The 72,089-nt window shown below is 35.9% G+C and overlaps 1 protein-coding gene across 1 annotated transcript; it reads left to right on the top strand.

The window, feature by feature from the left end:
* The first annotated feature begins 11,476 nt into the window (after nt 1–11,476).
* RBM46 (RNA binding motif protein 46) lies at nt 11,477–70,012 on the top strand. The gene is made up of 5 exons (XM_088019720.1): nt 11,477–11,521; nt 27,366–27,527; nt 38,219–38,686; nt 39,423–40,205; nt 69,767–70,012. The coding sequence occupies exons 2-5, from the start codon at nt 27,377–27,379 to the stop codon at nt 69,964–69,966; spliced, it is 1,602 nt and encodes a 533-aa protein (XP_087875846.1). The 5' UTR covers nt 11,477–11,521; nt 27,366–27,376; the 3' UTR covers nt 69,967–70,012.
* Nucleotides 70,013–72,089: the final 2,077 nt, after the last annotated feature.

The raw sequence follows: 72,089 nt of genomic DNA, 5'->3' as shown, positions 1-72,089 counted from the left end.
AATTTAAGGTCAAAGAAAGAAATTATAAATGCTTCCAGAAAGAAAGAACAGAACACCTTCAAAAGAACAAGATTGACATCAGACATCCCCACGATAACACTGGATACAAGAAGAAAACAAAGTACTATTTCAAGGTGTTAAAACAAGAGAGCTGAGAAAGTAAAATTTTATATCCAGGAAAACTATTATTTAAATATGATGGAGCAAGAACAATGGTGTCAGGAATTCAGGGCTCAGAAAGATTGTATTCAAAGCACAACTTTGAAAAGACTATTGGAGGAAATACCCTAAGGAAAAAAAAAAAGAAATTAAGCAGTCACCATAAGATATATGGGAATAATGGGTGAATAAATAACTTATTAAATAATTTATAAGAAAAGGAATGTGTGTATGTGTGCATGTGTACACATGTATGATAATCCAAAGTGAAAATTCCATGTAACAGCAACAAAGCATGTGTGTGTGGTTTGGCTGGGGAGCAGGTAAAGAAAAGAGGGAGCTGAGAGAGTTCTAGAGTCCTTGCCTTAATCATAGAAAAAATAAAAATGTTGATGAGTATAGGTCTTAGTTAAGTTAGGCATATAGAATGTATAATATTCATATCAACAGAAAAAAAATCTATAGTAGAAGTTGGGAAAGGGAAAGAATAAAAGAACCCCATTCTTTTCTTTTCCATCATGTTAAATCCCTACTTCCTTTATTCTTAATTTCACCATGTACAAGTTGCCAACCTCATTAGTAGTTAACAATTGGTCACATACTCAGTTTGGTGATTCCCTTGTCGCTGCAAAAGGCAGTTAAAATGAGGCTAAATTATATACCAATAGACCTAAAACCTCATTAATTCAGAGCTACACTTTGTATTCCTTGACACTACTGACAGGATGGGTTAAGGCTTAATTCTGCAAGAATTTAAGAAAACTAGTAGTGTATTCAAGATTACAAGAGAGAATATTTAAATTGCCTGAGACAATCATTTTCTTAAGATCCCAAATACGTCTAAAGCAGTCATTTACTCACACCCATTTACTTGCAAATACGCTAAAGGTAAATAAATCACTCTTATGTATTCATTAAGTCTGTTCTCAAAAGAATTCTTTCAGTCAGTATTTTATGCTCAGGTTTCTGTTATTAAAATAATATATACTTATTGTCAGTCTGGACATGTAAAACATTTGAATTTTTCTTGAATTAAGGTAAAAGCTCTTTCCCCTCTTTTGATCTGAATTAATGAGGTAAATTTCTATTGTAAAGAGGAATCCAGCATTAAATCTTTACTAACTGCAACATAACACTCTAGCTGACCTTGTATTAACCTTATTTGACAGTGTAGAGCTCATAATAAGAAACCGACCCATCCATGGTGATTCTACTCCTCAGAGTAAGCAGTATCTAGAGTTTTTTTTAACTTCACATTTATCAGGAGGGTGTATTCAGACAAGACAAATGGTGCATAATCAAGTAACAGATTCCTTATTAAAACTAAATGCAACACATATTTCTTTGGCAGATTACTAAGTTATCTCTCTCTTTTTTTCTGTGGCAGATGAAGGCTAATTTTACTGAGTGATTGATCTATATAATTACCTTGGTCACAGTGTACACACAAAGGAGGGGATTTCTTGGTCTCTTCTTGGACAGCTAGCTTTGATGAGCTCCTCCTGGCCTGCAGTGACTTCTCAGGGCACTGGGTGCTTCCTTGGCCTACCTCTGCGAGTCTCAGCCTGGTCAGTCAGGAGCTTCTTGTGGGCTTCTTCAACCCTCAGCTAGTGATGTGTTGTATGAGAAACCACCTGCTCTTGGACATGCTTCCCTTCACTGCTAAGTACAGGCTGGATACAGGTGACCACCAAACTTAAGATTTGCAGTGCCTTCTGAGCAGCTGGTACAGAGTTCTCATTCTCCTCATCCAGGTAACCTTCTCGGCATTCGAGCACCGGCAGTACCTATGCCCAGATGCCTGCCCTTTTCTGGCATTAAGCCCAGGAATGGGCAGTCACAGGCTTGCACGTGGTCAGCTTCCAGATCTGCCAACCGGAGTTGGTATTGACTATTTCACTGGTCTTATTGGAGTCCAGTCAGGTCCTCTTCTTGCCATAACGGAGGATGCTGGAAGCCAGCCTCTTCTGAACCCCAGGCATATTCACGGCTGCCACCACAGTTCAGGAAGAAAAATAAATTATCTGATTTTTTTCCTTAAAAATCACATTATCTTTTTTCTTTTAACAAAGGAGTTATATTACATGTATACTATAGCAGAATGAAATGAATATAGTTTTTATTATTATTATGTTATGTTAATCACCATCATTAGTTTTTGACGTAGTGTTCCATGATTCATTGTTTGCGTATAACACCCAGTGCTCCATTCAGTGTGTGCCCTCTTTAATACCCATCACCAGGCTAACCCATCCCCCCACCCCTCCCCTCTAGAACCCTCAGTTTGTTTCTCAGAGTCCATCGTGTCTCATGGTTCGTCTCCCCCTCCCATTTCCCCCCCATTCTTCCCCTCCTGCTATCTTCTTTTTCTTTTAACATTCTGTTAATATTACATAAGAATATTCTACTTTTAATAAAAATGGGACTCTCCTTTTGCCATAAAATCATAAGCAGTGTTTTCCACCTCCTAGATATTCTTCCACAACAGAATTTTTAGTGACTATCAAACACACCACCATATGAATATTTTACAATTTATTTATTTAATCCTTGGATTTTGGACATTTTGCTAGCTGTGCAACCTCTCTTTTCTTCATTTGTACAATGAGATCAATAATAATGCCAACTTTAAGGGTTATCAGGAGAATTAAAGGAATGAACACATGCAAAGTCTTCAGAACCATGCTGACTGATATTCCTCTTTTAGACCATGACCACCATCAAAGCAAGGATCTTGTTTGCCTTTTTCAGTTTTGTATCTTGAGGGTTGAATATCAATTTGGTACATAGGAGGTGTTCAATAAATGCAAATAGTAGCATTAGTCTTGGTAGTACTGGAAGTAGAATTAAATTCTCAATAAACAGTTGTTGAATAAAGTAATTAACATCCTTTTACCGATATACTTATAGAGAACTACTTTAAACAACTAACATACTAGGAAATCTATAATAAATTTCAGAATAAGACATTTTTTTTTTAAATGCTAGGACCTTTTCATTGTCATCTGGAAATTTAGTCAGGCTAAATTTACAGTCATTGGAGTAGCATTTGCCAACAGTATGAACCTGTTTGGTAGTTAAATAAGTTTGTTAAGGGGCGCCTGGGTGGCTCAGTCGGTTAAGCGACTGCCTTAGGCTCAGGTCATGATCCTGGAGCCCCAGGATCGAGTCCCACATGGGGCTCCCTGCTTAGCTCTCTCTTTCATTCTGTCTCTCTCAAATAAATAAAATCTTTAAAAAAAATAAGTTTGTTAAAACTTGGGTTAAACAGAAGTTAACAGTTATCTTTACCATAGGACATTTCTGAACTTCTAATAAGCAGCTAGACAATAAGAATTCTTAAGAAGGGCGATGTATTGGGGGTGGTGTTTTTCAAATTAATTTGTTCACATAATTATTTTTTCATGGAGTATTTTCTAGTTCAAGCATTGTACTGATCATGGTTTGTGAATTCAAAGATATTGTTTTTGAAATGCGGGTATCTCTACTTAATAAACAAGAAGGCATACTGGATGTTGCCTTGAGAGAGGAAAGGGACAGATCTGAGGTGGATGCTATCTATGCTAAACACTTCATATTTACCAGGTATGGCAGTCATTGATTTCGCTGCTCAGCCAAAATGCAGGTGCTCACCTTCTGGGTCCCTAGCATTATACATCTTAGGCCCCTTTGTGAGTGGCACCATGTCACCAGTCGCAGCTAACGCAATGTGATTGGAAGGCTGCGTGTCAGTCTGACATCTGGCATGCAATTAATTGCCCATGTGAGATGGTCCTTTCACTCTGCCATGGCAGCCTGCAGTGTAATAGCTAGCCATTCTCTGTCAGGTCGGGCTCCTGAGTAAAGGGCTGCAGAATGACTGCGTGGGAGCAGAACCACAGCTAGTGTAGCTCAAGAGAGAAATAGACCTCTGTTACTTTCAGCTGAGATCTGTGGGATTATTTATTATTGCAGTATAACCTAGTTCATCCTGACTGATGAGTATCTTATCTGATCCAGACTACCAACAAACAAGGTGGCCAGGATTGCTGTATGTGTAATTGACATGTAGATGGAGACTTTGGGAGGCTAAATTGTTTGTGTCCAAACTTAACACAGCCAGCATTTGAACTATGTCATTCCAAAACCCGTTATATTTCCGCTTTATTACTGTGACTAAAAAGATATTTTGAAACACAGCTCGTTAGACTTCCTAAGTGCTTAGAGAACAGTAGGCAGTAGACAAATAGTTGTTGAACAGTGTTGCTCATGTCCTTGAACTAGTCTTGCAGTGATGTCTGTGGTAGGAGTCCTCTATTGGGAAGTAGCCAAGTCTACTTCTAGAGGCCAAAGAGAAGGCTGACTGTAAAATTTCCTTTGGGGTTTACAGGAATTTAAGCTTCACTGTAATTTCAAATCCAGGGATAAATAAACAGAGCAGCTTAAATTGTGCAAAAGCTAATTTTGGAGTCCCGTTTCTATCAGTTTCAAAATACTTCAGCGATAACTTCTCTAAACCCTGACTTTAAGAAAATCATTTCACTCATATTTTGAAAATAAGTAGTTTTTCTGTAGAGGCAGGGAGATGGAGATAATGTCTATGAACATTTTAGGAATTTGGTAAATCACATAGGAATTATACTTTCGTTTCATTCAGTCACTTTAAGCATTCAAATTTGAGAAGAAATTAGCTGCCTCTAATTTTTAAACTTTTATTCATTCCTTTGTGTCATTTGACAAATAATTGTTAGGGGCACTGTGCTAAGCACTGGAGATGGGGCAAGGAATAAAATAGTCAAAAATCTCTGCTTTCCTGAATCCTATATTTTAGGGAGAGACAGATAATGGTAAGATAAAATATGGAGAGGTAGATGGCGAGAAGCACTGTGGAGAAAAATTAAGCAGAGATAGATACAGCCTGTAAGTGTGATGAGGAAGAAGAATGTAATTTACATAGTACGGCCTTGGAGGGTCTTACTGAGAAAGCGGAATTTGAATAAAGCCTTAAAGAAGATGAAATAGCCCTCTACTTGGCCATGTAGAGGAAGCACATTCCAGGAATATGGACTAGCAAGAGTAATGGCCCTGAGGCAGAAGTTTGCCTCGTATAATCAAGAACAATCAGGAAGTCAGTGTGGTTATAGTAAAGTGAAGGCAAGGATATTTGTCTGTCTTGTTCACCATGAATCCCCACCCTAGCAACTGGCATTATACCTGATGCTTAGTAGGCACTCCATAAATGTATGTCGAATAAATGAACCTATCAATGGACAAAGGGAATAAATGGGAGGCCAAAGGAGATTCAATTTTTATCATACGTGTGCATATGTATACACTTTTTTTTAATAAAAGAAGAATTAAAGCAAAGATAACTGGATGTTAACAGCAATCAATTCTGAGTTGTGAGAAAGTACACTGCACTTAATTTGTTAAATGTCTATTTTTAAACTGCTAAAATTACAATAACACACAACAAACAGTTCAAAAGATGACACTTAAAATCTCTCATCCCACAAATGAAATGGGCCCTACAGGCCTCTCACCTGCTCTTCCCTCTTATATGACCCGCCTGTGAAACAGTTGGTGTTTTGTCCATTGGACAACTGTGAAAACTGAAGCTCAGAGATGTTGACTTGACCAAGGCCATTTGCAACTGGAAAAAGAAGAGCTGAAATTGGCATATAGATTTTTTGGCTCTAATTCCAGTGTTTTCTTTGTTTTTTTTTTTAAACCATCCTACATATGAGATGTATATAAAAACAGGCTTTTCTACAAAGATAAACTAAGCAATATATTTAACTGTTGCATATAATAAATAAGTAGTGAGAAGAACAAACCTGTGTAAAATTTTAATATGATTTGAAGCTATTAATATTTGTTGTTAAAACAAAGCAGTCATTATAAAATTAGACCTTATGGTCATTCTACACCTATTCCTTCTTTACTTCTCCACATCTACTAATTGATGTATATATTACTCACCCACTTCCCAGCCCTCTAAACACATATTACAGACTTCCTCTGTCTCTTAGTTATTGTGGTACTAAAGCCCTATCTCTGGGTTACACAGGGCTGCTGGACTGAACCAAAGAAGCAGTTCTAATCCAGTCTGGTTAGCCTGCCTCATATATACAGGACAGTCCTGATGAAAAACAGAATTACACATTGTAGTTGTTTCCACAGTTTACATTTAAATATATTATTTCGACAGAACAAGATTCGGGTTTTTTTGTTTTTGTTTTTTAACTTGCAAGGGCTTAGTAATTCAGTGGTGCTAAGATGTGGGTTGATATGAAAAGGGAAAGTATCCCATTTATTAAGAATGAGGATTGTAATGGAATAAGTAAAAGTTGGCAAAACTTAAAAGGTCAGTGATTTCAAGGATGCCCTAGAGGTTGTACATATAAGCAGATCAATGCAAATTAAAACAAATACAATGATTTATTAGAAAGATCTGATGCTTTAATTTAAAACACTGACTGGCTGGATTGTGGATTGTACTGGTATTCTACTTCCCCCTTGGAGTTCCATGGACTCTATTCCCTGCATTTGAGAAAATGCAAAACATTCTCCTAGGCAAAGAGAGGGAGTCTCCCTCTGCTTCTTTTGCTAAGACAATAACTGAGTTAGATAGACATAGCTGGAGTCACCTTGGGAGGGCACCACCCATGGAGCGTGAAGAAAGAAATGTCAATACCCAAGAAACGGCTTTACTTCACACATCCTTTATGGCCAGGTGTACTAATATTCCTGAGCCAAAGCTGACCCTGTTGTCCTCAGCCAAAATAATTTTCTTCATTGAATATATTTATGATGGGGTTTTTTAAACCACTGCAGAATTTAATTTAATTTAATTTAATTTAATTTAATTTAATTTAATTTAATTTTTTTAAGATTCTATTTATTTGAGAGAGAGAGAATGAGAGAGAGAGAAAGCACATGAGATGGGGGGAGGGTCACAGGGAGAAGCAGACTCCCCGCCCAGCAGGGAGCCCCATGAGGGACTCGATCCAGGGACTCCAGGATCATGACCCGAGCCGAAGGCAGTTGCTCAACCAACTGAACCACCCAGGTGTCCACCACTGTAGAATTTAAAGCACAATTTAAAAGTTCTGTGAGAGCCAGGTTTTAAGAGTGAAAGTCAGAAGAGAGAAGCCGGAGATCCAGTATTGCCACTAACTGGTTATGTGATTTGGGGCAAGTCATTCTGGCTCTCCAAGCTGAACAAGGGTGTCTGTCAGCTGTAGTTCCACTGTAATTTGTTACCTAAGAAAGCTTCTCCAGTGAGATAAGACAGGAAAGAGTTCATCATACTCTCTTCCCAACCAGGTGTTTAAATTTTTAATCAGAAAGTCAATTTTTAGTGGTGCCTGGGTGGCCCAGGCAGTTAGGCATACGACTCTTGATCTCAGCTCAGGTCTCGATTCCAGGGTCATGAGTCCAAGCCCAGGGTCATGAGTTGAAGCCCGGGGTTGGGCTCCGCACTGGGCTCTGCGTTGGGTGTGGAGCCTACTTAAAAAAGAGAGAGAGAGAGAGAGAGAGAAAGTTATTTTTTACATATGCTAGTTATTTCATATGGCTTAAGTCTATGTTTCTCAAAGGGGGAAAAAGATGATTCTTATGGGATTGTCAAGCACTATTTCTAATATTGTAGTTGATTAAAAAAATAACAATTGGATGGCTGGATCTTGATGTTAACTAACAATTAATACCAATCAGCAAAAGTTGGCTTTACTACTGCTTCCTTTAGTTAGCACCTATGTTAACTGAGGCCTTAGTTACAGGTTTGGTCCCTGTAGAGACCTTTAAATTATGTACAAAGATCTCTATTTCTAATTTGTTGCCTTGGGAAGATAGGTTGTTAATCACGGGAGGTACACTGACTGAATGTAAAGATGGCTCGGGATAGCCTATCACACAACTGGAAAAAGCACCTATTCTACCTTATAATCATCTTGGTGCTGACATTTACACCCTGGAGACATCAAAAGTTCAAACAAATCTGTTAAGCAGAAAGCATCAAATGAGGGTCAGTGAATTGAAATACGCATATTTACTCTGAGACTTTTTTTTTTTTTTAAAGCCCCCATACTTCTGAAAACGTTTTGAGATATCATTTGGACTGGAGAATCACCAGATTAAATGATGGTCTTTAGCTCCCAAGCTGTGTCCTGTAGAAAGATCATTAATTCTATAAACATGCAAACAGGTGCTATGTTTCTGGTGGATCTGTGCTATCACTGCCAGATACAGAGGGAGGAAGCTCTAACACTATACAATGCTCTTTTTTGTATGAAACTATTCACCCTTCATTTCTTTTATTAGGACTATGTTGGATTTTTTTTTTTAAGATTTTATTTATTTATTTGACAGAGAGAGAGCGCGCACACAAGCAGGGGGAGTGGCAAGCAGAGGGAGAGGGAGAAGCAAGCTTCTGGCTGAACAAGGAACCCCATGTGGGGCTCGATCCCAGGACCCTGGGATCATGACCTGAGCCGAAGGCAGACGCTTAACGACTGAGCCGGCCAGGCGCCCCAGGACTAAGTTGGATTTTAAACATATATATAGACTTCCTATTGTTTTTCTTCCTTTTTGGGGGGTTTGTATTTTACAGAAGGTATATGAAGATATTTATTCTAAAAAATTGCATTTCATATGAGAAAAAACACATTTACATGGTATCTAGACTACTTGAACCAACTATATTTTTTACATCCCTATCAATTTTTATTGATAACTTTTCTTCCCAGGTCCCACAGTCATGGAGAGACCTCCCTTTCTATTTTTTTCCCTTACCAACAAGTATCCAGCTTTAAGCTTCTTTTCAGTAAAAAAAATACCTCCATATCACTTATCTTCATTCTTCCTATTAATTTGGATCTCCTTTCCCCATAAACTTGCAAACTTATAACAAACCCTAATTTGGAATTTATTCCTGAAAAAGAATTCTAGTTGGTAAAGGTATTGAAGAGTCTCTTTTCTAGGAGCCTTGAGAAATAAAAGGCATTCCTTTACTTTTATATACAGAGAATATAGTTTTTATAGCATTTGAAAAATACATCTATTAATAGATTTTGGATAGTAAAAAAATTTAGAAGAAATCTGACCAAAAGGACATACAATGTAAGTACTGCAAGGGTCTTTAAATAGCATTGTCTTCGTCTAAGCACGGTTCTATGGCCTGGCTAATGCCAGTTGAGAAGCCTTTGTTTATTTGGTTTTCTTTATATGGGGGTGGGGGAGGGTGTCTGGTGGAAGTTAAAAAGGAAGATAGAAATGTAAAATAACCCTTCAGGCCACTTCCAGGAACTATCTTTTGCACCTCACAAGGTGACATCTCCACCTAGTGAGGTTTTAAGGATCTTACAGCAACTCCTAGAAATAGTTTAGTCACCAATGGTAATCAATATGATAGAGCTTGCCACCTTTGCAGGTCTTGAGGTAGAGAATTGACATGTTAAGAAAACAAAACAAAACAACAGCCAAGTAGTTACATTCTATGCCTAGATTTTCTAGTTGTTTTATTTATCATTATTATTTATATAGGCATATAGTCTATATACGTGAGATTGGTGGTATTCATGGACTGAAGGGCAGACAGTTTAGGAAGATATTTGTTAAACTTCTACTTAACGTGCTCTGGGCATTATGCCACTTGTTTCTCTGGACACATTTGGAGACAGTATAGCATAGTGATTATGTTTGCAGGGTTTGGAGGAGAAATAAACTTACTTGCTGTATGACCTTGAACAAACTACTTAAGCTCTCTGTCTGGGTATCTCCATCTGACACATGCAGCTCCATGGGGCAAGTAATTTTGCCAACGTTATTGTGAGAATTAAATGAACTAATATGTGAAAATACCTTATAGTTGTTTCTGGCACATAACAAGTGCTCAGTATTTGTTAACATTAGTTATCATTAATCCTCCCAATCCCTGGGACGCCTGGGTGGCTCAGTTGGTTAAGCATCTGCCTTCTGCTCAGGTCAAGATCCCAGGGTCCTGCATCAGGGCGGGGAGTCTGCTTCTCCTTCTGCCTCTCTCTCTCTCTGATAAATAAGTGAGTAAATAAATAAATAAAATCTTTAAAAAAAATTCTTCCAGTCCCCATTTTAAACAGGCTCAGAGAAGTTATGTCACAACCATAAAATGGTAACATGGATTTGAGTCCAGATCTCTCAGATTCCAAAGTCCTTGTTCATTCCTACTGTGAGAGGAGGGGTAAAAAGTACATAAGCATGTCTTGTTAACAAAATTTAAGACATTTGTTAGTGTCTTGAACATATGGAGACAACAAACTGAAATCACTAGTTAATGTGGAAGAAAGCACCTCGAGGTTGGGTATGAGGGCACCTATGTCTTTGTGTATGTAACCCATTGAATTATTCTGGGCATCAAGTTCCTCATTTGTTAAAGCAGAAGCTACGTGATCGAGGTTCTTTCCAGTCCTGTTCTTCTATTAGTCAACAGAATAGGTCCCTAAAGCCATTTTTATTTTCTTTGCCATTTAAACTCATGTTCTATCTTCAAAGGAAGCAAAATTCAAGACGTGTATGCAGAATAACACACAACTGTATCTGTGAAAGTCGGTTTTACACAAGCATAATACCTGGTTCTTCAACTCTGACACCGCCATGTCTCCCCCAAACTGATTACGGGTGCCATCAGGCCCACTATGAGGTCTCCTGATTTAGCCCATTCTCCTAGGCATTTAAACCACTTAACTTTTATGTGTCTAGCCCTGTTTGCAAATCCGCCTGTTAGCCTTATACTTCCCCATCCTCCATCCCCATGTCCTTATTAAAAGTGGTCTAAACTAGGAATTTAAGACTTGAAAACTCCGTCAGATGAGAAGAACCATGACTCAGTGGTTAGAGAACCATGACCATGTATCTATATTTTCCCCGATGTAAAAGAAGTATGTCAAAATCACAGTCTTTGTTTTTAAACACCTTAACGAAACACGCAGGATTTTCTTTTGGCAACCTTACATGTACGCCCACCCCCTAAAAAACTCGTTCTCCTAATCCCAGTTGGTTAAAGTGCCTGTCACTCCAACCGCTTTTACCCCCTTTCGAGAGCCTCATTCTAATTAAAACCTTGGTCCCGCCCACTCTCCCCTCCCTGACTCCTCCCCGGGGCTGGTCACTGATTGGTTGAGGCTCCACTCCTCGTGGGGCTGCCTAGGCCACTGCCCGCAGCGCCTGCTGGGAGGCAAATCTAGGCGCGAGGACGGCGCGAGCTCCTCCCCGTGGGCTCCCCTCCCCCTGCGGTGACCCCTCCCCGCCGCTCCGCTCTGACCGACTGGTCCCCGATACGGTGGCGGCGGTTTGCGGTCGTTGGTCCCAGGGATTTAGGACCAACATTTGAAGACCCGAAGGGGTGAGGAGGGGTTGGGGACAGCGGGGGTCACTGCCAAACCGCTGGTAACGGCTGGAGACCGTGCCTCCCGGCCGCAAAAGGCCCTGTCCGACACACTGTCACGCCAGATCCGCAGTGGGGACCCACGCCCCACTGGAGGCAGTGTCTGCGGGATTCGCCCTTCTCACTCCCCGGTCCCGTCGAGCATCGGGAGGGCTAGTAGTGTCATAGGCTCGGCTTCCCGGCCCCAGAGGGCATCTTTGACTGGATAGCTCCTGCTGTCATCCTTTGTGCCGCGTGGTCCCAGCCGTCTGGCCCCCAGTTCCCCGTGTCGTCGGGGGCCCCTTGGCGGCTCCTTCCGCCCCCCGGCGCCCTGCCCTCTCTCTGCCTTATTTCCGCTCTCCCCCGCCACCTTCCGGCTGCTTCCCACCTGCTGCCCTCCATGTTCTCCTAACACTGCGTCCGTCGACCGCCACACGTCAAGGGCGTCTGGCCGTTGTCGCGCCCGCGCGTCCCCTCTAGAGGCTTTGGGACGACGTCCGGGGCGTCCCGACTGCTGGGTGAGGTTTGACAACACGTCGTTTTCACTGAGTTCTAACTGGGGATGAGCCTCGAACTTTCCTCTGCCTTTGACTCTTTCTATTTATTCCCCAAGTGCTCTCTCGTGTGTAGGGTTTTGAACAGTGGAAGGTTGCGGGTGTGCGGGAAAGATAACTGACCCCCTCTCCCCCGCGACACGCGCGGCAGGCAGCCGTGGACGGTAATAACACGCAATAGTATCATCTGTGTTTCCTAACGTCAGATAGTTTTAATTACAAACTTTTTAGAGTATTTTCTTTTGAGTCTTGGAAAGACCACGAAACCTGGAGTCAGAGATCCGGGACTTAATCGTGGCATTGATGTTAATTCTGAGATCCTCGGGAAGCCAGGACCAGTTAATTCGGCACCAGTTTCTTCCTTTGTGAATTTAGTTAATGTTGAAGTTTCGTTAAGCGCTCTCTTTAGATTCTTGACAAATAATACATAGCCTTTATAATATACGATGATTTTAATATAGGCCAGTATTGTCGAGGGAATATCAGGAGGAGCTTTTTAAGACTTGGCTTCTCTTTACAGATCTGTTCCACTTTGTGTTTGAAACTGGCATTAGAAACAGGAAGCAGGATATGTTGAATATTTAAGTACATTAATATATGAATAACATACGCACGTGTCGGTAGAATTTTCCTTATTTGAATAATAGGAAGATATTTTCATTTCAAGAATCACTACAATGTCCAAATGTTGAGCAGTAGGACAATCTTCCATTCAGAGATTTTCAGAATTAAAGCTCCTTCTCAGCTGTAATGATTGCCTTCTTTCCAGGGTACACATCTAAAAGTTTCTTTTTAAAAATTTGTTTGTTTGTCCCTATATGCCATAATAGACATAAAGATGGCTGCAATTGCTAAATACTAGCAGCGCCTTAGTTTCTGTTTAAGACACTGCTTTAATTACTAATTTTCACTTTAGAGGGTGGAGTATTGGACTTGAACATTATTGCCAAAGATTATAATACATATCAATCTCTGGAGTATAAACATGTGTATTATTGAATGTATTATGAGTTAACAATTATGAGAGTATGCCGAATTCATGGACTGAAATTAAGCCTCCTATTTTTAATGCTGTCATTTTTGTTGCTAGGAAACAGACATGTTTTAAGTAGTGTTTGTGAATACAAATCAAATAATTGTAAAATCTGTCCAGATTTGTATATTAATGCTGAGTTGTGTCTTATTTTATTTTACTATCTGATCATTGGTAAAACAAAAAAAAATGAGGAAAGAAAATATGATCTCTGTGTTCAAATTGTAACATTTTGGATGAAAGCTTATAGAAGACCTTATGTGGGGAATAGCGATGTATTGTGTAGTGGCATACAAGAATTTTGGTTATATTGTGGATATCTGTATCCTAAATTCAGAGAATTTTCTGTTCAACACAATATTTTAAAAAGTTATTGTTAATTATATAATTAAAAACAATACTGCCCTCCACAATATTACTAAAAGTTGTGAAACACCCTGTACCAACACATTTTATACATTACATATTTAACTTCTAGGAACAAAAATGTGTCCTCATTTTTTTAATAAAAATAACTTAAAATGGAATTGAATTGATCCATCTATACCCTTTTGTTTTGAAATAATGTTAGACTTCTAAATCCATACACTTTTGAGTAATCCTTCTCAGTTTCCAACTATGTGGAAAATAGTGCAGTCTGTCACTAAAATGAGTTGCCACCAAAAAACCTCCACTGACTTGGCAACCGTGGTCTCAGCATACCATACTCAATAACAATTGAACTAACAAATAGGGATTTGTTAAGGAATTCCATAAAGATCTGATGGAATCTTGGTAATGATAAAAGCATTTTGATACCTTAAAAATTAATGTTTTCTTTACTCTTTGTTCACTGTTTTCTTCACTATTGCATTCACTTTTTAAAAATTACAGTAAAATTTATAAAAATGTTCATTTTCACTTCATAAATATTTACAGTAATTCATAAGATGAAGTTTCAATTTAAGTAGTTTGAATGCAGCTGACACAAATTCCTTTAGATAAGTGATTAATTCCATGTATATTTTGCTAAAATTGTGCTAGTAGTTTTTTTATTAATATATTTTCTATTTTGAAAGTATGAATTTGAAAATTTGTATTTTTGTCAACTTATTAAGATGCTTAAAATTAATGAGGATATAGTTAGCATTTAAAGCTAAAGGCTTGATTCAAGCTGTTCCTTGAATACCTATCCTTTGATTGGTTATGCCATTTGGCCTTCTAATTTATAGCTTAGTTTTTTTCTTTAACTTTTCTTCTAATTTTTCTTTTGAAACTGAGCTGGAGAGGAAAGTCCAAAGTTTGGGGAAAAAAGATTTATCTGTGACAACTAGAGTTTATATGTGGGTATAACAACTTTTAATCTGCCATCCCCACGTTTTCTTTCTTCTTTTTTTTTTTTTCTGTTTATGTCATTCTCTTGCTCAGGACCCTCCTTCCTTTACTCAGATTCCTTGGCTCAGCAAGACTAATTGAGCCTAGAAGCTTCAGTGATATGGCAGTTTTGTTATAATGTATAGGACTGCTATGCTTCCTTGGAATTTTGGTAATTCTCAGATTGATTCTGGAATGTTTTAGAATAAATATAAAGATATTATATGCCTGTTTTAGATGTGATTTTTAATTCTCTGGTTGAGATTCTTGAATTCTGGCTTTTTTAGAAATGTATTTTGTTAAATTAAGTGGTATTAAAGGTAGATATTTTTAGATTTTTAAATTAGATATGTGTATATGTTACTTTTGTTGTGGAGGCTTTAAGATAAAACTTCACATTCTTTTTTTTAAAAAAAGATTTATTTGAGAGAGAGAGAGAGAGCACAAGCTTGAGCGGGGGGGGGGGTGGGAGGGAGGAGCAGAGGGAGAAGCAGACTCCCTGCTGAGCAGGGAACCTGACATGGAACTGGATCCCAGGACCCCAGGATCATGACCTGAGCCAAAAGCAGATGCTTAACTGACTGAGCCACCCAGGTGCCCTAAAACACATTCCTTTCTAAAGAGAGGGTGAGACAAAAAAAAAATAAGGTGAGATTAGTGACTCTCTGTATGTCTTATACTTCTGTAATTTTAAGTTTTTAAAATATTTTGATTGAGATTTCTTTAAATGTACTAAGTCTAGCATATTTTTCTAGTCATTATCTATTAAAAAAGAGTCTTTAATGTGTAGATTAACCAATTTCAGCATGACACCCTAGATAATATCTTTAAAAATACAACTTTAGAGACATGAATTGACCCAAAGTATATGTCTGTAAGTAATTGCAGGGGTGGGTTGGATTGCAAAAATCAGCCATTTAGAGTAAGCTATGAGTTACAGAAAAACAAAACAAAACTGTGTATTAAATTCTACATTTTGGGTAAAATGGAAGGAGAAGGTATATCAGTTGTTTTTATAGCAGTAAATATATATGTAAGGTAACATATTAAACTAGTAGCATGTTTAAAATACATAAATTGGGGTGCCTGGGTGGCTCAGTTGTTAGGCATCTGCCTTCGGCTCAGGTCATGATCCCAGGGTCCTGGGATCGAGCCCCACATTGGGCTCCCTGCTCAGCGGGGAGCCTGCTTTTCCCTCTCCCACTCCCCCTGCATGTGTTCATTCTCTCGCTGTGTCTCTCTCTGTCAAATAAATGAATAAAATCTTTAAAAAATATATACATAAATCTCATATTTTCCTATTCTCCACATTGTATCAACATGGTGTCTTTAGTGTAATGGGCCTAGTGCAGTGTCCCATGGGATGTTTAGACCATTAAGGTCCCCCTGGACTAAATTATGAAAGAGAGCCAGAGTTTATAAATGTCTGAGGGTTTAAGCCACAGGTCTTTTCAGTTAGTAGTTTTGTGACCTTAAGCAAGTCTCTACTTTATTTGCTCTTGCATTTTTATGTGTAAAATTGGAGGTGGTCTAAGGTCCACTTGCAATTCTAATATTCTCTTAGTAGAAAATCTTCAATGATAGTATAATGTCAAAACAAAACAATCTTAAATGGAGAAAGGTAGCTTTATTATTTAAAAAAAAAAGTTTCTTCAGAATATCACATATACTTGTTCTTCAGATGTAAATACATTTTTTTTTTTTGGTAAAGATTTTATTTATTTATTTGACGGAGACAGACACAGCGAGAGCGGGAACACAAGCAGGGGGAGTGGGAGAGGGAGAAGCAGGCTTCCCACTGAGCAGGGAGCCCGATGCGCGGTCATGACCAGAGCCAAAGGCAGACGCTTAACGACTGAGCCACCCAGGCGCCCCCAGATGTAAATACATTTTTAAAATGAATTATCAGGACCCAAATAGTATTAATGGGTGGATAATCAGTCACATTACAAGGATGACAGAATGTTGACTATTTAAAAAGAAAATGTAGAATCATTACTATTCACTGGTCCAACTAGGGCAGTTTTTAGATATTTTCTGATTATATTTGGAAAGATTGCTCTTAATTAAGCATGAATAAGAAAGTTATGTCTTGGGAGCGCCTGGAGGGCCAGTTGGTTAAGTGTCCGACTCTGGATTTCAGCTTAGGTCATGATCTTGGGGCCGTGCTGGATGTGGAGCCTGCTTAGGATTCTCTCTCTCCTTCTCCCTCTCCCCTCTCTTGCCTCTCTCCCTTTCTTAAAAAAAAAAAAAGTTATGTCTCGGAAAAGGGGGTTAAGTCAGGCCATTTCATAGATGGGACACAAGTGGGTAAAAGATCAGGGGAGGTTAAGAAGAACTTGTGGGTTGAATCTAATATGATGAAATTCAGTATGGATTTAAAATCCAGTTACTTTGACATAGGCTAGGGAAGATTTGGGTGTTTTGTTGACAGTGTGCTTGATTTGAACCATCAATGCCATGCAGCTATGTAGAACACTAATGTCATCTTTCTGTAATTTTGGCCATTATGCTTTTAAAGGAAAAAGAGAGAGGATAGTGTGGGAACATGAAACTGTATCATGTAAAGAGCAGTTAAGGCAGCATTTCCAAATAATTTTATAGAAAGCTAATAGAAGTAGCAAGGAAAATTAGGGTATTGTGTTGAAATGTTTGAAAAACAGGAGTTAAAGCTAGAAGGTTTGTTTTAACTGAAACCTTTCATGGCCTTAAATATGCTGATGTTCGTTGTGATACTTTTTTTTATTTTTAAAGATTTTATTTATTTATTTGACAGAGAGACAGCGAGAGAGGGAACACAAGCAGGGGGAGTGGGAGAGGGAGAGGGAGAAGCAGGCTGCCTGCGGAGCAGGGAGCCCAATGCGGGGCTTGACCCCAGGACCCCGGGACCATGACCTGAGCCGAAGGCAGACGCTTAACGACTGAGCCACCCAGGCACCCCTCATTGCGATACTTTTAAGAGAGAGGTATAGTGATTCTCAGATGTATTTAGGTATGGAACACATTTTTGAGGCCTGTTAATAGCTCCTGGAATAACATTCTAAGGGACATAACATTTTAGGAAATGTTGGATTTAAGGAACTGGTAATGTTTAGCTTGAGGAAGAGGAGACTCATTTTTCAAGTGCAGTTCTATGAAAGAGGCATGTTCAGTTTGGCCAGAAGGATAAAATGAGGATCTATATGTGAAAGTTACAAAGGAAGAAATTATGATCCATTATAAGGAAGAACTTTCTTAAAGAGCCAAAGTTAAGTTGTTGTAGAGAACAGTGAGTTTCTTGTAGGAATTCAAGAATAAAATAGGTGACTGCTTTGCACTAATTTTGTAAAGGAGATGCAAACATCAGGTGGGTGATAAAATGAAATTATTTTTAAGGTCTCTAATAAATCTGAAATTATTAGAGTTTTTCCAGAAAGTTTTTTTTATTGACTTTTTCCCCCTCTTAAATTAATAGTTTTTTTTTAAATGATGCTATAGTTTTCAAAAGAGGCATGAGTAATTGAATAGTTGTTACAGTTGTGTTAAAAAAAACTATTGATGTGAAAAAAATGTGGATTTAGGTTCGGTTTCACAATTTATATGATTTCAGGCAAATTACATCACTTTGGAGATCTCAGATTATTAAATATCTAAAATCAAGGTAATCTAAAGTAGGGCTTTAGGAGCCCAATATTTAGGCAGACAGGTCTATGATTTGAATATCTACTCTACCAATTTACCAGCACTATAAACGGAATAGAATAATACCTCACAGGGTTATTTTAAGTACTAAATGAAATAATATTTATAAAGTGCCTGTCATCATGCAGGCATGATGCATTATGCAGGCATAAATAGCTGAATGCAGAAATAAACATAAAATGGAATTTCACAGACTAGGAAAGGTAAAGGTCTTCTCTCACCCAAGCCTGTTATTTCTAAATCACGGTATCCCTCCCTTTCTGTCTCATTCACTGAACAGTAATCACATACCAGGGAGTGTACATGGTGGTAGAGATTTGGAAATAAAAGACTAGACCTTTCTTGATAGCTGGCAGAATTTAGGGGTGGAGGAGGTAGAAGGGATTGACAGACCAGTACTCTTGAGATGGGTTCCGTGATGGTAGTACAAGGAATACCTAATTTAGCATTGGGAAGGGAGGGTCGTGGGGTGGTTTTCCTGAAGGATATTAGAAATGGGAAAGGCAAAGAGAGTAAGAAAGGACTGTGGGAACAAGCTACACAAAGGCTGGTATGTGAGAACTTGGTATATTTGACAAATTGCAAATAGGTAAGTATTGTTGTTGACATATAGTAAGAAATGAAGTTGGAGAGGTAGGCTGGGCCAGATTATGAAAGGACCTTTATGACTTTTTATTTTCTTTTTCTTTCTTTCTTTTTAAAGATTTATTTATTTATTGCAGTGAGGGGGAGGAGTAGAGGAGGAGGGAGAGACCCAAGCAAGACTCTTCGCTGAGTGCAGAGCCCCAGATATACGCTTGATCTCAAGACCCTGAGATCAGACCTGAGCTGAAACCAAAAGTTGGATGCTGAACTGACTCTGCCACCCAAGCGCTCCTATGGCTTTTTAAAGAGTTTGGATTTTATATTTAAGGAACAGTGGGAAGCCCCTGAAAAGTCTTCTTGCTTTCAATACAAGTAGCACATGTTCTTGACAGTCACAGAAAAGTGAGAAATTAGGGTGCTTTGATTCCTCATTCCTACTTACCAGTGATAACTACTGTTAAAGATTCTTGTAAATTTTTCTAAAAATTTTTTATGCTTCTACAAAATGTGTGAATGTATACATGAATATCTTTAAACAAAGCATTCAGGGGGTGCCTGGGTGGCTCAGCCGGTTAAGCAGCTGCCGTTGGCTCAGGTCATGATCCCAGGGTGCTGGGATCGAGCCCCGCATCGGGCTCCCTGCTCAGCGGGGAGCCTGCTTCCTCCTCTCCCCCTGCCTGCCTCTCTGCCTACTTGGTCTCTCTCTCTCTGTCAAATAAATAAATAAAATCTTTAAAAAAAATAAAGAATTCAGTTGTTCTCCAATGTACTTTTTCCTCATATATTTCTTATTTTTCCATATCAGTATGTAAAAATCTGACATTCTCTGAGAGTTACATAATATTCCATTATGTAGTTATACCATAATTTTTGAATACTTTATTTATAGACAAGTAGCTATTTTCTAGATTTTTGCTTTTTTTTTTAAAGATTTTATTTATTTATTTGAGAGAGAGCAAGAGCAAGAGAGTGCACAGAGGAAGAGAGAGAAGCAGATGGCCTGCTGAAGAGAGCCTGATGCGGGGCCTGATCCTAGGACCCTGAGCGGAAGGCAGATGCTTAACCGACTGAGCCACCCAGGGGCCCATCCAGATTTTTGCTTTTACATACATTTTCAGTTCACATGCTTGCGCATATATTTTTTGCGTACTTGTGCCACCATATCTGTAGTTAATTTTGTAGTAATTACTAAGTTTATAAACATTTTAGATTTTGATAAATATTGCCAAATTTCCCTCTTAAAAGATAGTTCCAATGAAACACATGCCTCTTAACAGTATATGAAGTCCTGGTAAGGATTTTTCTGAATTTTCTGTTAGACTCTTCATCCAACAAATAATTATTGAGTACCTACTGTGTACCAAACACTGTAGTGGATAACAGGCGAAGCGTTCAAGGCAGATGGGATCTCTGCCGTTAAGCAGCCATGAGTTAAAACCATAGAAAATTTGTAGGTGTTTTGTTTGGTCTGTATAGTTTTTGTTACTGTTTTTATATTTGAAATAATTTTCAGTTTTTTGTTTGGTTTGTTTTGGCTATGCAATACTCTGTTTTTATGGAACCATGAATCTTTTAGAGAGAGATTGCTCTTGAAAATGCAGGCTTAAAACAGAAGGCACCTAACTGGATGATGATGATATTACTATATCCTGGATTATAAAAGTTCTCTTAAGGCAGCATCTATTGCTTTAACTCTGTACTAAATTTTGGAAGGAATGGTAAAAACCACACGGTCCAGCAGTGCCCCCTTTGCTTGAATCTCTACAGCGTGTTTAGCCCATGTTTGAATACTTCCACTTGGCAGGAAGTTACCTTCTGTGGCAGTTAACTTAGTACAGTTCTGTCTGCTTAGTAGAAAGTTATATTAAGGCATACTCTCTGTCCCCAGCACCAAACACTCATGATTGTAGTTCTACCCTTCAGGGTCATTAGTATGACTGAAAGTCCAGTAAAGTGACTCGGACATAGAAAACATTTAATAAATTTAAGAGAATTGTACTGAATTGTGAGAATTTGACTCACTAAGTTTTGAATTGGAATTTAGAACTAATATATACCCAGGACTAAGTTTGAACATGATTTTCTACCAGATTACTTTTTAGTCATGCCATTTTAATGCCTGTGAGTATTTGCACATGTAAATGAAATGACATTTATGTAGCTTTGCAATATTTTACTTTATTTTTTATTAAAGTATATATAACATATAATGTTATGTTAGTTTCAGGTGTACAATATAGTGATTCAGCAATTCTGTACATTTTTCAGTGCTTATCTAAGTATACTATTAATCCCCTTTATCTGTTTCACCCACCACCCTGCTCACCTCCCTTCTGGCAGCTACCAGGTTCTCTGTATTTAAGAGTTTGTTTTGAGGATTTTTTAGGGTCTCTGTTTTGTCTCTTTTGTTTGTCCATTTGGTTTTATTTCTTAAATTCCACATATGAGTGAAATCTTACAGTGTTTGTCTTTCTCTGACTTATTTTGCTTAGCATAATACGCTCTAGGTTCATCCATGTTGTCACAAATGGCACAATTTCATTCTTTTTTATGACTGAGTGATATTCCACTGTACGAAATATACCTCATCTTCTTTATCCATTCATTTATCAGTGGACACTTAGGTTGCTTCCATTTGTTGGTTATTGTAAATAATGCTGCAGTGAACACAGGGGCACATATATCTTTTAAAATTAGTGTTCTTGTATTCTTTGGGTAAATACCCAGTAATGGAATTACTGGATCATATGGTAATTCTATTTTTAATTTTTTGAGGAACCTCCATACTGTTTTCCATGGTGGCTGCACCAAATTGCATTCCCACCAGTTTTGCCATTTTAGTAGGGAAAAGCAGCTCTTTGGTTCTCAAATTTTAAAAATTGCGATTTCACGTAAAAATCTGCAGATTTCTGGCTTCCCTCCTGAAAAATTGGAAAATTTGGCAAACTGGATTTGATTATGGTAACAGTTTGCTAGAATTGGGTAGTCAGTGCCTTTTTCAGTCGGTGCTTATCACTTCTTAGAGTCTATCCTTGGCCTTTCTGCTGATTTAACATTTTTTCCCAGGGCCTTGTAGGCATTTGAGTTGGTCATTTAGTGGATACAAAAACTTAACATGTCCAAAACTGAACTCTGATCCTACCCCTAAAATCTGTTCTAGCTCTGTCTTCCTCATCTTTCTGCTTCTCATTGCTCAGGCCAGTACTTGGGTCTTATCCTTGACTTCTCTGTTTATCTCACAATCCATATCCAGTCTGTCAGCGAAATCTGTTGGATATATTTTCAAAATATATCTCATATCAGAGACTACTTTTCTTCTTTTCCCCTTCACTAACCTCTCTGGTCCATGCTGCCATTATCTGTCACCTGAGTTTTAGTCATAGTCTTCTCATTGGTTTCCCTGCTTCCACTTTTGCTCTCCTTTGTTGTTGTTGTTAAAGATTTGATTTTTAAGTAAACTCTACACCCAGTGTGGGGCTTGAGCTCACAACCTGAGATCAAGGGTCCCATGCTCTACCAACTGAGCCAGCCAGGCATCCCACCTCTTTTGACTTTACAAAACAATAGCCAAATGATCCTTTTAAAAGGAAAGATCATATTACTCCTGTGTTCAAGAACCTAGGTGGCTCCTTATTTAACTCAGAATAAAAGCTGAAGTCCTTTGTGATCTGACTTACAAGGTCTGTGTCATGTGGCAGCTTGTTACCTCTCTGACCTCATCTACTATTCTTATCCCTACTCCCCACCTCCGCTTTACTGTACCAGTCCCCTTGCTGTACGTTTTGTGTGCCATGCACACTTCTACCTTGTACCTTTGTCTTTGTTTTTCTGTTTGAGAAATAACTGCATGGGTAGGTTTCGTTTCTATTTATATATTTATTTATTTATTTATTTGAGAGAGAGAATGAGAGACAGCATGAGAAGGAAGAGGGTGCAGAGGGGGAAGCAGACTCCCTGCTGAGCAGGGAGCCCGATGCGGGACTCGATCCTGGGACTCTGGGATCATGACCTGAGCCGAAGGCAGTCGCTTAACCGACTGAGCCACCCAGGCACCCATAGGTTTCTTAATTCTTTGCTCAGATGTTATCTTCTCATTGAGGTCAGTAGTAGTTATCCTCTTTAAAATTGCACCCTGTCTTCTCTCAGTTCCTTCCATGTGTCCTACCCCTCTCTCCCCCGCCCCCTGCCACACTGCTGCCTTTTAACATATATTATTTCCTTATACTTTTATTATCAGTTGTTTTTTCTGCCACTGGCTAACACGCTATGCCAGGGAGGAATTTTGGTCTTTTATTTACTGATGTATCCAGACAAAAGGAATAGTACAATTGGTGCTCAACAAACATTTGTTGAACAAGGGAATGAATCTGAGTTTGTAATTCCTGGTCTGCAGTTTGTGCTTTTCTTATTTATTTTATTAACAAATTTACTAGACAATACTTTATTAGAAGTAGGTTTATTTATTGTATATTAATTAGTAAATACATTTATAGTGTTTATATGCAAAATGCTGTTTTAAGCCCTTTATGCTTAATCCTGGTAACAACGCTGTGAAATAGAAACTATTATTATCCATTTTTTAGGGACAAGTAAACTGAAGCCCAAAGTGAGAGCTAGTAAGGGGGAGAACCAGGATTTGCATTTAAGCAATTATTTAGGTGCTTGAATTTGCTCTTAATTATGACACCGTGGTGCTCTGTGTTGCAGATCATTTTTCCCTATTTATAATTTTCTGTCTTGATTTTGTTTTTTGCCTTCCAAGATAATAGTTAATATTTATGTAGTAAAAATAATATAGTAATATTTTCCTTTGAGGCTTTTTTATTTATTTTTTAGATTGACCTTCTTGATTCTAAGATTAAACCATAAATGTACTCATTTTTTCCCCTTAGTTTTGATTTGTAGTCAAAGCTTAAGATGATCAGATATGTATTTTATATCACTTTGATAGCATCATGGAGATTTTGTTTGAAGGGCATAAGACTAAAACCTGGAACAGCAGTCAGGAACCTAGTGCTAATTCCAGTAAAAAATAATTGAGAACAGGCCGTGGGGATGGACAGGAAGAGACTGATTTCAAGATATATCCAGAGGTAAAATATGCAGGTCTTTGTGACTGATTAGCTGTGAATCAAAGGAAGACTGCATTAGCTCACGAGTTCCTGGTTGTGAAAGTTTGGAAGAGAGGGAGTATGTTGTGGTGCCATTTATTGGTTGAATGGATGAATTGGTAGAGATGTAAAACAGGAATGAACGTAAACAGGTTTGGAAGATAAAGTGATATTCAGTTTTGGATATGTTGAATTCAGGATGCCTATTGAATATCTAATTTTCTTTCCTTTTTTTTGGAGAGAGAGCAGTAGTGGGGGTGCGGGAGGGGCAGAGGGAGAGAGAGAATCCCAAGCAGATTCCTTGCTGAGTGTGGAACCCGATGTGGGGCTGTTTCAGGACCCTGAGATCGTGACCTAAGCCGAAATCAAGAATCAGACCCTTAACCGACTGAGCCACCCAGGTGTCCCTAATATCTCATTTTCAATACATTCATTAGGCAGTTAGATAAATGAATCTTAGCTTCATAAAAAAAAAAAATTGGGCTACTAAGTTTAAGGAAATGAGGTAGTTGGCAGGTAGAAACTATATGGGTCTTAGGAGCTACTTTCCTGCCTTGTTTTCTTCTTTTCTTTCTTTCCTGCCATTGAATGCAATATAACAGCTGGCAAAGAGCTTTAAAGTCTGAAAAGATTGTATGTGTGTGATGTGTGTGTGATATGAATGTGTTTATAGCTATATTCATCACTCAGAAAACTTCAGATATTTTACAGCTAGGAGGGACCATAGAGGTCACCTGACTCAGGTATATTAATTTATAATTTCTGAATATTCTACTTGCATAAAAAGTCAATTTGGGTACTTCTTTGATTTTTGAGGGACTTTGAAGGTAAAGTTGTGGCAAAAAGGCATTTTCTTGGCAGGAGGGCATATTTGAGATCAGGTAGACTTGGGATTGAATTCTGTCTGTGCCACTTTCTGGCTCTGTGATCTTGGATAATTTATCTTTCTTAGCCTCAGTTTTTTCATCTGTGGAAATAATTTTCTTTTAGCAAGATTGAGACTCCCTTTTAGTAGTTGTAGAGACTAGAGATAATGTGTAGAAATTTTCTGTCATTTATAATAGTCTACTAAATAAACTGAACCTCTTCTGATTGTTATTTTTAGCCTGTTTCTATCCAGTGTCATACTTTTGTTCTGAAATCAGTTACTGTAAAGATAAACATCTGGCTTCTAAGCTATGGTTATTTGCCGATGTTTAATGATTCAAAAGGTTCCAATATATGCATAAAAATTAGTTTTTGTGTTCATGTCCAAAAAATGAGTCCTAGAGGTTTTTAACAACAGTTAACTGACTTAATATTCATAAAAGCTATGAGATAGGCAGTGTATTATCCGCATTTTAAAGATGAGGAAATTAGGGTACAGAAGGACTAAGTAACTTACCCAAAATTATAGCTAGTGAGTACAAAAGGATTTGAATCTAGGCAGTCAGAGCTGTTGTGCTATACTAAGTACTGGGGAGTAAAACTGCAGTGACAGTTTCACTTACTCTAGAGCAGTGATTCTTTGGTGATGTCTTCTCCATTCCCACCTTCTATCAGCTCTTCCCTAGGTTTGTGTCTGCCACATCACAATCCCCCCGCCCCAATCTTTGAGGAAATGCAAGATGTTTCTGAAAAAAGCAAAAACAAAAGCCATGTGGCTACGGGAAAAATTAAGATGTGCTGCCCTCTAGTATTTATCAGAACTAACCTTTTAATTAAGCCTCTGGTAATTCTAACAAGACTTTTACATTATTGCCCCATTTAATCCTAACAGCAACTTTGCAATAACTTGTATTGGTATTCTCATTTTACAGTGAGTAAAGAGACAATAAGCTGACCAAGTTTGCACAGCTAGAAAGTGGCAGAGCTAAGTCAAATTGAGGTGCTCTGGCTGAAAATTTCATACTTTTTAAAATGCTGTGCTACAATGACTGGTTTCCATTTATAATTAGAAAATTCTGTTGAAAGTCAAAATGGCTTGCCCAATGCGTTTCCCATACTGTGGATTTTAATTTTTTTTAAAAGAATTTTTTTTAAAGATTTTATTTATTTATTTGTCAGAGAGAAAAAGAGAGAGAGAGAGCGTACAAGCAGAGGGAGTGGCAGGCAGAGGGAGAAGCAGGCTCCCTGCTGAGCAAGCAGTCTGACGCAGGACTCCATCCCTGGACCCTGGGATCATGACCTAAGCTGAAGGCAGAAGCTTAACCGACTGAGCCACCCAGGCGTCCTGGATTTTAATTTTTTTTTTAAATTTTTATTTATTTGACAGAGAGAGAGCAAAAGCAGAGAGAGCAGCAGGCAGAGGGTGAGGGAATCCCAGAGCAGGGAGCCCAATGCGGGGCTCGATCCCAGGACCCTGGGATCATGACCTGAGCTGAAGGCAGATGCTTAACCAACTGAGTCACCCAGGCACCACTGTGGATTTTAATTTTTGTATTTGTTCATGATAACACCAAATGAGAGAAAAATAAAATTAAGAAATAGAATAGATCACAGTATTAATCTTTAGGATCAACTCAATTTTTCTGACAACCTAAGGATTTAGTAATTAAGTTCATTTAAAAAAATTAAAAACACATTCTTATATACAATGGTCAACATAGATCTCAGGTTCTCCCTGGCTCTTGCTTACCCATTAATGTAATTTTCTTTCTTTTTTTTTTTTTTAAGATTTATTTATTTGAGAGAGAGTGAGAGAGCATGTGCAGGAGGGGCAGAGGGAGAGGGAGAGAGAACCTCAAGCAGACTTTGCGCTCAGCATGGAGCCAGGCACGGGGCTTAATATCACAACCCTGAGATCACCACTGGAGCTCAAACTAGGAGTTGGATGATTAACTGTGCCACCTATGTACACCTATGATGTAATTTTCTTAAGCTGCTGCTAGCTGGAAATCACAGTAGTTCCTGTTTCTGCTCAGAGGAAGTGATTTTGATCCTGCTTTCTCTAGTAGCTTCTTCTAGGAACAGGGGCTACTTACTTACTCCAAGCATCTGTTTACTTACTCCAAGCATCTGTTCACAATTTCTGATAACTGGTGGGGCTCTTAACGATTGCTGGCAACATGAGCCATATTGGCATTAGGCTACATTTATCTGAAAAGTGTGTAAGGCATAGTAAAATCCAGTTGGCCTATATGATAAAAATAATTTAAACCTTGTGCTCTGTAGATCAGCAGTGATCATATAATCATTGATGGCAGTATCTTTGTTACTTCTGCTTTTTTCTTTGCTAACTCCTTTTCACTTATTTGTGTTTTATATATTTTTTTGTTTTTCTTTTCTCTTTTTTAATTTTGCCTCCCTTTCTTGTAGCTAAGGCTTTCTAAAGGTACTACTTAATTGATCAGTGACATTAAATGAAGTTCCCAGCATCCATTGTGGTGCAGAACTTTGTGGGCAGGACCACAGTGGTCACCAAATGTAGCAGCCACAACTGTTTTTGGTTTCTTGAAACACAAAGAAATCCTTCATAGATCTCAGGTGCTTCATGTCATAAACACTGTTTTTGAATTTTGTTTCAGGAACTGTAACCATGAATGAAGAAAACATAGATGGAACAAATGGATGCAGTAAAGTCAGAACTGGTACTCAGAATGAAGCAGCATTACTTGCTTTGATGGAAAAGACTGGTTACAACATGGTTCAAGAAAATGGGCAAAGGAAATTTGGTGGTCCTCCTCCAGGTATGGATTTATGTTAAAAAATACTGAATCTTTAATGTACGATACGTATATATATCCACAAATATCCCACACAATAATTCTTTCCTTATAACTGCTTTAAGACCTTAGCAATCGTTTTTAGTGTTGTGAGGGAGAAGAGGTAGATTGTATGTGTTATGCATGTTTGACCCTTACATTTTTTTCAACTCTGCTCTTTGTTTAAGAAATAGTAAGGAAGTTGGTTTTTTTTGGTCAATTTTTTATTGAATTCTAGTTAGTTAACATAGTGTAATGTTGGTTTCAGGAGTAGAATTTAGTGATTCATCACTTACATATAATACCCAGTGCTCAGTGCAACAAGTGCCCTGCTTAATACCTATCACCTCTTTAACCCCCCGCCCCCCGGCCTACCTCTCTTCCAGCAACCCTCAGTTTATTCTCTATAATTAATAGTCTCTTATGGTTTGCTTCCCTCTCTTTTTTTTTTTCCCCTTCCCCTATGTTCATCTGTTTTGTTTCTTAAATTCCACATATGAGTGAAATCATATGGTATTTGTCTTTTTCTGACTGACTTATTTCACTTAGCGTAGTACATTCTAGCTCCCTCCATGTTGTGGCAAATGGCAAGATTTCATTTTTTTTGATGGCTGAGTAATATTCCATGTATATGTATACCACCACATCTTCTTTATCCATTCATCAGTTGACGGACATTTGGGCTCGTTCCATAATTTGGCTATCATTGATAATGCTGCTATAAATATTGGGGTGTATGTGCCCCTTCAAATCAGTATTTTTGTATCCTTTGGGTAAATAACCTAGTAGGGCAATTCCTGGGTCATATGGTAGTCCTATTTTTAATTTTTTTAGAAACTTCCTGTTTCCCAGAGTGGCTGCACAAGTTTGCATTACCACCAACAGTGTAAGAGGGTTTCCCTTTCTTGGCATCCTCGCCAACATTTGTTCTTTCTTGTGTTGTTAATTTCAGCCATTCTGACAGGTGTGAAGTGGTATCTCATTGTAGTTTTTATTTGTATCTTCCTGATGATTAGTGATATTGAGCACCTTTTCATGTCTGTTGGCCATATGGATGTCTTCTTTGGAAAAATGTCTGTTCATGTCTTCTGCCCATTTCTTGACTGGATTATTTGTTTTTTGGGGGGTGCTGAGTTTGATAAGTTCTTTATAAATTTTGGATACTAACCCTTTATCGGATATGTCATTTAAATATCTTTTCCCATTCTGTAGGCTGACTTTTAGTTTTTTGATTGTTTCCTTCACTGTGCAGAAGTTTTTATCTTGATAAAATCTTAATAGTTCATTTTTGCTTTTGTTTTCCTTGCCTCTGGAGATGTGTCTAGTAAGAAGTTGCTACAGCTGGGATACTTGAATGGCTCAGTTGGTTAGGCATCTGACTCTTGATTTCAGCTCAGGTCATGATCAGGGTCATGAGATCGAGCCCCATACTGGGCTCCGTACTCAGTGTGGAGTCTGCGTGAGATTCTCCCTCTCCCTCTGCCCCTCCCTCTGCTTATGCTTGCATGTGTGCACTCTCTTTCTCTCTCTCTCTCTCCAAATAACTAACTAAATAAAATCTTAAAAAAAAAAGTTGCTATGGTTAAGGTCAAAGAGGTTGCTGCTGTGTTCACTTATAGGATTTTGGTGTTTTCCTGTCTCACACGTAGGTCTTTCATGCATTTTGAATTTATTTTTGTGTGTGGGAAAAGAAAGGGGTCCAGTTTCATTCTTCTGAATGTTGTTGTCCAGTTTTCCCAACACCATTTGCTGAAGAGACTGTCTTTTTATCCATTGGATATTTTTTCCTGCTTTGTCAAAGATTAGTTGACCATATAGTTGTGGGTCCATTTCTGGATTTTCTATTTTTTTTTAAATTTTTTATTGTTATCTTAATCACCATACATTACATCATTAGTTTTTGATATAGTGTTCCATGATTCATTGTTTGTGCATAACACCCAGTGCTCCATGCAGAACGTGCCCTCTTTAATACCCATCACCAGGCCAACCCATCCTCCCACCCCCTCCCCTCCAGAACCCCCAGTTGGTTTTTCAGAGTCCATCGTCTCTCATGGTTCGTCTCCCCCTCCGATTTCCCCCCCTTCATTTTTCCCCTCCTGCTATCTTCTTCTTCTTTTTTTTTTTTTCTTAACATATATTGCATTATTTGTTTCAGTGGTACAGATTTATGATTCAACAGTCTTGCACAATTCACAGCGCTCACCATAGCACATACCCTCCCCAATGTCTATCACCCAGCCACCCCATCCCTCCCACCCCCTACCACTCCAGCAACCCTCAGGTTGTTTCCTGAGATTAAGAATTCCTCAATTCATTGAGGTCATATGATACATGTCTCTCACTGATTGACTTACTTTGCTCAGCATAACATACTCCAGCTCCATCCACGTCGTTGCAAATGGCAAGATCTCATTCCTTTTGATGACTGCATAATATTCTATTGTATATATATACCACATCTTCTTTATCCATTCATCTGTTGATGGACATCTTGGCTCTTTCCACAGTTTGGCTATTGTGGACATTGCTGCTATAAACATCGGGGTGCACGTATCCCTTCGGATCCCTACATTTGTATCTTTGGGGTAAATACCCAGTAGTGCAATTGCTGGGTCGGAGAGTAGCTCTATTTTCAACTTTTTGAGGAACCTCCATACTGTTTTCCAGAATGGTTGCACCAGCTTGCATTCCCACCAACAGTGTAGGAGGGTTCCCCTTTCTCCGCATCCCCGCCAACATCTGATGTGTATTAAAGAGGGCACGTTCTGCATGGAGCACTGGGTGTTATGCACAAACAATGAATCTTGGAACACTATATCAAAAACTAATGATGTAATGTATGGTGATTAAGATAACAATAAAAAATTAAAAAAAAAATAGAAAATCCAGAAATGGACCCACAACTATATGGTCAACTAATCTTTGACAGAATGTTTCACATTCTGACTGGTGTGAGGTGGTATCTCATTAAGGTTTTGATTTGGATTTCCCTGATGCCCAGCGATGTTGAGCACTTTTTCATGTGTCTGTTGCCCATTTGGATGTCTTTGGAAAAATGTCTGTTCATGTCTTCTGCCCATTTCTTGATTGGATTCTTTGTTCTTTGGGTGTTGAGTTTGATAAGTTCTTTATAGATTTTGAATGCTAGCCCTTTATCTGATATATCATTTGCAAATATCTTTTCCCATTCTGTCGGTTGTCTTTTGGTTTTGTGGACTGTTTCTTTTGCTGTGCAAAAGCTTTTTATCTTGACGAAGTCCCGATAGTTCATTTTTGCCCTTGCTTCCCTTGCCTTTGGCGATGTTTCTAGGAAGAAGTTGCTGCAGCTGAGGTGGAAGAGGTTGCTACCTGTGTTCTCCTCTAGGGTTTGGATGGACTCCTGTCTCACATTGAGGTCTTTCAACCATTTTGAGTCTATTTTTGTGTGTGGTGTAAGGAAATGGTCTAGTTTCATTCTTCTGCATGTGGCTGTCCAATTTTCCCAACACCATTTGTGGAAGAGACTTTTTTCCATTGGACATTCTTTCCTGCTTTGTCAAGGATTAGTTGACCATAAAGTTGAGGGTCCATTTCTGGGCTCTCTATTCTGTTCCATTGAGCCATGTGTCTGTTTTTGTGCCAGTACCATACTGTCTTGATGATGACAGCTTTGTAATAGAGCTGGAAGTCCGGAATTGTGATGCTGCCAGCTTTGGTGTTCTTTTTCAACATTCCTCTGGCTATTCGGGGTCTTTTCTGGTTCCATACAAATTTTAGGATTATTTGTTCCCTTTCTTTGAAAAAAGTGGATGATATTTGGATGGGGATTGCATTGAATGTGTAGATTGCCCTAGGTAGCATTGACATCTTTACAATATTTGTTCTTCCAGTCCATGAGCATGGAACGTTTTTCCATCTCTTTGTATCTTCCTCAATTTCTTTCATGAGTATTTTATAGTTTTCTGAGTACAGATCCTTTGCCTCTTTGGTTAGCTTTATTCCTAGGTATCTTATGGTTGTGGGTGCAATTATAAATGGGATCGACTCCTTAATTTCTCTCTCTTCTGTTGTTGGTGTATAGGAATGCCACTGATTTCTGTGCATTGATTTTCTATCCTGCCACTTTACTGAATTCCTGTATGAGTTCTAGCAGTTTTGGGGTGGAGTCTTTTGGATTTTCCACATAAAATATCATATCATCTGCAAACAGTGAGAGTTCGACCTCTTCTTTGCCGATTTGGATGCCTTTGATTTCTTGTTGTTGTCTGATTGCTATGGCTAGGACTTCTAATAGTATGTTGAATAGCAGTGGTGATAGTGGACATCCCTGCCGTGTTCCTGACCTTAGGGGGAAAGCTCTCAATTTTCCCCATTGAGAATGATACTTGCTGTGGGTTTTTCATAGATGGCTTTTATGATACTGAGGTATGTACCCTCTATCCCTATACTCTGAAGAGTTTTGATCAAGAAAGGATGCTGTACTTTGTCAGATGCTTTTTCTGCATCTAGTGAGAGGATCATATGATTCTTGTTCTTTCTTTTGTTAATGTATTGTATCACGTTGATTGATTTGTGGATGTTGAACCAACCTTGCAGCCCAGGGATAAATCCCACTTGGTCGTGGTGAATAATTCTTTTAATGTACTGTTGGATCCTATTGGCTAGTATTTTGGTGAGAATTTTGGCATCCATGTTCATCAAGGATATTGGTCTGTAGTTCTCCTTTTTGATGGGGTCTTTGGTTTGGGGATCAAGGTAATGGTGGCCTCATAAAATGAGTTTGGAAGTTTTCCTTCCATTTCTATTTTTTGGAACAGTTTCAGAAGAATAGGTATTAATTCTTCTTGAAATGGTTGGTAGAATTCCCCTGGGAAGCCACCTGGCCCTAGGCTTTTGTTTGTTGGGAGATTTTGATGACTGCTTCAATTTCCTTAGTTGTCCTAGGTCTGTTCAGGTTTTCTATTTCTTCCCGGTTCAGTTTTGATAGTTGATACATCTCTAGGAATGCATCTATTTCTTCCAGGTTATCTAATTTGCTGGCATATAGTTGCTCATATGTTCTTATAATTGTTTGTATTTCTTTGGTGTTGGTTGTGATCTCTCCTCTTTCATTCATGATTTTGTTGATTTGGGTCCTTTCTCTTTTCTTTTTGATAAGTCTGGGCAGGAGTTTATCAATCTTGTTAATTCTTTCAAGGAACAAGCTTCTAGTTTTGTTGATCTGTTCTACTGTTTTTTTGGTTTCTATTTCATTGATTTCTGCTCTGATCTTTATGATTTCTCTTCTCCTGCTGGGTTTAGGCATTATTTGCTGTTTTTTCTCTAGTTCCTATAGGTGTAGGGTTAGGTTGTATATTTGAGACCTTTCTTGTTTCTTGAGAAAGGCTTGTACTACTATATACTTTCCTCTTAGGACTGCCTTTGCTGCATCCCCAAAATTTTGAACAGTTGTGTTTTCATTTTCATTGGTTTCCATGAATTTTTTTTAATTCTTCTTTAATTTCCTGGTTGACCCCTTCATTCTTTAGTAGGATGCTCTTTAGCCTCCATGTATTTGAGTTCTTTCCGACTTTCCTGTAGGGATTGAGTTCTAGTTTCAAAGCATTGTGGTCTGAAAATATGCAGGGAATGATCCCAGTCTTTTGGTACCAGTGGAGACCTGATTTGTGACCTAGGATGTGATCTATTCTGGAGAATGTTCCATGGGCACTAGAGAAGAATGTGTATTCTGTTGCTTTGGGATGGAATGTTCTGAATATGTCTGTGAAGTCCATTTGGTCCAGTGTGTCATTTAAAGTCTTTATTTCCTTGTTGATCTTTTGCTTAGATGATCTGTCCACTTCAGTGAGGGGGGTGTTAAATTCCCCCACTATTGTATTGTTGTCAATGTGTTTCTTTGCTTTTGTTATTAATTGCCTTATATAACTGGCTGCTCCCATGTTCGGGGCATAGATATTTACAATTGTTAGATCTTCTTGTTGGATAGACCCTTTAAGTAGGATATAGTGTCCTTCCTCATCTCTTATTGCAGTCTTTGGTTTAAAATCTAATTTGTCTGGTATAAGATTGCCACCCCAGCTTTCTTTTGGTGTCCATTAGCATGGTAAATGGTTTTCCACCCCCTCACTTTCAGTCTGGGGGTGTCTTTGGGTCTAAAATGAGTCTCTTGCAGACAGCCTATCGATGGGTCTTGTTTTTTAATCTAATCTGATAGCCTGTGTGTTTTGATTGGGGCATTTAGCCCATTTACATTCAGGGTAACTATTGAAAGATATGAATTTAGTGCCTTTATATTGCCTGTAAGGTGACTGTTACTGTATATTGTCTGTGTTCCTTTTTGGTCTGTGTTGCTTTTTGGTTCTTTCTTTGCTTAGAGGACCCCTTTCAATATTTCTTGTAGGGCTGGTTTCGTGTTTGCAAATTCCTTTAGTTTTTGTTTGTCCTGGAAGCTTTTTCTCTCTCCTTCTGTGTTCAGTGAGAGCCTAGCTGGGTATAGTGTTCTTGGCTGCGTATTTTTCTCATTTAGTGCTCTAAATATATCATGCCAGTCCTTTCTGGCCTGCCAGGTGTCTGTGGATAGGCCTGTTGCCAATCTACTGTTTCTACCATTGTAGGTTACAGATCTCTCTCTTTTTTTAAAGATTTTATTTATTTATTTGAGAGAGAGAATGAGATAGAGAGCATGAGAGGTTGGAGGGTCAGAGGGAGAAGCAGACTCCCTGCTGAGCAGGGAGTCCGATGTGGGACTTGATCCCGGGACTCCAGGATTATGACCTGATCCGAAGGCAGTCGTTTAACCAACTGAGCCACCCAGGCGCCTGGTTACAGATCTCTTCTCCCAAGCTGCTTTCAGGATTTTCTCTTTGTCTCTGAGACTCGTAAGTTTTACTATTAGATGTCGGGTAGTTGACCTATTTTTATTGATTTTGAAGGGGGTTCTCTGTGCCTCCTGGATTTTGAAGCCTGTTTCCAGGCTTCAAATTCCCTAATTTGTTAGGGAAGTTCTCTGCCATCATTTGCTCCAATATACCTTTTGCCCCTCTCTTTCTTCTTCTTCTGGGATCCCAATTATTCTAATGTTGTTTCGTCTTATGGTATCGCTTATCTCTCGAATTCTGCCCTGGTGATCCAGTAGTTGTTTATCTCTCTTTTTCTCAGCTTCTTTATTTTCCATCATTTGGTCTTCTGTATCACTGGTTCTCTTTTCTGCCTCATTTATCCTAGCAGTTAGCACCCCCATTTTTCATTGTACCCTATTAATAGCCTTTTTGATTTCGACTTGGTTAGATTTTAGTTCTTTTATTTCTCGAGAAAGGGTTTCTCTAATAACTTCTATGCTTTTTTCAAGCCCAGCTAGTGTCTTTAAAATCATGATTCTGAACTCCAGGTCTGACATCATACTAATGTCTGTATTAAGTAGGTCCCTGGCAGTCGGTACTACCTCTTATTCTTTTTGTTGAGGTGATTTTTTCCGTCTTTTCATTTTGTCCAGAGGAGAACAGAAGAATGAGAGAACAAAATGTTAACAGGGTAACAACGTCCCCAGAAAATATACTCTAAACAAATCAGAAAAGACCTGAAGCTGCGGGAAAAGAAAGGGAAAGAAAGAAAAAAAAAAAAAGAAAAAAAAAAAGATTAAAACAAAAAACAGAACAAAACAAAGCAAAAAAATATGATCAGATATGATCAGGCTGGTGCATAGATCAGTGTCACACACTAGATTTTGGGTGTATTTTGGTCTGTTAGAAGAAAGTGCTTCCCAAAATTTTAAAGAAAGAAAAACTTATATATGTACAGAAATAAGGGTTGATACGATGAAGGGATGGAATATGACTGTAAAGATGAAAATTATAAAAAATTTTATAAGAGGAATTGATAAGTTGTTTGAAGAAAGAAGAGGATTTAAGAATAAAAGGGAGAGAATATGATCAGGCAGGAGATTAGAACAAAGGCATACACTAGAGATTTAGGGTATATTTTGATCTCTTAGAAGAAACTGTATCTCAAAATTTTAAAGGGAGAACAACTTATATATATATACATGTCAAAAATAAGGGTAACTACTATGAAGGGGTAGAATATGACTCTAAAAATGAAAAATGAAAATGTTTTTTAAAAAAAGGATTGATAAGATGGTTGAAAAAGGGAAAAAGAAAAATCCAAAAAAAAAAAGTTAAAAAGAATTAACTTTGACAGACTAAAGAATCATGGTTAAAAAGCCATGAATTCTATGTGCAGTATTCCCCTGGCTCTGGAGTTCTGCCTTTCTAATTGATCAGTAAACTTGGTCTTGGCTGGCTGTTCTTGCTGATCTTCTGGGGGAGGGGCCTGTTGTCATGGTTCCCAAGTGTCTTTGCTGGAGGCGGAATTGCCCCGCCCTTGCCGGTCGGGGCTAAGTAATCTCGGGTTTGCTCTCGGGAGCTTTTGTTCCCTGCAAGCTTTCCGTACAGCTTTGGAGGATGAGAGTGAAAATGGCGACCTCCCAATCTCCGCCCCGGAGGAGCCGAGAACTCGGGGCCCCGCTCCTCAGTGTGCCCCCAGAGAAAAGCAGTCAGTCACTCCCGTCTCCCCGGTCTCTGGCCGCACTCCGTGCTCACCCGGCCTGTGACCGAGTGTTTCTATCTCTGGCACCTGACTCGGTGTAGAGTCTCCAAACCCAGCAGGTCCCCGTGGTGCTCCTCCCGGGGGAGGAAGTGGGGTCTCCCCGGATCTGCCGCTTGTTGAGTCCCAGCTAGAAGAGCAGTGGCCTGACTGTGTCTGGATCACGGTTTATGGCAACCCTGAGCTGAGAGCCCGTGCCTCGGTTCCGTCTCTGCGGCCGGCTTCCCTGCTCCGATACCTGGGAGCTCTGCCGTACTCAGTCACCCCTGGTCTTTCTGTCACCTTGAGGGTTCTGAGACCACACTGTCCTGAGAGTGTTCCACCCCCAGCTTAGCCACTGGAGTGATGTCCCTCGGCGGAGCGGACTTCTAAAAGTTCCGATTTTGTGCTCCGTGGCTCTATCACTTGCCAGAAGCGGCTGACGGAGGCCCCTCCCCCGTTCTCTATCCTCCTGAATATCTCCTCGGATTCACTTCTCCGCACGTCCTGCCTTCCAGAAAGTGGTCAATTTTCTGTTCAGAGAGTTGCTGCTATTCTTTTCTTCAATCTCCTATTGAGTTCGTAGGTGTTCAGAATGGTTTTATCCCTATCCAGCTGAGTTCTTGAGACCAGACGAAATCCAGGTCTCCTACTCCTCTGCCATCTTGCCTCTTGGTTTTCTATTCTGTTCCCTTGATCTATGTGTTTATTTTTGTGCCAGTACCGTACTGTCTTGATGATTATAGCTTTGTAATATAATTTGATGTCCAGAATTGTGATGCCTTCAGCTTTTTCTTTTTCAAGATTGCTTTGGCTATTTGGGGTCTTTTGTGGTTGGTTCCATACAAATTTTAGGATTGTTATTCTAGCTCTGTGAAAAATGCTGGTGGATGGAATGCCTTAGTGGTTCAGTTGGTTAAGTGTCTGCCTTTGGCTCATGTTGTGATCCCAGAGTCCCAGGATGAAACCCCACGTTGGGCCCCCTGCTCAGTGGGGAGTCTGCTTTTGCCTCTGACCCTCCCCCTTCTCGTGCTCTCTCTCAAATAAATAAATAAAATCTTTTAAAAAAAGGAAAAATGCTGGTGGTATTTTGATAGGGATTACATGAAATGTGTAGCTTGCTTCAGGTAGTATAGACATTTTAACATTATTTGTTCTAACAATCCATGAGCATGGAATGTTTTTCCATTTCTTTGTGTCCTCTTCATTTTCTTGCATGAGCTTTCTATAGTTTTCAGAGTATAGATCTTTTACCTCTCTGGTTAGGTTTATTCCTAGGTATCCTGTGGTTTTTGGTGCAGTTGTAAATGGGATAAATTCCTTGATTTCTTTTTCTGCTTCTTTATTATTGCTTTTATATCTTCCGACTTGGCTGAATTTGTGTATTAGTTTCAGCAATTTTTGTTGGAGTCTTTCAGGTTTTCTAGTCGGGTTTATAAAGAAGTCAGGATTGGGTCTCTGGGGTAAAGAGTACTTTAGCTATTAAAGGGGAAGTTGTTTTTGGGAGGATTTTGAAAGCAATGAGTACAGAGGAGTGGTGTTTATACTAGAGGCAAACCAGACGGAAACAGCTATATAAATACGATGTCTTGCCTTTCTACTAGTAGCCAGTGTAATTGATTTGCTCAGAACCCTCCAAATAACTTTCTATTAGACGTAAAATAAAATCTTGACCTCTGGCCACAGGGACGGCAACACTGACTACCACTTTAATACTACCTCACGTATGCATTAGCTGTACAGGTCTGTGTGCTGTATGTTGTTCTAACATATAAAACACTTGCTCTTTCTTAATGATATATTTTGAAGGTTTATTCCCTCATTTTTCTTTCAGGTCTCCGCTTCAACCTCATATGCTCAGAGGTTTACCTGACCACCAAAAATACCAACTCTTCTGTGGCTTTTTCTTCATAGCACTTAATCAATCATTGTCTCTTTTCTCTATTGAATATAAGCCTTATGAGGGAAGGGTCTTCTGTTTTGTTCACTGTTGTATCCTCAACTTCTAGAATAGTGCACAGCACATAGAAGTCACACTAAATTTGTGGAATGAATGAATCATTGAATAGTGCATAGAAATATCTTACTAGAATTAGTTTATTTTTGTCTTTCAGGTTGGGAAGGTCCACCTCCACCTAGAGGCTGTGAAGTTTTTGTAGGAAAAATACCTCGTGATATGTATGAAGATGAGTTAGTTCCTGTATTTGAAAGAGCTGGAAAGATATATGAATTTCGACTTATGATGGAATTTAGTGGTGAAAATCGAGGGTATGCTTTTGTGATGTACACTACAAAAGAAGAGGCCCAATTAGCCATCAGAATTCTTAATAATTATGAGATTCGACCAGGGAAGTTTATTGGTGTGTGTGTAAGCTTGGATAATTGCAGATTATTTATTGGAGCTATTCCTAAGGAAAAGAAGAAAGAAGAAATTTTGGATGAAATGAAGAAAGTTACAGAAGGAGTTGTAGATGTCATTGTTTATCCAAGTGCAACTGATAAGAGCAAAAATCGTGGTTTTGCATTTGTTGAATATGAATCTCACAGAGCTGCTGCTATGGCTAGGAGAAAACTAATTCCAGGTAAACTTGTCCTTTTAAAGTTTATTTTTTCATATTAACCTTATTGTAAATATGGAAAAATGACAGCACCTCATAGATCAATATTTTGAAAATATATAATGCCCTTAAAGAGGTATAGAGATTTTTTGACTAAGGAAGTAAAATAAAGGGTTCTAAAAAAACAAGGAGTTGTTCTTATAAAATGAGTCATTATTTGTAATAATATACTAATTTACTGAATATATATGCTTTTATTGTGGTGGTGTTGTTTGATAAAAATCCAAAGGACAGTACCTGATTCTTCTGATAAAGGTCTTTTTTTTTTTTTTTTTTTAAGCTCTAACCCATTTTCAGAGAGAGAGAGAGAGAGAGACAGCATGAACAGGGGCGAGGGAAGGAGAGGGGCAGAGGGAGAATGAGAAGCAGGCTCCCCACCGATGCAGGGCTCCATCCCAAAACCCTGAGAACATGACCTGTGCCAAAGGCAGATGCTTAACTGACTGAGCCACCCAGGCACCCTGATAAAAGTCTATTTTTGAAATGTATTTTGTTGACTCTTGAAATGAATTCCACTGTAAGTTCTGGCTGGGTTTGCCTTAGTATAAACTTTCATGGAAGTTTTCATGTGAGAAACTAGTGTTTAACCAAATACACTGATAGGTATTTGAGTTCTTGCTTCTTTGGAGAAAGTTTTACTTAATAGTTTTTGACTTTTAGTTGTTTTAATTGTCTTCAGGTTAATTTATTTTTTTTACAGGTACATTCCAACTATGGGGCCATACCATTCAGGTAGATTGGGCTGACCCGGAGAAAGAGGTTGATGAGGAAACCATGCAGAGAGTTAAAGTTCTCTATGTAAGAAATTTAATGATCTCAACTACAGAGGAAACTATTAAAGCAGAATTCAACAAATTCAAACCTGGTGCAGTTGAACGAGTAAAGAAACTTAGAGATTATGCTTTTGTTCACTTTTTCAACCGAGAAGATGCAGTGGCTGCTATGTCTGTTATGAATGGAAAATGCATTGATGGAGCAAGTATTGAGGTAACACTGGCAAAACCAGTAAATAAAGAAAACACTTGGAGGCAGCATCTTAATGGTCAGATTAGCCCTAATTCTGAAAACCTGATTGTGTTTGCTAACAAGGAAGAGAGCCACCCAAAAACTCTAGGCAAACTGCCAACTCTTCCAGCTCGTCTCAATGGTCAGCATAGCCCAAGCCCCCCTGAAATTGAAAGATGCACTTATCCATTTTTTCCTGGAACAAAGCTTACTCCAATTAGTATGTATTCTTTAAAATCCAATCATTTCAATTCTGCGGTAATGCATTTGGATTATTACTGCAACAAAAATAATTGGGCACCACCAGAATATTATTTATATTCAACAACAAGTCAAGATGGGAAAGTACTCTTGGTATATAAAATTGTTATTCCTGCTATTGCAAATGGATCCCAGAGTTACTTTATGCCAGACAAACTGTGTACTACATTAGAAGATGCAAAGGAACTGGCAGCCCAGTTTACATTACTTCATTTGGGTAAGTTTAAAAATACTTTAAATAATTATTGTAGAATATGAAACTAGGAAGTACAATTATTATAAATTACTTTGTATTCGTGGTATTTAACATAAATTTTACCTCAATTTTATGAATTCATGGAAAGTTTTGTTGAGACTTTTCTCTTGTATAATCTTCCTGTATTTAGCTTTTTAAACATTACTTAGGGGAAAATTTGGTTTTGATTTACTCTTACAGAGTACATGATCTTATTTCATTAATTTATTGTTTTTGTAATGAGTAATCCTCATTTAATAATTTCTATGTAAGTTATAGGATGTTACTTAAACCAATTTGTAACAGCGTCCCTGCATCTTTGGTGAAGTCTACACAGTAATCATTTTGGGGGACAGCAGTAGGGAGTTGGTAAAATCAGAGGTATTTCAGATGGGTTATGTGTAGACACAGCCTTATGCTCACCAATCTGGAAATTTGTCATTATTACTCATAAAAGACATAAAGCATCACTAAGAGATGTTTATGACCATTCTCTTCTTTAATTTCATGCTTTTAAAAAAGTAAGTTTCTCTAATGCCTTTGAGGGATAGTTAAAAAGGCTTTGGTAACAAAATAGTTTGCATTGTGAAGGAAGAGATGCAATATCACTCTGATATTTCTTTTGTTTTTTATTATGTTAGCCTCCCCCCACCACCACTTTTTCCCAGTTTTTTAATGCAGCTATAAATGGCAGTTGGTGATTATTTTGTGCCCCAAATGATAGTTATTAGAAGAATAGTGGTTTCTTGAAAATAACAATAAAAAGGAAGAGTCCCCAAGAAGGATCATAATTGTTTCTTAATTATAATTGTCAAATTCTTAGCTTAACATTGATTTGTTATATGGTTGCAGAACCATACTACTGAAGCTTATGTCTATTTAAAATTGATACTCTCAAATTTGTTAAAAAGAAAGCAGTCTAAAAGGAAGACCATTGTCAAGGGGAGAGGGAATTTTATACATTGTATAGATGTATTTTATACAGTGCTTATCCATCATAACCACTCCCACAGTATGCATATTTTTAGGAGATTCTGATCATTAGAATTTTAGGCCTGAAGGTAGGATTTCTTTCAAAAAAACTTTTTGGTAGTATCTTCAATTATTAGTTGGAAACATTTGGGAATTTTACAGTCATTGAAATTAATAAATTCTTAGGTATGATTTTCATTAATGCACAAAAGAGAAGCCTTCCATTTTTTCTTTAAATAAAGACAAGTTAAAGAAAAATTGCAATAACAGTGAATAATTCAAATTAGGGCTCTTAGAAAAAATGGATCAAATTATTTTTTTGGAGTGGAATACAGGTAATTAGTTGCTAAGCAAGATTTTCTCAAGATACTTGTATCTGATCTAACATAGTAATGCTGAAACATATTTCTACTCAGTTTCCTTACAAATTTAACTGGGCTTAAATTTCCAAGCTTCTTAAAATACAGTCTTAGTTTATGTCAGATTTTCTATTTAGACATGATATGCCCATCTGGCCCATAAAGAAGATCAGATGTTATATGGAACCAGAGGTTTTTCATCAGCTTTTAATTCTATTATTAAGATGGTTTTTACTTGAGTCCTAGGACCATAGTTAATTTGTATTGACCTTATAGTTCCCCAAGAGAACCCTTGTTCAGGTATAGTATTCCCAACTTGATTTTGTTATTTAGGGATGAAATTAGCTTCAATAAATGAAATACTTAAGAGGGCACAGTTTGCTTTAGTCATCTATTTCAGATTTATAAAAGCGCCTTATAATAAAACAATGGACAATTTGTGTTTCATATATTTTCTCAGTTTCTAATTACCATCAGGGAGAATACCTAAGATCCAAATATAAGCCAAAAATTTTAATTAAACACTAGGGCTTGTTTGGATGCACTACAGGAGGCTTGAGGCCTTGTCTACAGGAAGTAACATAAAAATCCTTACTGCAATTGACTAGAAATGTCAGTGAAGGTTGAGTAGAGGCTGCTGAGGAGAAGGAGGGATAGATTTTAAGGAAGTATAAGAATCAGAAATCGGGGGTCTAGAAATCTTTGATCAGAAAACAAATGCCTGACCTTTGGGGGTTATTAAAGTATGGCAGGAACTATAGATGGCCAGGAGGTTACATGTTGCTTTTTGGGAGATTAAGATATATATATAGATTGAATATTGTTGTGGCAGTATTCTGGTTTGCTTTTTACTTCTGTTAATATTGGAGTCTCTGGGCTTTAAAAAGTTGATGCCTTTTTAGGTGCAGATCTAAAGGTTGCAAGGTTTTATTCGGTGGTTTAAGGATTGAGATCAGTTGGTGGTAGTGGTGTGTTCTTAGAGGGGAAAGAGTGGTGTACTCTCAAAACTTCTATCCTGCTAAATATTTACATGCTGCAAGCATTGGATTTTTCTGAGATCTTGAGAGGTTGTTATTGGTTCCTGGAGTCTCTCAAATAGAGTTCATTAAATATTAAATCATCTTTTGTCTCTGTTTTCTAAAGATTTTGAATGTACCTCTCTAGATAGTGAATTTAACTATGATTTTAAAATGTTTTCTTTGGGTGTAGTAATTTTTTTCTTTTTTAAGTTTGTTTTGATACTCTTCTGTTAACCCTTTCAGTTTGATGCTATTTTGAGCACTATTATCCAGTCTTACCTTGATGATCTTTAACTATTATATGTGATATAGTCATTTACCTTTTTATTTCAGAGTCCTTTAAGAATGTACTTTTAATATCCACATTGTTTTGGTGTTACCATGCCCATTTTTCGAGTTTGAAAAATAAAAAAGTTAGACTTTAGTTAAAGGATTATCATTGGTGTTATGAGGAAAACAAAACGAGTACTAGAGATCAGAGAATTTTACTTCTAGTGACCATTTAATGCTCTTAGCAGAACCCCAAAAGTTCTTGGTGGGTATTACTTTAAAATCAATTTTTAAAAAATTTGGGTTTTTTGGTCCCATTTAAGGTGAACTCTGTTTTAAGCAAAATATCCCTAATAGAAGAAGCTAAAAGTTGGGATTAATGCCAAAATTGAACCCCCTTTTTTTTTTTTTTTTTTTGCTTCAACGTTGGAGACTGTCTTCATCTTCGTAATGTCTGAGAATGATCTCCCTAACCTCACTGGAAACTGATCACCCAGCCAACGGGATAAGAAATGTCACCTGTTTCTATTTAGGCACCTATAATATGTGGGATACTTAGTGGGTTTAATACGTAGAATACATACTTGTGGGTTAAGAGATAGATAGGTTCTATGCTAAGTATTTGATGTATGAAGATATTGTGGGTCATTCAGTATCATATATCTTTAAGTATTTTCTATTTCATAATTTTGTATTTGTTTAATAATGGATCAGACTATCAGTGTGAATAATCTTGCTTTTCCTAAAATTTGCCTCTGTTTTGAATATGGGCCTTCCAATTTTGCCACTGCTTTCCCATGGAGGGTTCTTCACCACATAGGAGTGGGATAAGCAAAATCAAGGAGATAAAGGAAGGTCCTGGAGAATTATAGTTTTGAAGAAAGAAAGTCCTGGAGAATACTTACTGGAAGGAGGGAGGTAGCCTCAAGTGTGTATTGACAGTTCACCTTGTTATATAATTTATTAATAACTAATTGAAGGCAAGGCATTTCTTTTCTTATTTCTATGTTTGTGTAATACTGACACAAGTGGCAGTTTTTTGCTTGTATGAACCACACAAAGCTTTCAAACAGAAGTAAAGAACCTCTGTCACAGACCAGCTTGTACCATTGATTTAATTTCATCTGACTTGTATTCTATTGTTTTGGCTATGACTGATGAAGTTTGTTAAAGAACAGATTTTCTTGAATGCCCCTCATGTGCTGAGTATACTTTTGTAGCATTCAGGAGTTAAATATAAATAAAACTTTGTTTTTGGTCTTAAGGAGTCATGATCTACTGAAGAAGGCAGAGACAAACTTCAGAAGTTTTGAGAGTACAAAGAAAGGGCACACCTCGGGCGCCTGGGTGGCTCAGTTGGTTGGGCGACTGCCTTCGGCTCAGGTCATGATCCTGGAGTCCTGGGATCGAGTCCCACATCGGGCTCCCTGCTCAGCGGGGAGTCTGCTTCTCCCTCTGACCTTCCCCTCTCTCATGTGCTCTCTCTCTCTCTCTCTCATTCTCTCTCTCAAATAAATAAATAAAATCTTTAAAAAAAAAAAAGGGCACACCTCCCACCTGATTTGAGTTGTAAATCTTGAGGAGAGTTTATGGGCAGAGAGGCACAATGTGAGCAAATACCTGCTAGAAAAATAGCATGTTGGGGGGTTAATGGCAAACGGTTGTGTATAGTGTTTGCTTTGGTGATTTCAGTCAGATTTTAAGGATTAGAAATTGAAACGATGTGGACATTAGTTAATTGAAATTTCATCAGTTTTGCTTTTTAAAACTTTGCAAGTTTTTTTTTTTTTTTTTTAGTACAACTATGTTGGCTTTAGTTGCTTTTCTTCTGAGCATGTGATTTTTTTCTGGATGAATCCATCCTAATTTGTGTGGACTATTTTATGTGTCATCTTTCTACTAGCTCATGTAATTGAAAAGTATTCATTTTGTGGCTGACTTGCATATTGCTTCTCATATTTGACTTTGTAATGATATACTCATTAGAATTTTTAATATTTTCTGGTCATAGAGTGGTAAAATATTTAGATATATATTCTAAGCATGATAGCCATATCTTTACTATTCCTTTAATATCATTAAAATTAGGTTCTGATTTTTCTACCACTTGTAATTTGGTTGAAAGTTATAAAATAGAAGACAATAGGATGAAAGTAAAACTTCTGAGAAGTTTGAATCTGAAAAATAATTGGTGCTTTTTTTCTTACGAGCTATCATTATTTCCAGATTGATGGGCAGAAATGCAAAAATAAAATTTTGATTTAAAAAATTTGCTAACAAATTGCTTTGAAACAGAGAAACTTTTTTTTTTTAATTTAGGAAATAATTTTGGGAGACAAGCTAAATATAAATGGTTGTATCATTACGAAATTTATTATAAATAATTAAAAGAAAAATCATGCTTTTAGAAAGTTATTTTTTCCAGTTTTAATTACAGACCTAACTTTGATGATACTATTTCAAATTGATGTTTTAAAGAAAAATAATTTGCTGAATTTGCTTTAAAATTTGCCTAGTTAAATAAGAAGTAGGAGTAGCATCAACATGTGTACATTAATTTGTTTTCATATGACCAAATAATGAGATGAAAATTCCATTAACTCAACTATGTGTCTTTGACCCTCCAGAGGGCCCAGTGCTGATGAAAATGTATTTTTGTTCCTCTTGAAACATACTATTTTTTCCTGCAATATCATCATCTTGTATTCATAATTCTTATTAATACTTTTAATGAACCATAATTATCATGGAGTTAGAATGTGAGAGAAGCAACTTATTTAACACAGAGTATTGCGTGAAAATATAAGGACCTGTAGCCTCAACCACCAACAAACCGTGACTTTGGATGACAAATGAATCATTCACTCTTTGTGCACCTCCATGCCTTCACCTCTAAAATATCAGGGTTTTTACTTGGTGAGCTTTAAGGATTCCTCTATCCCCCCAACTTATGGTTTTGTTTAAAATACAGTAAAAAATCTTATGAAGGACCAGAAATAATATTTGAATTTTTTATATATACCAAAACATATATTTGAATTCAAATAGTTTAAAACCAAGAGCTGCTTTTGTAAGAATTAACTATCAGTTTAATATCCCTTTCTTTATATAATTGAAAGCTTTTATCTGTCTACTTAACGGCAGAGCAGTTGGTAAAAAAAAAGAGAGTCACCTATTTTATTTGCATGAAGACAAGTAATTGCTTTTTGGTTATTTCCTTCCCTGAATTTTTTCAGTTAAATATAATCAAAACGAAGATTTTATAAAACAGCCTAATTACTTAAAAGTTTGGAAATTTGTTTTCTTTTATAACAGAGAATCTAGGAAAATAATGATATGTATTAAAACATATCATGTGACCAGTATTTATTCCATAGTTATGTTATTAACTGGCTAATGTGATCTGTGATTTCATTTGCTTTATATATTTAATCACGTTTGATCCCTTTTTCTTTCGTATCTTTGGTTAATACATTCCTAAAATACTCGTTCTAATACACATTTTAACAGTAGCTACTGCTTTATTTTTAAATTTAATATCTGATTTTGTCATTTCATATTTAAAAAATAATGGGTTGTAAATTTTCCCCTCTTGTATCAAATGCCACAATAAATTTTGCATGTATACTCTGTTCTTCGATGTCAGCAGCAGTTTATAATTTTGCCACATGATGTCCTCTAAATATATTTTTTTAGTGTGGCTTTGAAAGGAATTTCAATGTTATATTGATATTTCTCTCCTTTGTGGCTTATTTTTGTTTGGGGGGGGTGGTTAGAATTAGCAAAATCTATATGAAAAGCTGCATTAGTCTTCTGCCTGTCATGCCCTTATTTCTGTTTCCTATTTAAAATTTAGTAGACAATAATTACTTATGCTATAGCAATACAATTTAGTGAGCAGACTAGTGAATGGAGACAAAATGTTTTGGAAAGATGGTTTTACTGTGATGATTTTATTCAAGTAATTATCTGTGCTTTTATTAACTACTTTAAAATTATTCAGTGTCAGTTGCTTACAAGGCCATTTGAATAGATTAAATACAGTATCTACTTTTATTAGTTAATTTCAGATATATCGTATACTGTAGAGCAATTTCCTCTGTTTTAGAGTAATACATCCTCTATGTAAGACATGGTAGTGTACTACCTCCAAGAATGGTGCTCTTACTTCTGGGGATTCAAAACAAAAGAAAACAAGATAAAAAAACTTTAGTCCCCCCATCTAATTAGAAGTTTTAAATCACCAGAATATTAATAAGTACTCTGATTTCCTTGCTCCCTAAATTTGTAGTATATGCCTAAAGATATGCTAGTTACATGTGAGCCATTATTTATCTCATAGTAAGTGACATTTGAACTATAAAAATGACTTATATATAGGTTTTTATATATATATATTACATAATATAGTTCAAATTTTAAGAAAGTGATTTGTCTATATACCTTCCTGCATTGTTTTGATTTGCTAAATATCATCTGTATACCACACTGATAATGAATTCTATAATTGTATCTATAACTTTAGGTTAAAAAGTAAATAGGAATGCAATTATTAGAAAACAATCTGTTGTATTGCCTGATAATTTGGTGAGTGTACTCTGAAATGTCTCTTTTGTTTTGTGTTTAAACAGCATAGCTTGATTTTTATACGCAGAGTAACTCAAGGGATTTGCATTTGAGTAAACTTGAATAAATAAAAAAAGTATAAACTAGGATGTACAATTCCAGCTTCCTTATACAGTAGGTATCTATGTTGACCGTTACTTTTTCTCTTGCACATTTTGATTTTCTTTCATTATGTTTCCTAGAAGGGGTATTATTACTAGAAATACTTTACTTTTTTAACTTTTTTTTCTGTAATCCTGTTTTTTTTTTTTTTTAAGATTTCATTTATTTATTTGACAGAGGGAGACACAGGGAGAGAGGGAACACAAGCAGAGGGAGTGGGAGAGGGAAAAGCAGGCTCCCCGCTGAGCCAGGAGCCCAATGTGCAGCTCCATTGCAAGACCCTGGGATCATGACCTGAGCCAAAGGCAGACGCTTAATGACTGAGCCACCCAGGCGCCCTTGTAATCCTGTTTTGTATGTAGATTTTTGTAAGAGTGACCAGTGCAAGCCCATTAACTTAGTATTTTTTCTTGTTACCTTTGTTTTCATAATGCGTTTTTCAGTCTGCTTGTTTACTGGACAGGTTATGGGATAAACAAATCACTTTGCAGCTTTTGTGCCATTATATGTGTATGGCTTTTTTTTTCTTCCACTGCTGTGTTAATTTTTGGTTCAAGAATGACCAAATCAGCAGTTACGAATTTATGAAAATTATAGATTATTTTGGGCACAGAATTTATAAGATTCCAAGTGAGCCATTATTAATCTTTGGAAAAAATGTTTAAAGTTATATTCTGCACTAAAATGTTAATAATTTTTACCAAAAGTAAAAAACTAATTCAAGCAGGGACATGTTTATTAATTTAAATGATTCTTACCTGTGTGTATTGTATCTCCATGTTTCCTTGAGCTCTCACAAATCAAGTTTCCTTGAGTGATTAAGAATCCCTTAGGGATACCTTGGTATGAAATTTAGCTTTATTAAGTATGGAAATAGTGATGATACTAGAGCATTGGAAAGCTATTCCTTTTCTCTTAAGAACTAGAGGGAAAAAGGAGATACTAAGCAAAAGTAGGATTACTTGTCTCATGAAAGCACTCTCCTAACTTCTGAGGGGGATTTACAAATATGAAATAGTCATAATTGGTTTTCCTTTTTCATTTCTTAAATTTTTATCCTATGATTTACTTAGTAGTAGACAAGATTTTTTAGCTTCTTGTATTGCAGTGCATTTAGGATATCTGTACTTTTTCTGTTCTTTTTGTAATTATCTACTTTTATTTATGTACCAGTGTTTTTTAAAAACTTCACTTCTCTTGGTTTTTAAAAACCTTGGTACTTTATTTTTACTTATTTATTTATTTGTATTTATTGTAGTTCATGTGCAAACAAGAAGGAGTTGCTACATTAGTGAACATTATTTGGGGAGGGAGATGGACAAGCTTTTTCATCAGTCCTCTCAGGCTTCAGAAAGTAGATTGGTGATGTCAGGCACTCTTTTATTTAAACTGGTAACTAAGGGAATGATTCCATTGCCTTAAGATTTTAAATGAATTTTCAGGTAATTTTTATTTTCATTTCCTTCAATGACAAGAAAAATTTCACTTCCTTTTCTATGACAAGAAAAATTCTATAGTCAACTCCCAAATATTTATGTTTAGATATGAGGTATGACTAAACCAAAACTTAATAATCCAAGTATAATTGGCTTATTTATTTAATTATATTTATTTATCCCAGGATGCTGTTTACATGTATGGTTCATCAATTCAGGGACTTTACATACATTCTAAAGCCCTGTTATAAAACCCAACTTAGGAAAAGTTGGAAACTTCTCCTCAGCTCAGTTTCCTGTTGGGGAGGATGGCATTATCTCATGCTGGTGAAGTGCATGGACTTAAGTAGAATATTCATCGTCCCTCTATCTTTTCTCTTTTTTTTTTTTTGCTGGTAATGGACAGATTATTCACTTTAATCCTTACTTCATTCTATGAAAGATATGAAGTGGATTATTAAAAATGTATAAAATACAAAAGGATTCAAATTTTAAAGATTTATTTATTTTAGAGAGAGAGAGAGCACACACGAGCTAGGGAGGGGCAGAGTTGGAGAAGAGAGAATCTCAAGCAGACTCCCCGGTGAGCAGGGAGCCTGACTTGGGGCTTGATTCCCATGACCCTGAGATCCTGAGATCCTGAGATCCTGAGATCCTGACCTGAGCCGAAATCAAGAGTCAGATGCTAAACTGACTGAGCTATCCAGGCACCCCAAGATTCAAATTTTAAATTGAAAGAATTGAAGCAATGGGAAATTATGAGTAGGAAAATAAAGCCAAGCAAAACTAAACAACTTATTGTTTAGGGATATATGAATATGTGGCAAAACCATAGAGAAAAGCAAGGGAATGATTAACACCTAAAAATTAGGATCATGATTTCTTTAAGGGTTAGAAGGAGAAATTGGAAAGGATGCAAGAGAGACTTCTAAGTTATTGATAATTTTCTGTTTCTAAGCCTGGGGGGTGAGTACATATTTTTATTTTGTAAATAATGTAACTGTACATTTATATTTTATATATTCTTTTTGTATAACATACTTCTATGATTAAGTAAATAAGCTGGCAAAAAATGAAAGTTAGCCAACCAGCCAAGAGTTAAGAACTTGAATTATTTTATCAAAATTAGAGTGAGTTGTACTCTAGAGATTCTCAAATTCATATAATTCAGAGTAATATAGGAAAGTTGTGTTGTTTCCAGACCAAATATTTTTATCCTGCTCAGACTATATGTGAAATGTTTTGTTTTCTTTTGGGCACTAGGGTTTGTTTAATTCTTGACAACTAGGGAGGACTTGGAAACTCTAATGCGAAGTAGGACAGTGAACAACTGAAGAATTTGGGGCTTTTTAGTCCATAAATACTGATATTTACAGGGGAAATACGATTGCTGCCTTCAAGTGTTTGAAGAGCTGGCACATAGGAAAAAGACTTTAATATGAAGTCCAGGGGTTAGAATTAGGTCTAATAGAGGAAAATTTGGGGGGGGGGTGCATATTATGATTTAATACAACCCAGAACCATGTAAGTGTTTAAAGTACTAAAAGCTCTATTTCACTCAGTTAAAAAAGAAAAAAAATTAACTTTTGTTTTAAATCTGTTTATACTGTTAAAGAAATGTATGGGAAAAGGAAAGACTATTTTCTTTATTTACTATACTATTATAACTCCGAATTATCTTCCATAACATCACTTAGAGTAGATTAGCCTTGCTGTTTTGAAGCCCTCTGAAAAATGTGCTTTTTGAAACTTTAACGTAAGAAAAGTTTGGTTTTGGCGTTTTTATTCTCATATGAATAACCCTTTTGTTTATTATTCACTCCTTTAGGCTTTCTGTTCTCCTTTTTGGTTTATTAACTGGCAGCTGATTGATTGTTAATCCTTGTTAATATGTGTGTTCATTCAATAAATACTTACTGAACACTGTACTTTGTCTATAAAGTCCTGAGGATCTGTAGTGAATCAGACCCAGTTGCTGCCTTCATAGGGTTTACCTTCTATGAGGAAGATACTCAGTTACAGTTCTGATAAACGCTCTGAAGAGGTACAGGGTGTCTGAGAATATGTAACTGGATGACCCGACCTAATCTGAGATGAGAGGGTCAGGGTCAGGAAATAGTATATTGCATTTAGAAAGAATTTCAGCAAAATGAAATTCAGTACTTTAAATTTAGTATAGCATATAGGCTTCATAGACTAAAAGAGCATGGCATTCAGAGCCAGACTTCCTGAGTTCATATCCCAGCTTCATTACTTATTTGGAAAATTATTTTAACCTCTTTGTTCTTTAGTTTCCTCATCTGTAAAATGGGACTGTTAACAGTATTTATGTCGTAGGGTAATGGTATATATTAAATGAGTTAAAATGTTAAAAGGCCCACAGTAGTGCCTTTTGTATATAAAAATATGCCATAAAAGTATTGAAAAATAACATTTACTCAGAAACCAAATCTAAGAAAATGGTTTCTAATCATTTATAATAATGAATATTATTGGTAATAATAATAAAGATTCTCTGAACACTTCTATAGGTACTATGCTAAATGCCTTTATATAACACATTATTCTGACACTTCCTTGAGGTAAATATTACTTTAATGTCTACACTTTTTTTTGGTAACAAATGAAGAAACTGAGCCTTTAGGAAATTAAATAGTTTGTCCAGAATCCCCCAGTTAGCGAAGAGGCTGTATGCTCTTCACTGCTGGTCTTTGTAATGTCACGTGATTCAAGTGAAAAACTGACCTGAGTTTTTCACTTGAAATGTTAAACATTTGATAACAAACTGTGAACTTGTAGGATATTATTGGCCAGTTATTCTTCTAAAAATTAAAATAGAAGGAGATGGGTCTTTGTTCCATGCTTTACATCCTTTTCAGAGACAGTTTATCTTTACCAGTCCTACAAGCCCATATATCAGACCACTTCAGTGTACTGTGGACCTAGGACATCTGTCGCAAACCCAAATGAATCATTCTAAATTACAGAGATCTTGTGAACCTATTTTGTTTACAAGGTAACTTTGGGATTTTTAAGTTTAGGATGAACACTGACAACCAGTAGCGTATGTGTCAAGGGGCCAGATGATGTTTTTTTTCCTCTATCAGATGCTAGACAGAATTTCAAATAGGCAGAGTTTGTTTATATCTATTTCATGGTCTCCTGTTGTTTGGTACTCTCATTTGCTCTCTGATTATACTCAAAACATCTCAAATACATAATTCAACCATATAAATTTCACTCCAGTTGTATCTATGTTTTTTCATTGTTATTTCCTTGCTCAGGCGCCAGCAGTGGCTTGCTATTGTGGTATGATCAGGTCCTCTGAAATCCACATTTTCTTGTTCAGAATACTCTGCTGGTTTCCCCATCTTACCTAACCATAGACAAGTACCTCTTGTTTTGATCATCTGAATTTATCATGCTCATTGGCACTTCCAGGCTTTTCTTAGTGTTGTTCACTCTGCTTGGAATATTCTTCTACTTACTTTCTTTTACTTAATCTCTCATATTAAGCTTTTCTTAAACATAGTAACTGCTGAGGATGACTTGTTCTTTATAATATTACTCAACAATATAATAATTTTTATATTACTGTTTATTTACTATTATAAAATTTTTGATCCCTCGGATTGTAAAGCCAAGGGACTTTGTACGTGTTTTTTTTAGTTGTTATTATTATTTACTGCTTTTATATAGTTTAGTACTGTTTCCTTTAATATTTAGCATATAGTGCTTTTCAAATAATTGAAAATTATCAACATGCTCTAGGATTAAAAGATAAAGATTCTTAGGAAAGATAAAGACTGTGCTTTGAGGAGGGAGTGAAAAAAAGTGCTATTGGAAAAGAAATATCTGAGATATGGAGTTGGTAGGTACAAACACAGAACAATTACCTTATGAATGGTGGTTAACAGGATGATATATACTTATATTTCAATTAAGTAGAAATTACAAGTATATAGTTTTTAAAATGCTGATGAAATGAGCATTTCAAAATAGTGAAATCCTTGAAATATAGACGAGTCATGGATTATTTTATATTAAAGATGTTTATGTTATATATATATGTATATATAAATGAAATTTGGATAGTGGAAGAATAGGAGATTTTGATTGTAGTATGGAATATAATGGATCATGTTACATACAGTTTTATAATTTTATTAACCATTATGATAACTTAAGTTTGTTACATAAGCCATAGTTATATTTAGTGCCATCTATAACGTGTTAAGACTTCACAAATGGAAAATAATTGGCAATAGCTTATTTATTGTATGTTATTTCTAAACTTATTATATTAGCTTTCATTTCTTCTTCATTCTAAACAGGTATAGACTAAGAAGATGGAGTTCTTTCAGGTTAGTTTTCTAAAGGCAGGAAAAACCCTGAAAACTCAGGTTACTAATATAGAAGTTGGAATATACTCGAATCCTGTGCATTCAGTTATTTTTTGTTTTGAAAAGAAGAAAGAGCAGTATGCCATACCTGAAAGTCTGAAACACAGTTCTTCATTTTTCGTACCAGTTACTTAAAAATTTATATGGAATTCTTCTTCAAACTAAAAACCTGTGAAATTTTCTTCAAAGATACACAGTATGCTTATACAATTATTTTTAAGTGACTTTTAAAAAATTTTTTTTAAATTTTATTTTATTATGTTAGTTACCATACATTATATCATTAGTTTTTGATGTACTGTTATTTATAGAACAATTCATATCTGCAGTGTTAGGTCTTAGTGGATATAATGAAAATAAATACCCTAATTAGTAAGAATTTTACCTAGTTTATCTTTTTTTTTTGGCTTTTATTCCTACATAACAGAAGACTAAAAATAACGTTATCTAATGATTGTAGTTTTATAGAAAACAAGATCCTGTTTCTGATCTTTGAAGTTTAATGTATCCTATTCTTATTCTTGACTTTTTGACATGCCTTTTCTTTTCTCTAGCTTTTCCCTTGTGTCTGGATTACTGAATAATCCCTTACTGAATAATCATTATGTTGTATACCTGAAATTAAAAAAAAAAATTCTTTTGAAATAATTTCTTAGACTAAATTTATTAACAGTCTATACTTTTTAAAAGGAATGACGCTAACAAATGACAAAGCACTAGTAGTAACCTTGTGTTTGACATTTACTTGAGATTCTGCTGATGGTTTTTACTTTTCCTTTGAGGATTATCATCATCTCTTCTGTACATTAACAGAAATGTAATTGTCCTAGACTGATAATTTAAATGCCAGCATTTTTTCCTCTTAAACTTAACTAAAAATTAACAAAAAATTAATTGTAAAACTCCAGGTCATAGTATGTGAAGGCCTTATGGTAGGACGACTGGTTCCATATTTAATAGTAATTTCAGTTAGCATCTTTGCTGAAAATCACCATTATAGTTTTTAAATTACTCTGAATCATTTTTATTTTATTTTGATAACTGTGTTATGAGTAGTTTTATTTTTTAATCATAATTATAAATGATCAGTTTCTTATTTATGTATATCACTATGGTAGCTGTTGTAATTCCCCACTTTTTTTTTTAACTTAGTAAGTTATTACATTACATACAGACAGAAAAGTCCACAAATCATGACTGTAAGCTTTGTGAATAACTACAGAGGGACCGCATCTGTTTAACTACCAGGTGAAGACATAAAATATCAACACTCCAAAAACCTTCTTCGTTTGGGGGCGCCTGGGTGGCTCAGTCGTTAAGCGTCTGCCTTCGGCTCAGGTCATGATCCCAGGGTCCTGGGATCGAGCCCCACATCGAGCCCCACATCGAGCCCCACATCGAGCCCCACATCAGGCTCCTTCCTCTGCAGGAAGCCTGCTTCTCCCTTTCCCACTCTCCCTGCTTGTGTTCCTTCTCTCACTGTGTCTCTCTCTGTCAAATAAATAAATAAAATCTTTAAAAAAAAAACAAAACCTTCTTCGTTTGTACCCTGACGCACATATTACCTTCTCTCTTCCCAAACCATCCTTCTGACTTCTGTGTTTTTGAAATTTATACAGCATTTTATATACTCTTGTCCGGCTTCTTTTAACATTATGCTTATGAATAAAGATTGATCCATGTTGTTGCATGTGGCAGTACGGTTCTTTTACTCTCTCTGATAGTAATATTCCAGCAGAATGTTAGGATTTATTTGCTGTTTTCTATTGTTGATAGAAATTTGAGGTGCTTTCAGTTTGTGCTGTTCAAATAATGATGCTGTGAATATTCTTGCATGCATTCCTGTTGAATACATGGGAATAAAAGTGGGTCATATTTTTAAAACTCTAGTAAATAATGCCAGTTTTTCAAAGTGATTATTTAAATTTACACTTCATGAGCAGCATATGGGTTTTGGTTGTTCCAAATTCCTGCCAACACTTGGGTATTATTAACCTTTGAAAATTTTGAACATTCTGGTTAGTATATATTGCTATCTATCTCATTGAGATTATAACTTTTATATCATTGTTTACTAATGATATCAAACATCTTTTAACAGGATTATAGGGCATTAAGATATTCTTTTTTTTTAAAAGATTTTATTCATTCACTCTTGATGAAATGTCTTTCTTGTTTTAAGTTTCTTGTCTATTGTTGTGTGTTGCTTTTTTCTTTAATTTTAATTTTAATTTCTTTCTTTTAATTTTGATACAAGCCCCTTGTTGGGTATATTTTCTACAAATACCTTCTTCTACTGTGTGGCTTACTACTCTACTTTATTTCTACTCTGTTCATGGTACACTTTGAAAAATAGAGAAGTTCTTAATTTTAGTATGATTCAATTTATCAATCTTTTTAAAGTTAGTCTTGTTTGTGTCCTGCTTAAGAAATTGTTGCTTACCTCAAAGTCATGAAATATTCTCCTATATTATATTTTAGAAATTTTTTTATCTTTTAAATTTAGTGAGGGTATGAAGTACATGTTCAAGTTTTATTTTACCTTCAGTATGTATAATCATTTACGGTACTATTTATTGAAAAGACTACCCTTTTCCCATGATTCTGAAGTGCCACCTTTAATGTAAATCAAGTATGTATGTATATGTACACACATGCACACCTATATGCACACACATGCCTTATTCTGGATTCTTTATTCCATTGATCTAATTTAATTTACTACATTGTCTTAATTACATAATTTTGAAAAGTCTTATTATTTAGTAGAGAACATCTTTACATGTTTTTTAATTATCTTGGCTCTTCTCAGCCTTTACATTTCCATATGAATTTTACAATTAGATTATAAATTTATACCAAATTTATACCAAAAAGAAGTCCTACTGGGACTTTGATTAAAACTGAATTGTATCTGCAGATCAATTTGCAAAGAAATGACATAATATTGGAACTTCTGATCCATGAACATTATAGATCTCCATTTATTTAGGCTTTCTTTAATTTTTCCAAATACTCAGTCGTCTACTGTGTAAATTTCTCCTACATCTTTCAGTAGATTGATTTGTAGGTCTTTAATGTTGTTCAATGCCATTGTAAAAGTGCTTTTTAATTTTGATTTCTGATTGTTCCTGTTTCTATAAATACAATTTATTTTTTATGTATTGAAAAAAACTATTTGATTCTAATGGTTTGATCCTACATTATTTTAAATTTTCTACCTACACAGTCATGTCAACTGCAAATAAAGAGCTTTTTCTTTCCTTTCTATCCTTATACTTTTCTTTTTTCTCTTGTTTTACTGCACTGGCTATACTGCTGGATATATGATAGGCCTTACTTCCCTGTAGTCCAGCATTGAATGCAAATGATGATAAAAGGCATCCTTTTAAACTTTCACTACTTCTCCATTAAGGTATGATGCTTGTTGTAGCTTTTATTATAGAAGCCCTTTGTCACATTAAGGACATATCCTTCTATTCCTCATTTGCTAAGAGTTTTTACCAAGAATGAGTTGGGTGATGAATTTTATCAAATGCTTTTTTTGTATATACTTAGATAATTATATAATTTTCATCTTTTATTCTTTCAATGTGATGAATTGCATTGGTGTTTCAATGTGACATCAACCTTGTATTTCTGTAACAGATGCAATTTGGTTATCATGCATTATCCTTTTTATGTGTTGCTAAATTTGGTTTTTGATATTTTCTTTAGGATTTTTACACTTGTGTTCATTAATGAGATTGGCCCATACCTTTCCTCCTAAAAACAGGAAGTTTTTTCTCTTTGTTCTGTGGAAGAGTTTTTATATAATTGGTGTGATACATTTTTTGAATATGTGAAATATCATCTAGGAAGCCATCCTTAGTTTAGAGTTTTCAGCCTTTCTTTTACTATAATAATGCATATTCAGGCTACAAATTTCCCTCCTAAAGTATGGTTATAGCTGCAACACTTATGTTTTGCTGTATTTTATTTTTATAATTTATTTCAAAATATTTTGTTTTGATTTCTTCTTGAACATGAGAAATTCTAAATTCTGAACATATGGGAATTTTTGTAGTTACTTATATATATTTTTTACTATGATCAGAAAGTATGATTTCAGTCCTTTTGATTTTTATCAACCAGTTAATGTACATATTCCATGCCTGCTTAAAAAGAATGCATTTGCTGTTGTTAATTGCAGTGTATTTACGAGGGTCGCTGTGGCAAAGTACCACAATCTGGGTGACTTAAGCAACAGAAATTTATTCGCCTACAATTCTGAAGGCTAGGTTAAGTCAAAAATCGAGGTGTTGGCAGGGCCCTGTTCCCGTTCAAGCCAGTAGGAGAGAATTTCCTTGCCTATTTTAGCTTCTGTTGTCAGCAGTCCTCGAGTTGTTGGCTTACAGATACATAACTCTAATCACTTCCTCTGTTGTGATATCGTCTTCTCTGTGTGTCTGTGTCTTCACAAGGCAGTCTCCTTTCTGTTTTCTCTACTCCTGTGAGGATACCAATCATACTAGATTAAGTCCCTCTTATACTCCACTGTGACCTCATCTTAACTAATTACATTTGCAATGGCTCTATTTCCGAATAAGGTCACATTCAGAGGTGTGAACATTTGGGACTTCAGCATATCTTTTTGGTGCACACAATTCAGTTAGGTCAAGTTTGTTAATCATATTTAAATTTCTTTTTGTTTCATGATTTTTTTGTCTGCTCATTCTGTAATTGAGAGAGGGTTATAAAAACCACCCACTGTGATTATAGGTCTATTTTTATTTCTCGTTTGGTTCTGTCAGTTTTTGCTTTTTATATTTTGAGGTTATATATTAGGTGCATAGAAATCTAGAATTGTTATATTTTTCTGGTGAAGTGTACCTTTTATCATTATACTGTCATTCTAGCTCTATCATGCATTCCTGCCTTAAAGTGTACTGTACTTCCTCTGATGTTAACATAAGCTTATAAACTGTCTTTTGGTTAGTTTGCATATTCTATATTTTTCCATTTTGTAACTTTTACTTTTCCTATATCTTAGCCGTAAGATGAGACCAATATATCGTTAGGTTCTGTTGTTGTTGTTCTTGTTGCTGTTGTTTTTGTTGAAAGTCTGTTCTTTGAGAGTTTGGTCATCTTGCATTTAATGTACTTACTGATTTGCTTAGAATCTCTCATCTTGCCATTTGCTCTCCATTCCTTGTTCTATTGCCCTGTTCTCTTTTCTGACCTTCTTTAGAGAGATGATTACTTGGCTCCTTTCTCTTCTTTTAGCTGTATTAGCTCTAGAGTCTTTACTTTTCTTTTAGTGATTACCTTGTAGACTCCAACTTGCATTCTTAACTTATTGAGGTCTAATGTTAATGCTTTTATCACATTTCTAAACAGTGTAGGAACCTCTGTACAATTTAACTTACTCCAATTTCCATAGTGTCTTGGTATTACCATATGTTTTATCTTTTTTTTTTTTTTTATAAGTAGGCTCCACACCCAGCATGGAGCCCAATGCAAGGCTCGAACTCATGACCCTGAGATCGAGACCTGAGCTGAGATCAAGAGTCGGACACTTAACTGGCTGAGCCACCCAGTTACACCCTGGTATTTCCAAAGTTTTAAACTTGTATATTTTAACCCCCACATACCTAATTATAATAGTTTTTTGTTCATATACATTTGTATTCATTTACCATTTACATATTTACCATTTCATTTGCTTTTCATTTCCTATTACATCTCCAAGTTTCTACTATGTTTGTTTCTTTATATTCTGCCCAAAGAACGTTCATTTGTATTTCCTTTGGTGTGGATATGCTTATGACAGATTACTTCAGTTTTGTTTACCTGAATATGTCTTTGATTCACCTGCCTTTTGAAAGGATATATATTTAGATCAGCAGTTATTTGCCTTTAGCCCTTTGAAGTTATAATTCCACTCACTGTCTTCTGGTTTCCATTGTTCCTGCCAAGAAGTCAGCTGTAATTTACTTATTGTTCCTTTAAACATAAATTCTCCTCACCCCTGTAGGGAGTTTTAATGTTTTTTCATTATCTGTGATTTTGGAAGTGTCACTATGATGGGCTTACATGCTATTTTCTTGGTTTTTATGTTAATTGAGACTTTTCACCACTTCTAAAATCTGTGGATCAGTGTTATTCACTTGTAGAAAGTTCTAAGTTACTCTGTTTTCAAATTCTGCTTTTGTCTCATTTTTTTTCTTCCTTTTTATATGGTACTCCAGTTCCACCTATGTTAGACCTCTTTACTGTATTCCATGTATCTATTATGTTCTTTCTGCATTTTCCACTTTTTTTTTTAAGATTTTATTTATTTATTTGACAGAGAGATACATAGCGAGAGAGGGAACAGAAGTAGGGGGAGTGGGAGAGGGAGAAGCAGGCTTTCTGCCAAGCAGGGAGCCCGATGTGGGTCTCGATCCCAGGACCGTGGGACCATGACCTGAGCCGAAGGCAGATGCTTAACCATCTGAGCCACCCAGGCATCCCAGCATTTTCCACTTTTTTATATGTTTAGTCTGTGTATTTTCTTTAGGCCTTTGCTTCATTTTTTTTTTAATCTGTGTCTAACATGCTGATAAAAGCATTTATTTGGATTTATTTCTTAGTTCTAGAATTCCATTTGACTCTTTTATGATTTACATTTTTCCTTAGAAAATTTTAGTCTTTTATTTCCTTGAGCATATTAGGCATAGTTATTTTAATATCCAGTTCTGAAAACTAAGTTCCCTGTAGATCAGTTGCTGTTGACTATTGTTTCTGTTGGTTTTAGGTCACATTGTTTTATCTTTGTGTGACTGGTTACTTTTGATTTAATGTCAGATATTGTCTATGAAAAATATAGGGACAGTTTGAAAGGTAGTATGCTGTTATGTTTATTTCAGGGAAGATTTATTTTGCTTCAGAAAGATGGCCAAGGGACTGGCAATCACAGATTGCTTATTAATCCAGGCAGGGATTGGTAAGAGTTAAAGTTGAATTTAGTCTCTTTTAAAGTTGGTCTACTTCTAGTTCAGTTTTATTCAGGTTCCAGGCATGCCTTATCACTAGCTCCTCAGCTCTGATTTTGTCCTTTTATCCTCACAAATTTGTTTGTCTCTTGTTATCTTCCGTTGACTATCAGACCCCTCTTCAGAATTGGTCAGTCCTTCTAGGGGAAGATGTGAAAACTATTTTGGGTTTCCTTCTTATCCAAGATCATGGTCCCATAATTCTTCACTGTCTTCCTTGGTCCTTTTCAGTAATTTTTGATAAGTACTTTTGCTTTTTAATAATTACCTGCATTTTCTAATTCTCACGAGGAGGGTTGATTGAAGTTACCTAATTTCATTATATATATATCAAGAAAATATTGTGACTATTTTTTCTACTGAGTTATAATCTTTAAGATGGCTGTTTAAAAATCTGTAGTTCTGTGTGGATCATCAAACATTTTCATTTGTTCTTACTTTTTTGCGCAATATCTTAGCATAGGGTTGGATGTACATCCCTACCAGAAAGCTTTAAGGGATATAAAGAGATAACCACTAAAATGTATGGATGTCCAAAGTTGTACTATATATGGTTATATTAGGCTTCAAGTAGGTAAAGTTTAGCTGTTAATAAGCAAAATGTTTTTTTATGCTTAGTATTATTTTGGCCATCCATCTCTTTTTATGACAGAAGGAAAGGATATTTGATATTTTTCAAATTTGTTTAGATTCTTTGGGCTGTCTGCTTATCAGAAATTGGGCAATGTTGTTTTTAAAGTCCTTTCTTTATTTTATTTGTACTTGGAAAAACCAACTAATAAGGACTTAATTGGTATAGAAAGATTTTTTTTTGATTATGTATTAACTCATGCTTTTCATTCATGTATCAAAGTACTGTTCTCTTTGTTCATCTTTGCAGAGATTCAGAAATGATAATTATTTGTCACTTTTTTCTTTTGTTCTTTAAGTTTATTTTCCTATTTACTGATCAGAAGGTTTTTAAAGTTATCAGGGATTCCTTGCACTTCCAAGATTAGGGATAACATCAATCTAAAGACTCAATTCTTTTCTGTCTTCACTGCTTACAGACAGGGAACACAATCTCTTCAGCCTGGACCTATGTAGAAGAATTTGGAGAAAATAAACAGGTAAGAAAAAGTCTTTTAGGAATATTAAGTGATACATTTAGTTTCCAGAAAGCCAGTTATAAATTATTCTTCTTATGGTTATAAGAAGAAATATTTAAAATTGTCTAAAGAAGCTTGTGAAATATTTGGTTATAATAGCTTTGTTAATCATAGATTCATTAAGCAAAGTTCTAAAAAATTAAACTGGTTTCCGTATTTCAGGTTCTTCTCAAAGCTTATAACATACTAGTGTATGTTGTGAACCACCACAGATGGTAAACAGTATTTTAATGTAGATGTTGTTGGAGTGTGTTATATGTAGATTATTCAGCATTTCTCAAGCTTATCTGAAAATTTCTTATCTGTTTTTTTGAACAAATAAAACCACAGTTATTATTGATACAATTTGGAATAAAAGTTATTTACCAGGATTCACTCTTTAGTTTTTCCAACATGGTACTGAGAGGATAGGTTTTAGTAGAATGTTAAAGGTAGTTTATAGTTTGAGTAAGATTACTTTCATTCAAATTCCTTTTCACATGTTGAGGCAAAAAGAAATGTTGTGGTTCCCTGGGTAGAATCCATGTTTTAGTTCTGTATTCTTAAGGAAGCTAAAACTTCATCTTTCTGTGCCTCAATTTCCTTGCTGTTAAAGAGGAAAATAATGCTATTTGTTTTGTAAGGCTTTTATAAGGATTAAGTAGTGCTGATGTTGTATAGTTACTTTTGGCACTTAATAAGTACTCAATAAATATTAACTCATTAATAGAACTCATACTTCAGATACAAGGAAATATATTTATTATGCTTGAGGCTTATAACTTTATTTTGTAGATCTTAATCTTAACATAAAAATTCAAATATGTGATGCTATTCTCAGAAATACCTTTTCTTACAAGATTCTGTAGTTCAAATTTTGAATTGTGAGGACTAATTTTATTGATAGAAATGGAACTTGAAAGAGTTGCTATCTTTCCTAAGGCCTTTATCTTCTCTTCACTTTTGCCCAGATTGTTTTTCTAGTGAGCTGCAATTTTTGAGCTATACTGAAGCCTAGATAAACTGTAGCACTCAGATCATAATTTTACTCTCTTATAGGTTGCTGTTCTATTAATCTCTTCCAAATGGTTTAGAAACTATTTTTAAAAGGAATTTGACATAATCTGTTAAACAAAGGTAGCAAACTGGAAGCTCTAGATATGGTCTGTTTGGTCTCTGGTTTTTTTGAAAGGAAAGCAACTAGATTTAATTTCAGTACAAATAGCTAGACACCTGTTTTACATTTGGTCCTCTTTGAGTTCTTTTTTCATTTGTTTGTTACATCTTAGCCTCTGAGGGCACTTGAATTGTAATCACTGTGTTTAACATAGTTCAAGAATATTTCTGTTTTGTTTTTAATGTTTCCCTATTACATATTAGCCCCATTAAAAGTTCTTCCCAAAGTGATTTGCAAAGTTGGTCAGTGAAATAACTGTTCCTAAGGTCAAACAAGTTTGGGAAAAGTTGTGTTCTCTATACTGCCCTAGGAAAAATCATAATGCTTATTAGCATATTGAAAATCATTGTAGTAGCAACCTGTGTAAGTGTTAAATCCAGTTTTACTAAATTTTTTTCAAGATTTTATTTGGCTAAGGGATTCTTGTTTTGAGGTACTTGAATTGTAAGGGGATGTAGGTTGGGAAACACTGAAACTAACTCAAACACTTGGTTTTTTTTTTTTAAGGTTTTATTTATTTATTTATTTGACAGAGAGAGACAGCGAGAGAGGGAACACAAGCAGGGGGAGGGGCAGAGGGAGAAGCGGGCTTCTCGCCGAGCAGGGAGCCTGATGTGGGGTTCGATCCCAGGACCCTGAGATCATGACCTGAGCTGAAGGCAGTTGCTTAACCAACTGAGCCACCCAGGTGCCCCTCAAACACTTAGGTTTTGTTTATAACCTTATTGAAGTATAATTGAAATACAATAAAGTACACACTTAAAGTGTACACTTTGGTCAGTTGGGTTTATATATACATCTGTTAAATGATATCACAATCAAGAAAACAAACATTTCTGTCACCCCTGCAGTAACCTGTTCCTCCTTCTATCTTCTTTTCCAGGCAACCACCGATCTGATTGCTATTACTATAGATTAGTTTGCTTTTCCTAGAATTTCAAACCTTTGTTTTTGAAAGCTTAAATTACAATCTTTAGATAATTTAGAATGAAACAGTAGTAATTTCTTAAAAATAAAAGTACAGGTATCTGACAATTACGTTTATGAAAATTGTTATATACTGTCAAAGTTTCACAGTAAGAATTTGAAACTCAAATCACTCTTTCAAAGTTATATAGAAAATATATTGTAAATTTAGAAACTACTTCAATTAAAAACAAAAGCAGATGATTTTTTCCCCAAAACTGAATCTGAAAAATATAATCACTCTAGTAAAAACAGAGAACTAACCAACTAGAACTTTATAAAAAAGGAGTTAGAGATAATAACTTTCGTTTTTATCCAAGCCACCATTACTAAGATTAACATACCTCCTAAAAATCATCTTAAAACAGAAAAACTGACCTAAGCTACTCTGTGAGCCTAGTCTTAGAAGAAAACAGTGGTCATTTCATGTCTACTTCTTGCTCTCTGCTATCAGTTGCCTATAGCAAAAATTAAGTAGAGGGTAAAAATACCTTGTTTTGGTCAAAATTTAATTTAATTTTGTAATAGGGCAAGTAAAGGAGGTAAAAATGCCAGTAAATTTGATAATAATGAATTTGTTGTAGCCAAAAATATCACTTAAAAATTTCTAGTTAATGATTTTTAAATATGTCATAGATTATAAGTTGTTTAATAATTAGCAATTTTGAAAATTCCTTCCTCTGCTTTACCGTCAGTTCTTGACAATTCTTTACTAGTATGGAAAGTATAAAATAAATGATAAATGTCACTTACACTATAATATAGATTTTTTAAACCTCTCTTTGAACCCAGCCATGTTTTATGTTCTGTGTATATACAATGCTGTGTTAACAAGTGTTAACACTTTGGCAGATGAAGTTCAGTGAACTCAGTAAGAAAGTTACTGAGTTATTTCAGTTGTGGCCTGTTTGAATGTTAGAAATTGAAATAATAAAATGGTGAAATGATATTTTTTCAAAAATTTTAATAAAGAAGTACTTAAAATATGTATTAAAGGTATGGAACATGTATTACAGGTATGGGAAATGTATCTCATAGATCAAAATATCAGGTGCTTCATTCTCATACACTGCTTTTGGGAGGGGAAAACAGTATAACTGTCTTGGAAAACAGTATATCGCCTCAAAAAGTTAAACATAAAACTATCTTATGACCCAGCATGTCGATTTCTAGTTATTTACTCCAAAGAATTGAAAGCATATGTCCACATGAAATTTTGTACACATTACTCCTTAGCAGCATTATTCATAACAGCCAACAGGTAGAAACAACCTAAATGTCCATTGACTGATGAGTGTATAAACAAAATGTGGTGTTTTCACGCAAGGGCTCTAAAGAGGAATGAAGTTCTGATATATACTACAACATGGGTAAACCTTGAAAACAAATGCTAAGGAGCTAGTTAAAAAAGATGACATAAATTGTATGATTCCATTTATATCAAAAATCTAGAACAGGCAAATCAATAGAATCAGAAAAATTAGTGGTTGCTGGAACTGGGGGAGAGGGAGGGGAGTGACTGCTAATAGGTACAGAGTTTGTTTAGGGTGATGAAAATGTTCTGGATAGTGGTATTGGTTGCACAACTTTGTGAATCTATTAAAAACCACTGAACTGTACACTTAACGGTACATCAAAAAGAGGGAGTGGATGTGAAGGTAGAACTGAAATAGTTAAGGAGAAGAAAAAAAATAGTTACCAAGGAGAATTATGAGGAATGTACTTATTAATGGAAAATTAGTGAGTACGGTCAGAAACAAACCAGAAGAAAAAGATAGCCAAAATAAGCATAAGAAGACACTTTCAACTCAATTTAAAGTCTCCATTAAGGGCTTCCTCCCTCTTTACATGAAGCAGAAAAGCAGTTTGAGAATCCATGGCGTTTGGCCAAGATGTATAAGAGAATTAGAAACAAACAAATGAGACACAAATGGAGTAAAGCAGTGTACATCCCTTGCTTAGATGTTCACTGAGGAACATCCTGGTGGTGTTTATCTCTTGTGTCAGACAGAAAAAGGTAGTAGATTAAATTATCACTTACAAAAGTGGGACTGACAAACGGGTGGTGAATGTGCTGCCCAGTCTCTGCCCTCGCTCCCAGGTCAGTGGCCCAACAGTTACTCTGTTCGTACTAGCCACAGCTTCCAAATCCTTGGGAATGTGGGGTCCTTTGAGCCATTACTGCTTGATGAGAATTGGCACTTAAGGTTAAGCCTATTTGCTGTATAGACCAAAGTTATTCTTTGAAAATGTTTGTATTCATTCATGTTATAAATACGAAACTCTGTACGATTTGATCAAAATGCTATCTCTAATCATTACATTAGAGCAAGTCATTTTATTATTAGTATTCTTTTTTTTTTTTTTTTTGCAAACGGGCCTTTTTTTCAAGTGGCATTCTTAGATAACATTTAGCGTATAAAACGGGAGTGCAGAGCTGTGTGGGTCGAAATGGGAAATGTGGGTGTGGGTAGGTGCAAGCAGCAGCCAGATAGCTTGGAGCACCATCTATTGTATTTCTACCCCCTGTTTGTATCAGCCTCTTGAGACACTTTCCCCAACCCAGTTTTGAGAAGATTGCCAGAGTGCAAAAGCTTGGTCAAGTAGAAATAATACTTTCCTAGGAATTAGGAGACCTAATTTTTAATTCGTTTTTCTTCATTTAACTGTGGGAGTATCCAGCAGTCACTTAATCAACCATCTTTTGTCTGTGTCATTCTTCAGTGAAAGAGGTGGTTGGAATTAGAGACTTCTGAGGACCAACCTATCCCTGGTTTATGATTTTGAATTAGAGAATTTGATTAGTTAAAAATTTTATTAATATCAACAATAAAAAGTCAAACCAATAAAAATGAGCAAAAGGCTTGAATACATACTTTACTAAAGAACATGTTCAAATGGGCGACTAAACACATTATTCGTCATGAGAGAAATCCAAATTAAAACCAAAAGGAGATACCATTTCACATCACTGGAATAAGTATGATTCAAAACACTGGTAATACCAAATGTTGGTGAGGATGTGGAATAGCCAGAACTCTCATAGTTTACTAGTGTGGATGTAGGATGGTCACACTGGGGAACCGTTGAACAGTATCTGTCTGCCCTATGACCCAACAGTTTCACTCCTAGTTATTTACCCAAAAGAAATGAAAACATATCAAAACAAAAAAGACTTGTATAAGAATGTTTGTAACAGCTTTATTCATAATAGTCAAAAATTAGAAACAACTCACATATTTATCTGTCAACAGGTAAATGGATAAAAAATGTTAGTGTATACATACAACAGAATACTGCTGAACAATTAAAAGGAGTAAACTGACATACACAACATAATGAGTCTTAGAAATTATATTGAGAGAAAGAAGCTAGGCTTAAAATTTCTTAAAAAATTCATTTTATATGGAGTCCCAGAACAGACAAATCTAAGCTATAGTGAGAAATCAAAAAGTGGTTGCCTCCAACAGAAGGGCTATTAACTGGAAAGGAGCACAAGGAACTTCTGGATTGATGGATATGTTTTCTATCTTGTTTTAGGTGTTGGTTGCGTAGGTTTATAGAGTTATCAGAACTCATTGAAATGAACACATAGGACATAGGCATTTCACTGTATGTAAATTGTACCTCAGTTTAAAAAGTATTAAGACAATTGAATAATTACCAGTGTAAAACTTAAATTCTGAAATTGGCTCTATCATTCCCTTAAGAAGGGGAAAGGGGAGGACAGATCCAAGTCTGAGACAGAAACAGTGGGATTAAAGAGCTAAGGATATTCATTGGGAAGAAAAACCAGGGGTGGGCAAGTAAGTATATGCTAGGAATTCTGACTCATTTATTAATTTATTTCATAAAAATCAGTGATGCTTTCTGATTTTTATTTTGTGATATATATTATATGTTAGATCTAAGGAAAACATGATTCATCTAGGTTTATGCCAGTAATTACTATCTTAAGTTTGATATGCATTATATTTTCTAATTACCCAGATTTTTTCTGAACATATTTAGATTCTTACATTATAATAAAATTTATTTTAGAAATGCTTGTAAAATCTTATGAACATTGAAGCTTTTCATTTCTTAATCTTTTTAGTATTAGGGGGAAATTTTTTTCTCTTGATTTAGCCTTTATGAATGAGGTCATCAAAGTCAACTTTAAATTTTGTATTTTAATTTAGTTTCCTTAGAAATGTGAGAAGACGACAGTTGATGAATGTATTTTTAAATTAAAGGTTTACAGTAGGAGACTATTTAAAATGCCCATTTTCAGACCTAAGTACTATGCCAGTAGCCAATTGTCTGGCTCTCTTCTTTGTGAAATCATTCCCTGAATATATATGTCTCTTTTATCTACATTTCAATGAATAGGCTGTATTAACTGTTGCATGGATATAAACCCAAAGTGAAAGTGATTTCTCTGAAAACTACATTTTCCCCACCTACAGAAGTGTAACTAAAGATCTGCTCCTCTGAATCATATAGTCTATGACCACATTGTTAAAAATTGAAAGAGCTAGTTGTATCATAGATACATGTCTAATAAGGAGTTGACTGTATTTGCGTAATACTCTTTAGGAGGAGAGAATCAGAACTTTTTTTTAAAGCAATTAATTTGAATTATAGGAGCACTAAGGTTTCTGTTAATACTAAATACCATACCCTTTAGGCATAGTGGATCCTTTAAGAGAAGAAAAACAATTCTGTGATAATCTACTTATCCTACTTTGGATATTAGAAAAGCAAATGATATCAAAGTAATTCCTTATCCAATTTCAAAATACTGAAAATATTTTGAACTGGATATCTTAAATGTATTTGTCTTCTTGGAACAGACTGCTTTTATTGATTTTATGGTACCATTAATAAAAATAAAAAGATTATAAAATTAATCAAGTTAGTTTTACAGTGCTAGAAATTAAACCTATATTTAACTGATTTTTATTTTTTCCATTTTTCTTCTTAACTAGGTCCTTACTGATGTTGCTTGAGCTTATTCTCCTGCAGTTGATCTCATTCCTGTTGGCTAAATATTAAGTCCCATGACAACATTAAGTTAATGCTCATATGTTTTAGGCCTCATCTATAATACCAGGAAAATATAAAAAAAACTTGACTTGTACATTATATTACCTAATTCCTTTTCTTCCATTCCTAGAAACACCATAACTTTTATAAATAATCATTTTATAGTCATTGTTAGACCCTTGGCTTATTCTACCCTAAAGAACATAGTTGAGTTTTTGGAAAGTACAGGATTTACAAATTTGGTCTTTAATATTCATACACACATATAAACATTACAGTTAATGAAGCAGGAAATTATTGATGCATAAGATGCATGTTTATTGTGAAATAGTAATATTTCAAATATAACTGGTTTTTAAAAAATAATTTGGTCTTAATTTTTGGATTTTTCTATCCATAAGTTGATAATGGTTTCTTGAAGTTTACTTTATAAACATGATTCATTTTACTGTTTTATGGTACAAGTAGGAACACTAATGTTAAATTGGTGTATTGAGTTATACAGATGTTAAATTGGTATTTAAATAATGAAATATTGGACAGTTAGTTTACACCAAATGTTTTTGCAGTCCAAGGGAGGATGTTTCTGCTGGTTTGATGCCTAATACAGTTTAAAAAAAACTAAGCAAATATGAATTTGCTGTTTTTTATCTTTTCTTCATGGACTATCCCTTAGCATCAGAACCAAATTTAAAAGGAGCTGCATTGTGGGACAAGAGAAATCAGAGGTTCTCTTTTATCTGTGATCAAAACCACACAAAACAATTAAGAGATTTGCAAGTAAAAGATACCCAAGAATGCATTCTAGTAAGATCTCTGAAGTGTTGTGTCAGTGAAAGGAACAGGACTGACTGATAAAACTATCAGGATTTGCAGGGCTGTTAATGTTGAAACAGTCTTTACCAGCGAAATAGTATTAGCAGGATTTTGAATGTTAGAACATTATGTTAGACTGTGATTACAGTTTTCATGCTTTGTCTCTTTGAATTAAATTTGTTTCCATAAAGATGTGCAGCATAATTGTTCATGTATTTATTTACAGACTACAGTTTCCGTCGCAGCTCATTAAATAGTCTTTCCCCTGTTAGTGCTACTCTCTCTTCTGGGACTCCCAGCGTGCTTCCTTACACTTCAAGGCCTCATTCTTGTCCAGGCTGTCCCTTGTCACCAACGGTATCACTTGCTAGTGGCAGCCATGTCGGACAGCGACTCTATATCTCCAATCAGGCCTCATTCTTCTGAGAAGATACTGTAAACACGAGTATGCAAGTTTCTTTGTAAAGCATGCCAATTAAAATACTGTTTTATTTTAGAATCGGGTTTGCACATTTGGTTTTAAAATGATAAATATATATTTATTTCAACATAGTAAACATCAACCATAATTCAGAATAACCTACAGTTGTAGAACTTGGAAAAATGCTAAGTTTAAAAAGTTATTCAGTGGTTTCTCTTGATAAAGGTATAGCAAACTACTCTTCTTTTTAAACTTTTGGGATTTTAAGTACTTCTAATTCCTGAGTGGGCAGTAGAACCCAATAGTTTATGTTAAATTTTTGCATAATAACTTTGCCAAATAGCATTTCACAAATTATTTAAGCACTTGCAGACAATCGTTATCCTAGATTTGATTACCAAGGATCACTTATCTGTATTAGAGATTATAACAGTTATATAACCAGAAGCATCTATTATGTAGAAAGAAATGAAGGGCAAAAAGATTAAGATACAGATTTTATGCAGTACTAAAGGAAAAGCAGTCTACCATTGTGGTCCTTGAAAATAACTCTAAATATTTTAGTTAATTATTTGTTATAGAAATAAATTTTAATTTTGCTGTTAATGCATTTCAGGTTTTTATAGTTATGCTTCTTTTGTGTTTTTGATATTCACTGTATAGTTGTTTAAATAGTAAGTGTTCCGGTTTTTTAATGTTGAAATCATGTGTTGTTTAATTTTTGTACTTGAATTCAAATTCTTTGACATTAAATATGTGATGCTTCTAATATGCATGTGTTTTGTTTTCGTTTATTAGTATGCACAAAAAAGATCTCACAGTCACCTTGACCTTTTCATGGGCCATGGTCCTCTGGTCATGGTCCATGGGACCAAAGCAAAGCATATTGCAGACAAAAAATTGTTAGTTTTGTGAAATATAGTAACCAAAATCCTTTTCAGGAGCCAATAGAAATACTTTTTGTTGATGAAGCCAGTGAAGTTTCCTTCTTTTATTTATAAATACTTAGTGAATCCAGCCATTTTGACTGTTTAATGATTTGGTAATGCACATTTATGATGAATTTCTAATGATGGTTTACATAATTGATAATCAGGGACAAAAATTTTTCCACTCTTAGATACCAGATGTTAACTTTGTTGATTAACTCATTATGTAGCAGCATAGGACATGGGATTTGCATGTGTAGAATATGAAATCGTTGCAAATATTTCTTCTAGCTTAAGTTTCTAGCAGAAGTTGTATGGAGAGTAAATTACAGTTGACCCTTGAACAACACAGGTTTGAACTGGACGGATTCATTTATACAAGGATTTTTTTATACTGTTCAGTAGTGTAAAATTTCCTTATGATTTTCTTAATAAACATATTCTTTTCTCTAGCTTTATTGTAAGAATACAGTATATAATATAGCATACGAAATATGTGTTAATAGACTGTTTATGTCACTGGTAAGGCCTCAGATCAACAGACCCTTAGTAGTTCAATTTTGGGGGAGTCTAAGGTGGATTTTTGACTATGTGGGGGTTGGTGCGGGGGGGGGGAGTTGGTGCCCCCAGCCCCTGTGTTTGTTGTTCAAGGGTCAACTGTAGTCTCATTTATTTTCACCCTCTAGAATGATCATTCCATATAACCATATGCAGTACTTAACTTTCCAGGTTACTGCTTTAGATTTTCTAATTTAAATGAGCATAGATACTATCTTAACCAAAATTAATTTTTTTTCCTGACATAGATTGTATAGGTCTTGCAGTTTAATTACCATGATTTACAGGTTCATGTCACTCCTTTGGCAAACACATAGAGTGTTTATTTAGTTAGCTACTGCGCTAATACCCTTCGGATATGGAGGTGACTCAGATTCCAAACCAAAAGAAAACACATTAATATAGTTTTTCATAGGAATGTTTGTAATGGCCCAAATAATCATAATTACAAGTTCTCACATAGCATTTTTCATTAAAAAACAAACCCACAAACAATTGAGAGAGCTTACCAGCCACACAGTGTATTTGGAGATCCATAGTAATCTGATGGAAAATATTTAAGCTTTGGCTATCATATTGGATACCACTTCTGCCAAGTAACAGTTATTTGAACTTAAAGACAGTTTTTGATCTGTCTGGGC

Source organism: Eumetopias jubatus, unplaced genomic scaffold (genome assembly GCF_037043125.1).
Source record: "Eumetopias jubatus isolate StellerSeaLion01/CBP00866 unplaced genomic scaffold, mEumJub1_p1.0 scaffold_2, whole genome shotgun sequence".
NCBI lineage: Eukaryota > Metazoa > Chordata > Mammalia > Carnivora > Otariidae > Eumetopias > Eumetopias jubatus.
This window is presented reverse-complemented; position numbering and strand designations above follow the sequence as displayed.

What these genes read in the sequence shown, in the direction of transcription:
- RBM46 (XM_088019720.1), top strand. Translation starts at nt 27,377, where the DNA reads ATGAATGAAGAAAACATAGATGGAACAAATGGATGCAGTAAAGTCAGA. An exon ending in TAGGAGAAAACTAATTCCAG is followed by an intron (nt 38,687 to 39,422) that starts GTAAACTTGTCC and finishes TTTTTTTTACAG; the next exon opens with GTACATTCCAACTATGGGGC. An exon ending in GTTTACATTACTTCATTTGG is followed by an intron (nt 40,206 to 69,766) that starts GTAAGTTTAAAA and finishes ATTTATTTACAG; the next exon opens with ACTACAGTTTCCGTCGCAGC.